The 72,089-nt window shown below is 41.8% G+C and overlaps 1 long non-coding RNA gene across 1 annotated transcript; it reads left to right on the forward strand.

Annotated features, from left to right (window-relative positions):
• Positions 1-8,841: 8,841 nt before the first annotated feature.
• On the forward strand, positions 8,842-56,869 carry LOC123375547. Its single transcript, XR_006581510.1, has 3 exons — positions 8,842-8,901; positions 48,371-48,423; positions 56,756-56,869. It is a non-coding gene; the product is annotated as an uncharacterized LOC123375547 (long non-coding RNA).
• Positions 56,870-72,089: the final 15,220 nt, after the last annotated feature.

Raw genomic sequence — 72,089 nt, forward strand, 5'->3', positions numbered from 1 at the left:
TGTTGACATAGATGCCCCATCTGAATGGCTGTGGCAAAGGCAGCTCTTTCCAGGTTGAATGTGTGCTGCAACACTGTAAAGGAGGAGGCATCTGTCTGTCTGGTCAATTGCTCCTGGGTGTGCTCCAATGGGAGAAAAACATTGGGTGTAATCCATGAAAAATTAAACACAATATAGTTAGAAATATTAACAATATTTTGAATAACAGTGGGTCAATGCACTGAAAAATTTTTCACTTGAGATTGTAAAAGCAAGCGGTGTCACTGTGGGGAGCCACCTCCTACACATCGCAATGGACCACCCAGTGCCAGAGGAAGCCTTCTCAAAGGCTTGGTTGGATTTTTATAGCAGGGGCCCATACTCCTTTTATGGGGCCAAAGGCCATGAAGAAGCAGGCTATGCCTGTGCACTTCCAGTTAGTGAGCTTCCAGGTATAGCAAAAAGGCCATTGCTTCTGGGGAATCCCTGAGTGGAAATGGATTTCTCTGGGCCAGGCTTTATGGAGCACATCCTTCTGGATGCTACAGATTTGCTGGGTCAAATATTGTTGGAGCTGGGAGCACACAGAATCCCATGCTAGTTGGTCCCCGGCCTTAATTATGACCTTAACCCCATTTGGGACCCAATTTGGGAGGGATATGCAGGGCCGGGAACCTGGGGCTCTTGTCAGGGGGCCACCCCTGGAAAAATGCAGGTAATACGCGGAGCCACATTTCCAGGATGATGTGCCCCAATTACCCCCTTCCTTCCCCCCCCCAATGGATAATAAACGTTTTCTTCCACTATGGCCAATTTTGGATCTTGGTAAAATTAACAAAGGAGGACAAAAGTGTCAGAAACCCAAGGATGCCCATAAAAATATGCCACCATACACACATTGTATCACAATAAAGGATTCTTCAGGCCTGAAGCAGCAAGAGCAGTCCCACCACTCCTGTTCGGGGTGTCCCTGGGCTCTTGCTATTACTGCCTGTCCTGTAACAAAGCAAAAGGGAAAGAAAAAGAGCAACATAAATGCACCCATTGGGGGAAATTGAGGCACATACAAAAACTATGTCAGCTATTAGTCATCCCATTACAGCCCTCCCTCGCTTCCATCATGGATGTCATTTGCCTGGTTTAGGAGGTCATAACAACAATATTACACCTAGGGATCAGAAATTACTATTGCTTGCCAAAGGACTTCCCATTCCGCTCCAGGCCACCACATGAGGAACAGGGTTTGTCCCTCTGGGGTCCAGGGGAGGTCAGAGCCACCCATCAGGTATTTTCCTGTGGCCCTACTGTGTCTATCCAGACTATGCACTGCCTCCACGGCACCTCCCCTCCAGCCTTACACCACATTGTGGCTTGGGCCCCATCAGCAGCTCGAACTAGGGAGAGCCTCTTGAGGTATTTTCCCTCCTCATAATTATAATTATCCAGATAATCCCATGAACAGATGGAAACCTGGATAGTCCAGGCAGATGGCAGGTCCACAACTGAGGCCCTTGACACCATGACCAGAAACCTAGGGAGAAACATATGTTTTGAGCTGATTGGCATGCGCTCATTTTAGTTTGCCTTGTAGCTGAAGCTGGTACACTACCAGGGAGATGCGATTCACAATGGAGTTCAGACCCACCCACTTGATGTCCAGAATGTGGGCTGCCTTCCCCAGCTTTTGCAACATTACCTTGTCTTCAATTTGCTATCCCCGGATGTCTTTAATGACATTCCCTTACGCTTGGCCTTTTTCTTATCTAAAGCGGCCTCTACGGCTTCGCAGGATTCACATAGCTCCTCCCTTAACTGGGCACAGCTGAAACTTTTTTGGTTGTGGCAAATAATAAATGTGATTATTGGTAAACAGAGTACTTACATTACATTTACATTTGGAACACTTCCATCCTCCCAAAACATTTCTTCCCAGGAATTAACACATACACATTGCCCATTATACAGTACTTTAGTCTCATTATCCAATTCATCCCACATACAGGATCCTAGTGAAATGTCTTTACTACAAGGCTCTTGAGCAACAGGCAAGGACAAGCACATCCACTTTTGAGGAGTCCACTAGGTACAACCTCTGGTGTCCAATAGCTTCCCTCCCTTCCCAGCCCACTGGCTTGAGGTCTGGGGTAGCCAGAAGGATTCCATGTGCCATATGAGGAGTGGGCTAACTTTTCATATCTTTGCTTTCAGAGCTTGTTGGTGTGCATTTTTAACAATAATTTCCCAATTAAAAGGTCTGGCCTTACTATGCTAGAAACATACTGCATCCATTCATATTGCTAAGTATCAAATGATAATCTTTTTCTTTGCTTTAGCAAGTGTATAAAAACCTTGGTGTTTCCTGATATTACCCAAAACGTTTTGAGTTCCAAGGTGGACAAAGCAAGTATCTGCATTTCAGTCCATCCCATAGCTATAGCAGTACGTTTTTTTTTTATTTCCATTTGTTTCTGTATTAGGCTGTCCTGTAGCTGGGACAGAGAGCTTAATTTATTTTTAATTACCTTCAGGTTTACAATATTTATAATCCCTGCTTCAAAACTAATTCCTCCTAATATGGTGTTTACTACCTGAGGATGTTTCCCTGCAGTATTTTTTTTTTAATATACAACAATGCTAGCAACAAGACAAACAACACAAGACAAAACATAGAACACAAAACTCAATTTCTATTGTGACAGTAGATTCATGGTATTTGGGGTTGCTCTTCAGCTGGTATCAGCTTTTTCTGATTTTCAGAAAGACAAAAAGAACATGTTTCTACCCCTTTTGGGGTGGCAGATTATTTCTTAAAACGTTCCTTTCTTTTACAAGTACCCTTGCTGATTGCAGGCAAAACTGAGGAATTACCCCCATATTTTCCTATGTTTGTTCTAGAGGCAGGCCAGGTTTCAACAGCTTCTACCTTTATCAGTTAGGTAATTTGCATTAACACGATGCTTTTGGGCTTGCTTTTGGATCCAAAGCTATTAGCAGCTCAGAGACTCTGTCTTAAGAGGGACACAATCAACTTTCACCAGAATTTTGATTACTTTTCATTTTTAACTCCTGCTTTTAAAACATACAAAAATCTGAAAAAAGGAAACACAACCTATTGTGGCTCCTTTTGGAGCCCTAATAGGATTTTAATTAAGTAGCATGGTACGTTTGCATTTTTTTTACCCTTCTACAATATACACTGCACATGTCCTAGGGAAAATGCACAGTCCTTCTACACTGCTCTGTTTTTACATAGCTGTATATAGATTACATTCCCTTTATACATTTGGGGCAGTTAAGTTCCAATAGAACCCCCTTATATTCTTTCAGCAAATTTGACTAAATTGTCCGCAGTCAAATGATTTCAATTAGATAGTCTCTTTGCCTGGATTATTTACAGACATTCCCTTGGAAAAGGGCCCATTTTTTCCTTCAGAATGGCTGCAAAGAGACCAAGAATTTTCTTTTTATAATACTTTTCCTTTTTAATATTTTCACTACGTTTAACTGCTTAATTTCCTCCAGCCTTTGCAGAGTTAACTTTTTACTCTTTCCTTAAATCACTTGCTTATCTCCCAAAATGGCACCTTAATCAACTCAGATTTCATCATTCCAAGTACTATTTCAGGGATCTGAATTTCCCATGTTTGCTCTTTCTCTTTTCCTTACTCCTGCCACTATGCCCTCAGGGCCTCCAACCTGTTTTCCAATGTTTTTATCTGTTGCCTGCCTGCTTGTCTGGGCCTGATCCTGCTTTCCTCACTGAACCGTCCCTTTCCATGGGCACAGGTTTTGTTCCACTACCAGTTTATCAATGAGGGTGGGCTCCTTAACTAGCCCCCACCCCTCCTGCTCCCTTTCCTTAAACATTTCTTTCAAAATTGTGAAATCACCACAACATTACTCACAAAAAAATACTACACTGCCCAAACTCCTATATTCTTCAGAGTTTGGTTTAACAGAGCAAGATCTGTTTAAAAGGATTTATCTCTTGAACAAAGTATCATTTTTGGATTGTTTCCTTCTAAACATTTCCTACACAGGTGCTACCACTATTTGCCCACATTCCTATATCCTTCAGAGTTGGGTTTCATATAGAAAATACCACCCAAACATATTTCTTTATGAATCTCTTTTACCTTTATAACTCTTCCGTGCCCATGCTCATACAAAACACAAATGTCTATACCAATCCCACCGCTACCCCCAAGTTTTTACCCTTCTGCCTTTCATACTCAGCATACAGGTCTAACAAATCCTGCCAAATTTGCACACTTTTCTGAAGCTCTGCCCTGTGCCCCCAGGGATTGTGTCCCACCTTGGTGAGAGCCCTCTCCAGCTGGGAGAGGTCCTCACCCCCTTTGAAAGAGGCAACAGGGTCCCATCCCTTTTTAGCACCCCTTCCGTGGCTCAAGCATCAGGTCCACCAGCCTCCTGTGACACCAGCAGGCCAGGCAGCAGGACTCCAGTGTCCGCGCTACATAATGCCCGTGCATCCAGCCTTGAACCCATTGTGAATGCCGTCGCCCATGACTGCAGGATTTCTGAGTCCACAATCGTGACCTTTCATTTCCTGAACATGCCGACACAATTCGTTAGTACAGGTTAGAACAGTTGGTGCACTCCGCAGAGCCCCCCTCCCACTTCACCAAAAATGTGACAGATTTATGTTACCAATCTGCCTGGAGCTTCAGGTGATCAGGCTGAGGCTGCAGGATCTTTAGGGGAGGAGATGAAGGAGTGACTAAGGCCTGGTCTACACTGGGGGAGGTCGAACTAAGAGTTGAACTACCTTAGTTCGAACTGCCTACCTGTCCAGATGCCACGGGATCAAAGTCCGCGGCTCCCCCGTCGACTCCGCCACCACCGTTCGCGGTGGTGGAGTTCCGGAGTCGACGGGAGTGCGTTCGGAGTTCGAACTATCGCGTCTAGATTAGACGCGATAGTTCGAACTCCGAGAAGTCGAACTCTACGCGTCGACCTGGTGGGTAAGTATAGACCTACCCTTAGTGACTAAGTTTAAAGCTTTATTAACCAAATAACAGCAGTGAGTGCTGGGCACGCCCCATGTCACTCAGAGGGAGGAAGAAAGAGTTAGTGCCCAAGTCCTAACCCACTTTCATACTTACACACTCACAACCCAAGGCTGGCCAAGCCTGGGTGTAATGTTAGAAGAAGAGGTGGAAGGGTAGTCGAGAGTTCTTTCCTGTGCACAGGTTGTCTAGGGTCCACTGTAAATCTCCGACTTGCTTCAGCTCTCGGGAGGGTCTTAAACCCTGGGTTCTTCTGGGGGCGTTTCCTCCAGGGACCCCTTTCCTCCGTGCTCTCTGTACCAGTCAGAACTGGCCTTCTGTGGCTCCCTTAGCTTTTCCAAAACACACCGGTTTCAGGGTCGTGAGACTGTTGTGTTCCAACTCACTGACCTTCACAATCTTACTAGTTTTGCAACCCCTTCAATTCTGTCTGGCTCAGTTCTCCTTTCTCATGGCTGGCTGGGGTTGAGATACAGGCTTCCGGCTGTTTGGCAGCAGAGAGCCTGTTTGTATGTGCTGGCCTTGGGCTGCAGTTTCATTCCTTATCTTCGGGCCCAGCTGGAGCATCGAGTTAACCCATTCCTTTCTCCCTTCCTCCCCGTTTGGCCTCTTGTAAACTGCAAAGGAATCTTCCACTCCACACTCACACCTTTAACCCTTCCCAAGATGCTTTCCAATGCATTTAAAAGTGTTAGCAATATACAATGTTGGTGCTTACCCAGGGGACCCCATTGGGGGCAATTTTTATTGTGACACTCAGATGCATTAGTTCTGGACCCATGGACTTGTGCACATCCAGCTTTTCTAAATAGTCCTTAACCTGTTCTTTCACCACTGAGGGCTCCTCACCTACTCCCCATACTATGATGCCCAGTGCAGCAGTCTGGGAGCTGATCTTGTCTGTGGAAACCAAGGCAAAAAAAATAAATTATGTTATGGGTGGGTGGAGGAGGACAAACGTGTCTTGCAGACAAGGCCAAAAAAAGCACCAAGGCTCGTTTGTTACCTGATCTAGGTGTCTGTAATTTTAACATACCAAGGGTCAACACACCTGTAACACAATACAAGACCAAGTAATTCCACTGACTTTAATATATAAAGCTGTCTTTGTTTCTTAGAAATTTTAAGACTTAATATTTTATTATTAAGTTAGAATTTTATGGTGATATGTTGAAATATTTCTTGAGAAGGAATTGCATGGAAATGTAATTTGTATGTAAAAATAACAGACCTCTGCCTTCCTTAGCCATTGTCCCTGCTAAATGAAAACGAACAGCTCAGTTTTACCAAACTGAAAAACTTTATATGCATTACTCTTGAATGCAAAGCATTTTTATTCTAAATAGATTTTCCTAAGTTTGTGAGCCACAGCTCTTTGGAAAATCAGCATTTTTCATGTTGATTCAAACAAGCATAACAGACAAAATGTTGTTTATCGCCTCTATTTCAATTAAAATGAGTGTAGCAAATTGCAAGTAACCTGAATGCTTGTTAGTCCTAGGTTAAACTAGTAGTCATCATTTCAAGCTATTAGATGTAATTGTTTTTGGGTTCTAAGTATTTAAAAAATATACTTTCAGCCATTCCTCCCCCCTCCCAAAACAGTGCATTATACTGAACATTCTTCTTGCCTTTAATTTTGTACAATTTAAACAGAAGCACAAAATTCCACGATAGCAGTGACCTGCCTGACATATCTTTTAATCTTCAGGAAGAGAGCTAAAGGACCGAGCTATCCAGTGCTGCCAGTAGAGTGGTCCAGTACAGTATGCTGTACCAGTAAGATATGTATAGCTGGCACACCGTACCAGTAAGGTATTTACAGCCGGTAAGCTGTACCGGAAAGACACAGGAGGAGCAGAACCTGAGGCTGCTGGGCGATCCCATGCTGGCAGCTCCTCCAGTGCTGCTGTACCGCACCCAACCCTGTCCCCAGCCCTTCCTGCATCCCAGCAGCTGCATCTCCTAACTCCTGTCTGGGGTCTGTACAGCAGCCTCAAAGGAGGACAGGGCTCGGGGTGGGGCCAGCAGCAGTACAGCTGCACTGGAGGGGCTGCCCGGTGGCCCCACATTCTGCTCTTTTTGCCACTGTGGTTCTGGACAGCCCTGCGATTTGGCACAGCAGGAGGAGGACAGAGCCCACCGCCCAGGGATGGATCATGGGGAGGGGGAGAGCGTGGAGCCCCGGAATGGGGGACAGGTGGGGAGGAGTCACGTGGGGGGTCACGTGGGGAGGTCACATGCCTCTCTCCTTTAGCTGGTGCAGCGTACCAGTAAGAAATGAATTCTACTTGCACCACTGGAAATATCTATCTGCAGTCAAAAATCTTTTTTAAAATACTCCTTATACAAGCACAGAATAACTATTAAGGGCCTGAGATGTGTTGGGCAGTTTTAACTCCCATTAACCGCAATGAGAATGGCAGGAAGTCCTCATCCCTCTGAATCTGGGCCATAAGTCATCTATGAAGGGCTCAGTTAACTGATGCCCTGCTTCTTGAAGAGTTATTTACACCAGTGCAAAGTGTATGCAAAATGCTATCATTCTTATTTGCTGATGTCAAGGTATAGGCCTCTCAGTGTGTCTACACTGTGCTAAAAAACCTATGGCACTCAGTCTCAGAGACCTGGTCAGCTGACTCAGGCTTGTGGGGTTTGGGCTGAGAGGCTAAAAATAGCAGTGTAGCTGTTTGGTCTCAGTCTGGAGCCTGGGCTCTCAGACCCTCCTCACTCACAGGATATCAGAGCCAGGGCTTCAGCCTGAGACTGAATGTCTATACTGCAATTTTATAGCCCCCACAGCCCAAACGCCCTGAGCCCAAGTCAGCTGACCTGGGCCAGCAGTGGCCATGCTGCGGGTCTTTTATTGCAGCATAGACATATCCTGTGAGGTTACTGGAGCTGCAGCTCTGGCTGGTAAATTTAAGTGAAGGAACAGACTTCTCTGAGCTCATTGGCTGAACGACTTTAACTGGTAAGTCTGATGTTTAAGTCTTCAGGAGGTCTATAGGTGGGCTTGGTAGAATTCCATTTTTATTTTATTCTTTATCATTTTGATAGATTATATTGATTATTTTAAGCACTTTTTATTTTAATTGATTTAAATTTCATAGTTGTGCGGACTTGTGGTTTTTAAGCATTTTTTAATGTTTATCAATTAAAATTTTTACTTTTGTGACAGCTTATGGGGGGGGGTCAGATAATTATTTAATGACAGTAGACCTTGAAATAAAAAAAACCAGCTTTATAACTGTTAAAACACAAATTGTCAACATCATATGTCAAAATATTCAAAGTAAATATCTTAAATCAAATGTTACTAAGTTCTCAAGCAGTATTTTTCTTTGCCTATCTGTACATTTCTATTATTATTGATGGAAATGTTGTGTTTCTGGTTGATTTAGTGGAAAGGGGCGGGGGGAAATTGATGTTTAAAAATCTAATCCTTCAAAACCTTTCTATAGGCCAGTACATTTAGCATACTAGTCTTATACCAAGGCACAGTCCTCTGTGCATATTACTTACTCAGTAACCTCAGTTCTCTGTCATCTCTATCACTTCTATCAGGCTCAACTGATGCCGTGGCAGCAGCTTGATTCAATACTTTCTATTGAAACAAATGAGGCCTATACTAAATCGAGATCTGTTTTTAATGGGTGACCTGCAAATGTTTACACCAAAAAACAAAACCTCAGAGTAGTTTTGGAATTATGTGCTGGATTCTCCATTCACAAGAGTTTACAGCTGTCAATACTGTCCTGAAAACAAACATTTTTGTTCTTATTTGGAGGTGCTGGATTTATAACTAATTGCATACTACTGCTCAGTGTGAGGAATCAGCATGCTTTTCCCCATAGACTTCTGTAGCAGCCTGGAGATGACTAAAGATCAGGTAAGAGACTTATAATGCTTTACAAAGCTTTACTTAATGTTTTCATTGTATCCAATGTATTCGTTTTCTGTACAAACTAAACATATTAACACACAAAAATCCCAACCCTATGTCCCTTGGGTGGTGGCTGACTAATAAGGTCTTTTTAATGGTTATAGGCAGAAAGTATTTTCTTAGTGAAGCATTTTCCCAAGTACTCTAGATGAAACACACAAATCTCCTTCTAAGGATGAAAAGATTGGATGATTTGAATGAAGTTGCTTTTTATTACAATGGGCTAAATAGACCATTAAGCAGGGATATTTAGTCTTCTGAAACAGTTTTCTGCTTGGCTGCTCTTGGTCGTAATTTAAATTTCCCTTTGGCAGAGTGATTTAAATCAGTCTGTTTATGATCTAAGTAAACAGTGTGCCCACTTTGTCAATCCCTCACTGTACTCCCTCTGAGAACTAAAACAAGTATATGTTCTTACCTGATTTATGTTCCAGTTTTCTCAGCTAATAGTGGATACAGTGCTTATGCTACTCCATACAAGTTATTGACTGATTTCTCAGCAACATCTTTAATCTGTCTGATAGTTTTAGGATGACCATATTTCCCTATGCTGAATATGGCAAACTTGGTAAAATTACTCATATTCAAGTGAGCTTAATGGCAATCAGTCAGAACTATGCAGTAAAAACGTTCAAATTAACATAAAGTTGACTGAAATTGACTGAGCCCCCATTAAAAAGAAATACTGAGTAAGGCCTGGTCTACACTAGGACTTTAAATCGAATTTAGCAGCGTTAATTTGAACTAACCGCTCAACCGTCCACACCAGGAAGCCATTTAATTCGAACTAGAGGGCTCTTTAGTTCGAATTCGGTACTCCACCCTGACAGGTGGAGTAACGCTAAATTCGACATGGCTAGCTCGAATTAGGCTAGGTGTGGATGCAAATCGAACTTAGTAGCTCCGGGAGCTATCCCACACTGCACCACTCTGTTGACGCTCTGGACAGCAGTCGGAGCTTGGATTCTCTGACCAGCCACACAGGAAATGACCCGGGAAAATTTGAATTCCTTTTCCTGTCTGGGCACTTTGAATCTGACGTCCTGGCTGGACATCGGGGCGAGCTCCACAGCACCTGCAACGATGCAGAGCTCTCCAGCAGAGGAGTCCGGCCAATCCAAGAATAGAAAGAGGTCCCCAGCATGGACAGACCGGGAAGTCCTGGATCTGATCGGTGTGTGGGGCGAGAAAGGATACAGCCGGGATGCAATGCAGTGCTGCGTGAAAATCAAGGACCTGAGAAAAGGCTACCAAAAAGTAAGAGCGGCAAACGGACGCTCCGGAGCCCAGCCCCAGACATGCTGCTTCTACGAGGCACTGCATGCCATTCTAGGTGGGTCTGCCACCACTGCCCCACCAGTGACCGTGGACTCAGTGGATGGCATAGTGAACCTGGACAGTTCCTCCTCGATGTTCGCCGATGGGGAAGATGAGGAAGGGTCTGTGGAGGACGGCGCAGGCGACAGCCAACACAATACCGCTTTCCCTGACAGCCAGGATCTCTTCATCACCCTCACAGAGATCCCCTACCAACCCTCCGCGGCCGTTAACCCGGACTCTGAATCAGGGGAAGGATCAGGCGGTAAGTGCTATAAACATGTAAACATTTATTTTTTATAAAACAGGTATAAAAAAATAGAAATACTATATATAAAATTTTCAATGAAAAACTATATGAAAAGTAGGTCCACACATATAGGGATTGAACAATAATCCTCCAGGGACAATTCAAGAAAGGTCTCATTTAGGTCCTCGAAAAGCCTCCGCAGGAGGTTCCTGGGGAGAGGTGCCTTGTTGGGTGTTCCATGGAAGCACACTCTTCCGCGCCAGGACATCCTTATGTAGATGGGAATCATCGCCTCCACAAGCATGGCCGCATATGGTCCTGGTCTCTGCAGGGCTTCCCTTAGCATCCGCTCTTTGTGACTCCGAGGGACCCGCATCAAGGTGATCTCGTTCATGAAATGCTGCATCAAATTAGGGCAATTAGTGTATTGTTACTGTTGTGAATGGTTGACTTTTACTTTGCATAACAATGACCCTCGCTTAACAGCCACGTGTTGTAGGCCACATAGGAAAAGCATACATTGATCTTTCCCGTGCACTGGCGGGAGTGGCTGGAAAAGGGTCAGAGTATATGATTTCCAGATTGCCTTTAGCGGGAGGGCACAGCTATCCATTAACTGATAAGCAGAATGTACTGTAAGGCTTACCAGGACTGTCTGCTAGACGGATTCAGCTGTCTCTCCCCACTTGTCCACTCTCCTGTGCAATGCTGCAGCCAATGAGAGCGTATTCCGAAATCTCGAACTTGTCCTGAGATCTCGTGAGACTTGTTGCCCTGTATGGTCTTGTTCAGAGAAACTGACTAGACTGTGTTCACTGTTCGCAAACATGTATCTGTTCAAGGAAATCAGTTACTTTTCCCATCACACAGCTTCGGGTCTTTCCCGGACTGCCCCGGCATCCCCCTCGCAGAGGCTGGCGCAGATTAGGCGGCGAAAGAAAAAGACTAGGGACGAGATGTTCGCAGAACTGATGGCCTGCTCCAGAGCCGAGGCGGCAGAGCAGAGACAGTGGAGGGAGACCCTATGTCAACAGCATCGCACACACATCGAACGGGAGGCTAGCTGGCGGCAGGAAGACCAGCAGGCGACTCAAACGCTGCTTGGGCTAATGAGGGAGCAAACGGACACGCTCCGGCGCCTTGTTGATGTTCTGCAGGACCGCAGGCAGGAGGACAGAGCCCCCCTGCAGTGTATCTGCAACCGCCCTCCCCCGCCAAGAAGTCCTGCCCCCCCTCATCCAAAAGTACAAGACGGAGGGGCGGTAGGGGCCGTGAGAACTGTCACTGCACCACTGCATAGCGCTAATGTACCACACACCTCTCACGCTATAAATTTGTAGAAGTGCTTCCCTTACAGGCTCACCCAGTCCCAAATCCAAGTTTCATCCCCCCACTGTGTATTAGATTATTAAAAGCTGTTTGCTGTTATTCACTGTTTCGGTCACGTCTTTCGTGTCAGAGGATTTTTTTGTGTATGGGGGGGGGAGGGGATTTATAATTGCACGGTATAGCCTACATTACCAGGGTACAGACTTGGGGGCATGATCAACTGCAGGGCACACACACACTGCAGTCAGTAGGCACCAGGGTCACTCTGTGTGGTGTATGCTGCCCCGGGTCATTCTGTGATGTGTATGCTTGTCCAGGGTCCTAGCGCCTGCCACCCCCTTAATGTTAAGGCACGCTGCCCTTACCATGCACTTCCACCGTAGCAACGAGCCTCTCCGCTGCCCTGAGCCCCAACAAGAGCCCTCATCCATGGACAGATACTCACCCTTCCCCCACACCCCTCACCCCTTCCTACGCCCAAACCCGCAGCCCACTGCCGTCATCCAAACCCCTATCCAAAGAAGGCACCACTCGCCCCTTCCTGCAAACCCACCCCTTCCTGCAATCCCTCCCCTTCATGCACAACCACTTGCAACCGTCCCCCACCCCAGAGACCTATGTAGGAGCAGGAGGATGTCATTCCTCTATGGAACAAGCGGTCTGTACATCAGTGCACACCGTGCCCAGCACAGTATGCGTCCATGTTTCAACACCTGAACAGAAATGCAAAGTAAAACAAAGATTTATTAATAATGAGCGTAACAATTAATTTGCTTTAAAATGTGCTTTGGAAGTGGGGGAAACTTGGAGAACGGGGTATGTAACTGCAGATTGAAATCGACACATACAGACACAGGCCCAGGATCAGTTTCTCTTGAAAGCAAGTGGAGAGTCATAGGTTACCCTGCTCTCCGAGGAAACTTGCTTTCAAAGCCTCCCGGATACACAGCGCTTCCCGCTGGGATATTCTCTCGGCATGGGTGTCTGGCTGAGCGTAAACTGCAGCCAGGCGATTTGCCTCAACCTCCCATCCGGACAAAAAGGTCTCGCCCTTGCTCTCACAGAGATTGTGTAGCACACAGCAAGCAGCAATAACTACGGGGATATTCTTTTTGCTGATGTCCGAGCGAGTCAGTAAGCTCCGCCATCTCCCCTTGAGACGTCCGAAAGCACACTCCACCACCATTCTGCACTTGCTCAGCCGGTAGTTGAAGAGTTCCTTCTCTCTGTCCAAGGCACCTGTATAGGGCTTCATGAGCCAGGGCATTAGCGGGTAGGCTGGGTCCCCGAGGATCACTGTAGGCATCTGCACATCCCCAACCATTATTTTGTGGTCCGGGAAGAAAGTACCTGCCTGGAGGCGTTTAAACAGACCAGAGTTCCTGAACACACGCGCGTCATGAACCTTGCCCACCCACCCAATGAAGATGTTGTTAAAACGTCCCCTATGGTCTACCAGTGCTTGCAGCACCATTGAAAAGTAGCCCTTTCAGTTAATGTACTTGCTGGCCTGGTGGGCTGGTGCCAGGATAGGGATGTGAGTCCCATCTATAGCCCCACCGCAGTTTGGGAATCCCATCGCGGTGAAGCCATCTATGATGTCCTTGACGTTTCCGAGAGTCACTACCTTTGAGAGAAGTTGCTCAACGATTGCGTGGGCTACTTCAATCACAGCAACCCCCACGGTAGATTTGCCGACGCCAAAGTGGTTCGCTACTGACCGGTAGCTGTCTGGCGTTGCAAGTTTCCAGAGGGCCACTCGCTTCTGCACACTCAGGGCTGCTCGCATCCGGGTGTCCTGGCGCTTCAGGGCAGGGGACAGCAAGTCACAGAGTTCAAGAAAAGTGCCCTTACGCATCCTGAAGTTTCGCAGCCACTGTGATTCATCCCAGACCTGCAGCACTATGCGGTCCCACCAGTCCGTGCTTGTTTCCCGGGCCCAGAATCGCCGTTCCACACCATGAACTTGACCCATTCCCACCATGATCTCCACGGCGCAGCGTACCCTGCTTTGTGAGAAGTCTGCGCCACTCTGTGAATTCCTGTCCTCACCGCGCTGCCGGAGCCTCCTCGCCCGATTTCTCAGCAGCTGACTGTGGAAGAGGTGGATGATAAGGTGCGAGGAGTTGACAACGGCCATAAGTGCAGCAATGATCGCAGCGGGCTCCATGCTCGCAGTGCTGTGGCGTACGCGCTGTAACTGACAAGAGAAGGGCGCGAACAGATTTCCCGCCGGAGCTTTCAGGGAGGGAGGGCGTGATTGACGGTTCAATGACAACAGTTACCCAAAAGCACCCTCGACACATTTTTTCCCCAGGAGGCATTGGGGGCTCTACCCAGCATTCCAATGGGCAGCGGGGACTGCGGGAACTGTGGGATAGCTTCCCACAGTGCACTGCTTCCAAAGTCGACGCCAGCCCCGTTACTGTGGACTCAGAAATTCGAATTAGTGTATTTACTGTGGATACACAAATTCGACTTCATAAGGTCGAATCCACAAATTCGCCTTAAGTAGATTCGAAATAGTCTTGTAGTGTAGACAAGGCCTTAGTTGGATTCTTTTTATTTACCTTCTTATCTTTAAGGCTTTAGGGTTCACATGGGGAGAGGTGACACACACACACTCCCATACACCTCTCTCACATGGGGGGTGTGACCAACCGACCCTCCCCTCCGTGCCCAGCACTCTCTGCCCTCCATGCCTAGCTGGGCCCCTGGGATAGACCCACATTTCCTGGTACCTGGCTGCACATTTTCCCGAGGCAACGTATGGGGGTGACACGCAGGGTCATATGCCCCCCCACCAGATTTCTGCCAGGGTTCACATCAGAATGTGGCCAGCAGCACCTTTCAGCACTGTGTGGGAGGGAAGGGACAGGAGCTGCTTCCAGCTGCAGGGGAGGAGGGCGAGAGAAGGGATTACCTGCCCTGTGTCTTTGCAGAGCTCCTCTCTTCCCCCACCCATACTTCACTGTGGCTGGAAGCAGCTTGTACCTTCCTGACCACACAGTGTGGAAAGGCAGCTAACACCTGCAGGCTGCTGCTGGCTGCACCAACATAGTGAGGGAGATCACTTGATCATTTCCTGTTAGGTTCACTCCCTCTGGGGCACCTGGCATTGGCTACTGTCAGCAGACAAGATACTGGGCTGGATGGACCTTTGGTCTGACCCCGTATGGCCGTTCTCATGTTTTTAACATAACCCAACCTCCTCCTGTTCCCTGGCTACAGTGTGGACAGGAAGGGGTTAAGTCCAAAGGGTGTATTGTGCCCCAGGGAACCTGACTGCAGGGACTTCAGTGGACCTGGCTAGAGGTGGCTCTGCAGGGGAGGGTGACTAGGGGACAGAGCAGCCCCATGATCCCTGGGGGCAGGACCCAGAGTAGGGGAGGTAAAGAGGGTGCTAAGCCTCTGCTCAGGGGGCTGCTGTGGAGCCTGCAGGTTGGGGATGGGAACAGGTTGGCAGAAATCGCTTTCCTCTCCGCCAGCCAAGCCAGCATTGTGTGGGGCTTTGGCACATGCAGGGCTCAGCTCCTCCTGGCCAGTGCCCCAGGCCCAAAGGTCTTGGGCTTTCCGGGGTCACCAGCCCAGCCAGAGGCAGTGTGGGGAGGAAGGCTCCTGCCAGCCAGGCTGTTGGTGAGCTGAATGCACTGACCAGGGCTGGTTCTCACACAGCACTGGGAGCGGGACACGCACCGCTGGGGGATATGGAGGAGCAGCAGGTCTGGGGGGGAAGGTGAAGGGGCAAAGCAGAGAGAGGACAGTGCAAGGGGGAGCACATAGAGGGCAGATGGGTGGGCAGCAGGCGACACTTAACCAGATGCTGCCTGGTGACTGCCCGTACTCACCAGCCACTGCAGCTCACAGCCCAGCCAGTGCCAGCCAGAAATGGGCCAGGGGATGAGGCCCTACTGGCCGAGAGCCAGCACGCAGGGTGGGCTGCTCTGACAGACCAGCAGGGGAAGCACCCCAGCCCTGCGTGCTGCAGCTTCGCCCCGCCACCAGCCTTGCACTCCCACCCCCGTCGTCGGCCACGGAACCCCCCACAAACACTCACCGCTGGTGGGTGGGCGTCTGGCAAGCAGAGATCCTGCCAGCAGCAGGAACTGCCAGTAATGATTGGGGAGAGACAGAAAATACGGGGCAATTTGCCCGTTTTTAAGAAAAAGCCGGGACCCTTTTAGAAAGACTTAAATATGGGACTGTCCATTTAAAAACTGGATGCCTGGTCACCCTCGACAGTTTTGTTGGTTTTCACTTATCAGTTTATGGTTTCATATCTTCTATAATATCAGTGAATGCCATTGTGTATCATCCTCAACAAGTGATCTGTTCCTCCATTGCAGTGTAGTTCAATTCACAGCAGTTAATTAGTTCAATGTGAAAAATGCTTCATTCCAGTCCAAAAAAGTTTTATATTTAAGCAGAAAAAAAGAAAAAAAATAACTTAGCATTTTAATTAGGTCAATGATGTGTAATTTTTCACTATTTCCTCCTTCCCCTAGGTTTAATTAATTTTGATAAAATAATTACTAGGCATGGCCGTGAACCAAATTCCTAGATCCAAAATGACTGAATTTCATTTAAATTTGGGGACTTTATTCTGAACCATCCCCATTCTAATTGCTGGCTCGGAAGCAAAATTTCAATGCCTTGAGGTGAGCAGGACAGAGTAATGTGTTCAGCTTGTCCAATCTCTGTTGTCTCTTTCCTGAGACATGCAGAGCTATTGAATCACTCTGCACTACTTCTCATGATGCTGCTCCAGAGGCCAGCTTCAGGGAACGGTCCCCTATGCAGATGTGGCTGGCTTCTACCTGGGAAACTCAAGTGGAGGAAGGCTTTTTTCTTTTAGAATTTCCTAATTTACAAGGGGTATTATATCATCACTCTCCCCACAGACCATACCAATATGGCAATTTCCTTTCTGAATATCAGTTTAGGCTGATCCAGATCTATGCCCAGTTTGGACTGGCAAGGGTCAAAGAGACTGAGACACCTGGAAATGGTGAGGATTGTCTTGCCACAACCTACTCAGAAGCATTAATAAAAAATGAAGGATTGGACACAGGATGGGAACTAGCTCCATCAGCAGCAGCAAACTATGGTTCTTTGCCCAAAGGCCACACCAATGCTTCCTTAAGCAGCTGACAACCTGTCCTGTCTATGAGAGGCCATGACAGTCTCTAGCAGTAGTATACCTTGTGCTACTTTATTAGCCTTCATCAGCCCGGAAGGGCATAGATCCAAAGCAAAAGCAGTGGTATACAGTCCTCCCAACATCCCTTCTACTTCAGTGTGTGACACAGTACAAAACTCAAGAAGATGTCTCTTGTCATTTACCTCCTTAAAAAAAGGAACTCTGATCAGCCACTGAATGGAGACAGCTTAAGTTAAAACAACTATATATAACCTGAAACAAATCTGCTGTCTAAAAGGAGGCAATGGAACTCTTATTAATCTTCTGCAGGGCCCAGAAAAACAGTTTAAAAGTCCTTAGGTTTGAGTCAATCATCTGTACTGTAAAGAAAAAAAATCCATGTCAAAATTGGTACCTTGTTGATTGTCTCGGAGGTCCAGGTTTAAATGCACATAGGAACTATAAAAGGGAGTTTGCACCCGGTGATTTATGACTCTGGTGGTTGAGGAGGCTTTACTGTCACTCTGGCTGCCAATCTACCATGTTTCATGGGATGTTAATTCACTTAAGAGAAACAAAAACAAAAATAACATGAAATAATTGAACCTCTGAGCCTTTTTAATTGCTGCCAACATCACAGAAAGGCACTTCTCCTGGAAAAAAATGTTATGCTGATCTCATATGCAAAGGCTTATCACTATGTTAAGATTGTGTGAAGTAGCAAGCACACAGCCTTCTAATATCTTTAAACTAGGAACATTTTATTTAAAGCTTTCTTCTTACCTAAGAGTATTTGGCAGGGGGTCTTACCATTGAGCTGGGTTCTTCCAAAAAAATAAGAATTCTTATTTTAATGAGCATGAACCCCCAGTAGCTCTAGTCCCTAGTAGAGAAAGGATAAAGGTCCATTCCTGGTAATGCTAGGGATCATTTTATCTATTTAGGGGCATAGATGATCTTGTTATCATCTAGGAAGAAAAGGATCATTAAATTGTAATGTGAAGTTTGGAATGCTAATGTGTTCATTTTGTGCCAATTCTCCATTCTCTTCATAAACTTTGTCAGCAGAATGGATTAATGCTGGGTCATTTTATGCTCTTGAAAAAATCTTTGTCCCAAGTATGTGGAATAAGAATTATAATAATGTGAATTATTATTTTGACCTTTTCAATATGCAGAGTTTTATTTGACTGGCCATACCCTTTTGCCTTAAAAACTTATTACAATCAGTGCCTGCAAGTCCTGGTATAGTCAACCACACTTCTTTTTAGAAAAACAGACGATTTAATATACATAAGGGCTGCAACATCCACCATGACTGGCATGACTTGATGACACATTTTCAGACTTAACTCATTCACAGCACCTGTCACTTTAAGTCTTAATTCAAATGCATTTTCTGCTCTTCCAGCCTCATTCTGCAAGGTGCAGAACATTTTGGCCCTGATCCAGGAAAGCGCTTAAGCACGTGTTTAGTCCTTACTCATATGTTCTAACAAGAACACATAACCAGAGTCTTATTTGACATCTGTTCAAATGGCAGCATCCTTTCTTATGGCTATTTTTAAAATTATAGTTAAGAAAATTGCTTCCACAGTGAATTTAAATTGTAAGTTCCTTGAAGCATGGACTTTTTCTTCTGCATCTTGTACAGCTAGTGCCTAACTAATAATAATTCTAATTACACACAGCATGGGATGATTTAATGAGAATATTTTATTTTGCACAATAGATATAATAATAGCTAGCTCTTTTATAGCACATTGTAGATCCATAGTTCTCAAAGCACTTTACAAAGGAGGTAAGTATTATTTTCCCCATTTTATAGATGGGGAAACTGAGGCTCAGACAGATGAAATGATGGGAAAAGGTAGAAACCTAGTGTGACACATACGGCAATTTCCTGAAATATCCTGGACAAACCTTATTGAATTAAGTTAAGACTTACTGAAGTAAGTTTACGTATTTTAGGAGTTCACTGCATGAAAAATGCAAATGTTTGTGTATATTGTAGGATTGCATGTAACGCCACTATGGAGGTGACCTGTCTAATTTAAACCCTGGGAAGTGTTGTCAGATTCACAGGTCTAAACAATGTGAACTTTTAAAGTTAAGTGAGGTTCCTAGGAAAAACTGGAGAGGTGGGAATGCAAATTCCTCACCTCCAGATCCAACCTTTTGAAGCTATGCCTTGAGGAGAAAACCATTCTCTGACAGATTATCTACTCACAGTCTCTAAGGATCAAAGACCTAAACTATATAAAGGAGAAAATCACTGATTTGTGGGTGTGCAAGTTCTGAGCCAAGGTGGTTATGAACTTTTAACCACAGAAAATCCCTTGGTGGGGGTTCAAGGACTATTTACCGGCCAGAGCCCTTAGTGGAGTTGAGGGGATCTTTGATTATTTTAATGTATTTTCTTGGTAGTGCTTTAATTTTAAGAATAAATGTGGTTGCTTAGAAAGAGTGGTGCGGTAATTTATAACTTTGGGCAATTTCGCTGTTTAGAGTCTCTGAGGAAAGAAGACAAAGAAGACCTGTTTAGACAGTCTGACTTGTGGAGGGCTCACAATGCAGGCAGGGAACCATGCAGTCTGGAATTACCCTGGTCTGGAAGGAAATAGATGCACATCCCTGACCCAGAGAGGTGACAGCTGGGGAGCGGAAGCCTAAGCATGGGTGCCCTTGCTGGACCACAACAGAGGCATACAGGTGCAGTTGCCCTGAGCTGTGATATCCAGACCCTCATTCTACAAGCTGATCTGTGAGGTAGGACCCTTATGCCTATGTGTAACCCTGTTGGAGCCAATTAGATTATCCACAGGCACAGACACGCACCTGTGAGGCTCAGACTTTCAGAAGCGTTCCAGGTCAAGTTAGTCTTTAGCAAATATCTGACACTGGTTGCCCAGCAGTGGGGTTTTGCAATTAAAATGTGAGTGAAATAACTCTTCAAGAGTGAAAAGGATATTGTTACAAAGTGCCCACGTGCTATAATTTAAAGGGAGTACTCTGGCTCTGTTTTTAAAGTTGGAATAAATAACTCTTGTGAAAAGTTCTGTTTCTTTACTAAGGAAAATATGCCCTGTTCAAAACACATTGCAAGAGTGTTTACTTCGTGTTTTTGTTCTGTCACAATTAGATTAGACGTAGTCCCCATTTTCTTGCAAATTAGGTTACATGGCTGTTTTTCACCTCTGTCACTCATCATTTGCACCAGAAATCTTATTTTCTGTCCTTTCATGCAGGCAGAATTGTGCTATTTATTATTTTATTTCCTGCTGATTATTGATTCTAGCCTGCAACATGAGGTCCCACTGCCTGCTGTATAATTCTTTCCTTTGGAAGAGAGAGAAAGGGTTTATAAAAGGAAAGCATTTAGTAACCTTGTTCCTATCCTTTTTAATGTTGAGGCTGCAAGTCAGAATCTGGCAGGCAGTAGCTGGCTGGAAATCTCTTTTTGTTTCATTTATTTAGTTCTGCTTCAAGTTGGCAATGCCAAACTGACAAGCTAGGAGTCAGCGGTGGATTTGATGGAGTCGCTGTAGCAGAGGTAATGCAAGCTTCCTCATGCCACAGCAAATGTTCCCCTCCCTAGGTAGAGATGTCCCCTGTCACCATGCTATTTCAGAGCCTCACAAACGTTAATGTATTTATCCTCACAATGTCCCTGTGAAGTAGGGAAGGACATTTACACCATGTTGTGGATGAGGAACCAGGGTACAGAAGGATAAGGGACTTTGACCAAGCTCTCACAAGCTAGCAATGCAAATACATACCCACAGTCCCCTGGTGGGTTTGCAGAGCTGGTGCTGAAGCCCATGCCACCACATCTTCACTACTGCTTTTAGTGAGCTAGCTAGATTAAAGCTAGCATAGGCATGGCGACCTCTGATGCCCTGTTCCTTTAAATGTTTAAGTGCTCTCCCCAGTGCAAAACCTCATTTTCATGTTAGTTTCAGTTTTTGCAGCAAGGACAATAAAGCAAGCATAGCAGACAGCTGTGTTTCTGTCTCCCTCTGTGTCTATCTCCTGCTCTGCTGGGTCCAAATATAGCACCACCCAATCACACCTCCAGCTGTAGAGTGTGAATAGCCTAAGTGGTACCAGAAAGGATGGCTCCCTTTTGCTTTTAAAGGAAGAGTAGGGGAATATCATTTCTTCACAATGTATTGTAAAAGATTTTAATGAGAGATGCCCACGTGGAAAAAACACAAACTGCTGCAGAATGATTTTCTTTATCTAAGTATTTTTATAGCAGCCCAGCAACTCTCCAAATAAGAATGCCCACATTTTTAAATGAAAAAAATTAAAGCTGTACCAAGGGTAGTTTTAAAGTTCCATCTAACTCAAGTAACAGTCTTCAATCTTTTAAATGAAATCTGTCTTTGGAGATATAACATTTCTGAACAACCCAGGAGATATTAAAATGTAAAATATCTCTGACAGTCTCCTAAGTCATCCAAAGTGCACATTTTCATAATAATCCATTAATATTATGGATGGAATATGGTGTATTATAAAAGAAAGGTCACACAAGTTGTTTTTATCTCACTCTATCTTCATATAATATATTGAAGGGTCAGCTGATGTGGTGAAAGATAGCTCAGTGGTTTGAATATTGGCCTGGAAAACCCAGGGTTATGAACTCAATCCTTGACAGGGCCATTTAGGGATCTGGGGCAAAAATCAGTACTTGGTCCTGTTAGTGAAGGCAGGGGGCTGGGCTTAATGACCTTTAAAGGTCCCTTCCAGTTCTAGGAGATAGGTATATCTCCTATTATTATTAACTCATCCAGGAATAAAATAGCCAAAAAGTTTAGCTCTACATAGTCTATGTTCACAATGGCATGCACATCTGGATATTTGATTAAAGAGACCAAAACAAACAAAAAAATCAAATTCACTAAGACTGTGATTATCAAAGGCTACCTAAAGGATTTAAACACCTAATTTCAATTCAAAAATGGGATCAATATTAGATATATTTCTTGTTTTATTTTAATATAGCTTTAAAAAGTGACTAGGACATACATAGATCACAAACGTTAACAGACTTTTCAAATAAAATAGTTCCAGTGAAATGACGATACAGTTAAAACAGCTCATTCAGGGCTAAAGTTTTTAAACAGGGGGTTGAAAATGGACACATTCACTCTGTCCTGCTCCTAGCAATCACTCTGTGTGTGTGTGTGTGCAGAAAACACATTCTTAAAATTGATATTAATATATTACACATTCCACCATTTTGACTATGGTATACTGAATCTTTTTCTTGAAAAATAACCTGAAGTACATACACCTATCACTGAGGATTGTAGGTGCAATTTCTCAGCGGACAACAGGGTATCCTTCTGTGGTAGTATGTGCTTTATCTTTTTGCAAAGAAAACCTTTTGTTACAACGTGTCTATTCTTTCCTCATCCTCAGTAGTAGTCTTATGTCTAAACGCTTTTTTCAGAAGCTTTAATCTAACCTCCTCCTAGCAATGCCATAGATATAACTACCGTAACAACTGGGTCTGCAGGAGGAAAGACAGAGGGTTAAAACAGCTGCATGCTTAGCATAGCGACCTCAGCAAGTATGATGTTTGCCATGGTTGTTATTTATTTTGTGTATTATACCAGTGCTTATGGGCCAACCAAGCACAGAACCCCATTGTGCCAGCCACTGTAAACTAATAATAATAGACAGTCTCTGCTTATGAGACCTGAAGTAGAGGGGATAATACAGGTTCTGATTTAGCAAAGCACTTAAGCATGTGCTTAAAACTGAGAAGAATGAAGGACACAAAACGACAACTCCCATGAAGCGCTATGTTGCTCAGGCCTATGAAGCCAATAATGCTGTGACCTGAACCAAGTGTTACATTTTGATTTTTTCCTGATGAGAAATTCTGCCAAAATCCGTCTTTTCAGGAGGAATGTTTTGATTTTGACAAAAGCCCATTTTCCAATGGGAAAAATGTTTTGTTCATAATTTTTCAAGCATCCTCGCTCAATTCGTAGTCTGGCCGTATGCTTAGTATCTGACCTTGGGCAAGTCACTTCTTTGTGCCTAAATTTAGTCACCTGTAAAATGGATATAATATTTGCTGGTCTCTGAAGAGTACTGGCCATCAATTATAAGTTCTGAAAACAGCTCTGAGTAAATATGCTGTGATGTATTGTCAAAGAATCACCTGCGTGACATCACAAGTTACCTCAGCAACTCCAATGTAACATGCAAGAAAACCTATATCTCTGCATGCCAGCTGAGCAGAAAGTCACAGAAAAAGACTGGCAATAACCATGAGTGTGCGAAGAGGAATGGCTTATGATCAGCCACTGAGTCTATTCCGGAATAGGGAAATTAGAATTGTGCTGAGGGACATAGAAAACATGCACCCTTCCTCTCTCTCTGCAACTACTTGTAGTTCCTGCTGGCCAGCTAAATTTTTTTTCCACAAGATACATGCAGCTTTACCATATGCTATGGCTAATCTCCCCACAGAGAAGGCCATATGCCAGTAGCTTGATTTAGCTACTTAAAATATTTGTGTGTGTGGAAAAAGAGACAGTTAGTGGAGGTTCTTCATTGTATTCTGTGGAGAGGAACATCTATTGGGGGCAAAGAGACAAAGACAGAGTCTTCAGAATGAGTTAAGAAGCTTAATTTTCTGCCTACTGCTCTCCTTTAATCTCCTCTCTTCTATGCTTGTGGGATGGTTTTCTCCCCAGGCCTATGCCAGTGAAATAGAACGGATATTGAATTGACAGAACTCAGTTAGAGAGCATCTGTATGCTGCAAATAATGTCAAGAGAGAGATGAGGGAGTTTTCTTTCCCAGGTACCAAGCAGATTTTTTTTCCCCTTAAAGATGGTTGTTGCTTTGAGATACTGTTTCTCTTCTTCCTGTGTTTCTTTTTAATTTCTGTTTCCTGCTGTGCTGCATATTGAGAAGTAATTGATTCTGTTTAAACTCTCACGAACTCCTTGCCTTAAATCCCTGCATTACACTTTGTTCCAATGCTGAACTCATAAAATTATGCACAATATTATTATGAAATAATTGATCTTTGAATAAAGAGTGATAAGACTGAATGAAGTAGGAAGTATTCTTAATTCAAAGACTCCTGCAAATTATTTCCAAATCCTTACTTGCTCCTCTGTCTTGCCTAGGGACACATAGGTTTGTTTTAAGTTAGCAGTCTGGTTACAATCTGGCAGCATTTGTCCAATGAAGAAGTACAAATGAAGCAAAACTGGCCTGTTTATCCATTTTCCTTTCACAGACTTTGGGGAATTCAGAAATTCAGTCCTGGAAGTTTTGATTTTGCAAACCCAAATCCAACTGAGTATGTTTTATAAATGTAAAATCCAAACAACCTCCAAGTCTGCTCATCTTTACCAAGACCCTCCCTCTGCCCATCCTTTGTAGTCATCTGACTCTTCTTTGTCTGCAAAGATAAACTGGAATAATTACACAGTTATGTTGTGCCTATGCCAAAGTACATGCATGAATGCTCATCAAAAATTAGGTTGGAAGCCTTTTCACCGGTATGCCAGAGGCATAAGTCCACATTCTATACTCAGGTCCCTCAAACTGCCTGAGCATGCATTAGAAAAGCATCCAGGAAGGCTTTCATTGCTCTTGTGTCACTCTGCTCAACAGTAGAAAGCCACAAACACACTGAAAGCCTACCTAGATGCTTTCCTAACATGTTGATAAGCAGTTTTAAGGGCTTAAAATGATAGCTATTTTGGCAAGTCAGAAATATTACTGTATGGCAGCATAAAGCTTTTTTGTGTATAATTCATTTATATTTATCATCTTCATGAATCCTTCCGGATACAGAGATGACATGCTAAGCATGTCCAGAATTCCCTAACTACATGCCACAGTCTTCTGAAATGACTAGGAATTCAGGGACCAAAACCCTTTGGAATTATTTCCGAATTTTTCTCCTTATTACATTGCAATAAAATCCTAACATCCTACTGTGAATGCTTGTGACCTTTGAGATCTCTCTTTGAGGAAAATAAATTTTGTATATTTGTCCTGTGCCACATCTGTAATATAAGTACATTCCAGCCAGTCAAAATAATTCATGTTGCCTCTTTGTATTGCTTATCCGGGCTTATTGAAAAGTTTGAGTCTTTCTATTGTTTGGAATGAAATAAAAAAAGGAAAATAACATAATGCTTTTTATATAAGAGCCCGCTAAGCTACATTTTAGCTTCTCCTAAATAACAGACAGTCAGTTTTGTGTAATTTTCTAAAAAGTGTCCATTATCAGCCTTTTTCAGATGGTTCCAAAAGGAACTGAATGCCTCAGTGAGTTGTTGTCTCTGTACTTTTATAACAAATTACAGCACTTCTGCAATTTATTGAACGGATGAGTGAACATGCTTTTCATTTCATCTTTGAAATGGTTCATTTTGACTCAAACTAGATACCGTGATGTGCCATTTATAGACATGGGTGAGTGTGGTGGCCTACCAGTTAGGTGTCAGGATTCCTGTATTCTATTCCTGGCTCTTCCATTGACTCGCCATATGCCCTAGCTCACTTGAACATGCTGGCTAAAATTTTCAAAAGCACCTGGTTAAATTAGGAGGCTATGCCCCTTTTTCAAAAGAGATTTAGGAGCCTAAGTTTCTATGGAAGTAAATGGAGCTGAGATAAATAAAATAGATGCTTTTGAAAATACCACCCCGCACTGCAACTTAATATGATTTTGCAGATGAATAAACTAATAGGTTCCTCACTGGGATGTTTTGAATTCTGGTGGTTTCTGTGGTGCTGTATGATCCTTGAATTAAGACTCCTTATAAAGCCAAAGGGTCAGATTTGCATCAACTGTAAATTGCCATAGCTGCATTGACTTTCATGGAGTCGGAGCAGTTTTTACCAGCTGGGAATCTGGTCCTATGTGGTGTTGTATGCCATTGTTGGAAGTAATTAAACTGTTAATCTCTCTCCAATAATTAAGAAAGTCACGCACTCCTGAAAAAAATAGCCTTTTAATAAATTTTACAAGGAACAATAAATGGGTTTTACTTTCCCATTTAATAAAGCCCATAGGCATTGTGTAGGTAAAATCCAACACAGTGTTCTGAAAATTAACCCTTAAGGAAGGGTGATTTGAGGATGTGCATTACTCTGTGTTTTTATTATGTAAAAGTGCATTTATTAGAATCTGGCTTTGAACAGTGATTATCCAAAGCCATGTGATGGCTGCTGTCTGTATTAGCACAGATTTACAGCATCAGTGTAGTACTTCTGTGGCCTTCCTCACTGCAGTGTCTGAGTGCCCCAAAAGGGGGCACTGCAAACTGATATAGCTGGACATATGCTAATTTTGGGCCAGAATCTGCCTGGCCCTTATGAAGATGCACAGAGGAAGGAGACTATACATACAGACTATACGCAGGCTGTTCGGAATTCCATTCTCTGTGCTATGTCTAGGCAGCCAGAGCTGTGGCTGGCTATATGTAGGTGTGGCACAATTCAGTTCTGATGTTTATCATTTCAGTAGGTAATACCAATGCTTATTCTTAAGCATTTTTTAAATATTGATTTTAATTTTCACATTTGTTGGAAACTATGAAGGGGGGCTAGATAATTATTTTATGATGTTGGGATTCACAACTTTAAAGCTTTATAACCATTAAAAAACATATTGACAAACTCACAAGTCAAAATATACAAAGTAAACATCCTTAAATCAAACTCTAATAAGTTCACAAGCATATTTTTTATTAATTTGTCTATCTGCAAATTCCAATGGCTATCCATAGAAATGTCTTTTCAGGTGGACTCGATGCAATTTGCATTATGGTTTATATAAAGTGCTCCCTAGGTTCCTGCTGTGACTGCTGGGCATAGGACTGTTTGTCTTTCCAGCCTCCTGCTGGTATATGAAAGGACAGATTGCCAACAAAATACTACATTTTAAAGGGATTTTATTGCTGTTTTAATTAAATAAAAAATTATAGAGCCACACCTTAGCAAAAGTGCAATAAGCTATCAGGCTCTGATTCAGGTGAAGCTTCAGCATGTGTTTAATTTTAAACATGAATACAGCACTGCTTACATGCTTGAAGTTACACCTATGCTTAACTTTCTGAAGTTAAGGCTTTCTGAACTGGGGCCTTATAGCTTATGGAATTTGAGCGGCAAATGGTGCTCTGACTTTGGCTTTGGAACTCATAATGCTTCTGGCGCTAAGGACTCAGAAGTGTGCACCTCCTATTTTTGCTACCACATTTCCCCTGATTATATTGTGAATGGAGATGGAGTGACATTAATATCATGTGTACTTTCTACTGGAACAACCAGTCATGAGTCTGGAGTTCATTGCTGTCTCTGATTGTGATTTTATTCATACATAATTGAGAACTGATTTTATTTAGTTAGTTAGTTAGGTTAGTTAATTGGTAGTATCGAATGACTTTGGAAGATTTCTTTGACACTTCTAGGTCCTGATCCTGCAAACACTTATGCACATGCATAACTTTACTCACATGAGTAGCCCCACTTTATGTTATCATGTACCTATGTGTAAAATGGGCATAAAGGACTTCCAAATCCCATTTTACACTCATATTGACATTCATTTTGTAAAGGAATATACTAGTTGCAAAGCACTGGCTCTGTTTTGTTCATATAGTAGCACTAAAATGTGATAGGTGCTTTACTGAGCAACTAAAGAGCCCCATTTCCACTCTTTCCAAATGGAATTCTACAGCCATTAGGTGCTTCTGGGCCAACTGACCCAGAAGATCTTGATTCTACCATAAACATTTAATTTTAATGGCATAACTTCTGAAGAAGAATACTATTACTCCATTGCCTCCTATCAATCTTTCTTGACAGGTTATAGTAGAATATATTAAAAGTGTCATAATTCCCGAAAGTCATTTGTGTATTAAGTGTGATACCAATTATATTCCTTGCTTCCTTTTAAAGGCAGATTTTGGGATTGCTTGGAGAATTTTTACAATAGAAAAAGGTTACAAACAAATTACTTCTTCTAAAGCATCTTGATCATGTAATTTCCTAACATTTCCCCCCTCTTTCATTGTTCCATGTACTAGACACAAGATTTGGGGCACAATCCAGTAAAAAGTTACTCACAAGGATAACGTCACATTTCGGATTAGGTCTGCTTTCACCATTTGGGGCCTTTGTGTATTAATCTTTTGTGGAATATAGACCTTGATCTTAGCCCACTGAAGTCAAAGGGAGTTTTCCAATTGCTTCAATGGGCATTAGATTAGACCTCTAATTGTGGGCAAAATTAAAAAAAACAAAACCCTAAATACTTCAAGAACTGAAGTCCAGTTTTTCAAAAGTGTCTAAGCCCTATTGAAAATTAGTGGGATTGAAGCTCCTAAGTGATTTAGGCACTTTTGAAAATGTTATCCTATATTATGGGTGGGTAGTAGGTGCATGTGTGTCTCATTTTTCTTCCAAAGAATTCAGGTTACAAAGTTCATTGAAATAACACTTTCATTTAATGAGATTTTTTTTATGTTAAATCTACATTCATATGACTAAAATGTGGGGATTGGGTTTAAAGTGTTGTTTAAAATTGATAGGTTTCATATAGAATTTAGCAGTTTATCTAGGGGTTTGTGCGATAAGTTTTTAGGGCTTAATGCTAAAAACCTTAATCTCTATTCATAGTGGAGGAAGGTAAATTAATTTATTCTGCCCTTCTTTGCTAATTATTTTTAACAGCTTTGAACGTACCATTTTAGCATAAGTGATGTCAAGTATATTTTAGTGGTTTGCAAAAGGGAACCCTGTAGCTTCTACCTATTAAAATAGATAATAGTATAGTTTAGCTGACTGCTGACCTTCATTTCCCAAACTGAATGAAATTAGTCATCATTTCTTATATCTTTTGGGTTAATTCTATCTCTTTTGATTGAATCTACTTAAACTCCCTTTTCAAATGTTCTATAAAGTCTCTAGAAGATGAACCACTCACTTCAGAGCATATTCGAGAGATTCCTAATGTATCTCACAGAAACTGTTTCAGAGATTCTAAGACATCAGCACTGCAAATTCTTGCACACATGCTTGTAACTTGAAGCACATTGATTTTGATGTGTAAGTCACAATGTGTGCAGTCCATTTCAGAGCTATATACTGTCTGAGTGGAAGAACCAGAACACACTGCAATCGTGGCAGCTATTTAGGAAGTCAGTTTCTATACAACTGCAGGATTGGAGAGGGTAGGAGACATATAAGACACAGGAGACGGAAGAGAAACAAGGGTTTAGGGGCTGATGTAACAGAACCAGCACACCTTTTGTGGTTCACCCATTTCGGTATGAGGTCCCATATCATATAGCCATCCTATCCACCAAAGCTAACTGGTTATGACTCAGATCAAAGCTCATCCTTCTTGTTGTTTTACCAATCAGACGTGAGGAGCAATGTGAAATATGCTAATCTTACCACATTTTGTAGCATTTTTAACTCCCTTCACCTTGACATCAGATGTCTTACCTTTGCTTTCCATATGGCAGTGCAAAGATTCCACATTCTGACAGTTGTCTCATTTTAAAAAAAAGTGTTGGGCATTTTAAGTACCAACAGCTTGTAAAAAATAGACACAAATAAGTCAATAGAAAAGGAATATTAAAGTAACTCTGGTCTATGGCTCCCTGCTGGTACCTTTTTGTATGCTTGATCCACCTACACACTGACCTGCTGTACTGTAACATTGTTCCACTAAACATTCCCTTTTCTTACATGTAGCACTTTGGGGAACAGATTAGAGTGCAATAAAAGCATGATATTTCCTTCTGCCTGTGTTTTTTTTTATTATGTTGGTAGCAAAGTACTTCCTTTATCCAAAGGTCAACAGGTTCAAATCTTGTACCTTTTGAGCAATTCCTTTAGTTTCTATATACCTTAGCTTCCAGCTCATGATATCAGAATGACATTTAGAAATTTAACTGACTGGTTTCAGTACTTGCTAATTTTTCAGTGACTTGCACTTGTGGCTTCTAGAGGACTCTTCTCTATAGCATGTATCATATTGTTCTCCCATCCGCACACTTTTGTATGGTGACAGGTTTCAGAGTGGTAGCATGTTAGTCTGTATCAGCAAAAAGAACAGGAGTACTTGCGGCACCTTAGAAACTAACAAATTTATTTGGGCATAAGCTTTCATGGGCTAAAACCCACTTCATCAGAATAGCTCACCTTAATTGATTAGTCTTGTTAGAGTTGGTATGGCAACCCCCATTTTTTTCATGATCTCTGTGTATCTATCTATCTATCTATCTATTTCTTCCTACTGTATTTTCCACTGCATGCATCTAATGACATGGGTTTTAGCGCACGAAAGCTTATGCCCAAATAAATTGGTTAGTCTCTAAGGTGCCACAAGTACTCCTTGTTCTTTTTTAAACTTTTGTATGTTATACTTTCATCTAAATGGGGTTTGCTTAGTCAATTGGACAGGAAACCTATGACATGCAAGCACACTGTCTCCAGTATTAGGAATTATTCTAGCAGCTAAGTATATTTCAGTTTTCCATATTGCAGCACAGAATGTGCTTTTTTATGGTGTGCAAATGTGGCTCAAACACTCTTGAAAAGAAATCATTATCAAGGTGTTCATAAGGAGTTCACAGGTGTGACCTTTCTCTTTTATCCTCGTAACTGCTTCCATGAAGTTATATAATACTAATGCCAGACTTCATTCTTTAACTACCAGTCCCAAGATTCAAAAGCTGGGAGATAACATGCTGCCTTGCATTCAAAGGTAGTTAACCTTATTTTTTCTTGCATCAGATTTTTCATTTTAAACACTGAGGCCTTGTCTACACTACAAGACTATTTCGAATCTACTTAAGTCGAATTTGTGGATTCGACCTTATGAAGTCGAATTTGTGTATCCACAGTAAATACACTAATTCGAATTTCTGAGTCCACAGTAACGGGGCTGGCGTCGACTTTGGAAGCGGTGCACTGTGGGAAGCTATCCCACAGTTCCCGCAGTCCCCGCTGCCCATTGGAATGCTGGGTAGAGCCCCCAATGACTGCTGGGGGGAAAAATGTGTCGAGGGTGCTTTTGGGTAACTGTCATCATTGAACCGTCAATCACGCCCTCCCTCCCTGAAAGCTCCGGCGGGAAGTCTGTTCGCGCCCTTCTCTTGTCAGTTACAGCGCGTACGCCACAGCACTGCGAGCATGGAGCCCGCTGCAATCATCGCTGCACTTATGGCCGTTGTCAACTCCTCGCACCTTATCGTCCACCTCTTCCACAGTCAGCTGCTGAGAAATCGGGCGAGGAGGCTCCGGCAGCGCGGTGAGGACAGGAATTCACAGAGTGGCGCAGACCTCTCACAAAGCAGGGTACGCCGCGCTGTGGAGATCATGGTGGCAATGGGTCAAGTTCATGGTGTGGAACGGTGATTCTGGGCCCGGGAAACAAGCACGGACTGGTTGGACCGCATAGTGCTGCAGGTCTGGGATGAATCACAGTGGCTGCGAAACTTCAGGATGCGTAAGGGCACTTTCCTTGAACTCTGTGACTTGCTGTCCCCTGCCCTGAAGCGCCAGGACACCCAGATGCGAGCAGCCCTGAGTGTGCAGAAGCGAGTGGCCATAGCCCTCTGGAAACTTGCAACGCCAGACAGCTACCGGTCAGTAGCGAACCACTTTGGCATCGGCAAATCTACCGTGGGGGTTGCTGTGATTGAAGTAGCCCACGCAATCGTTGAGCAACTTCTCTCAAACGTAGTGACTCTGGGAAAGGTCCAGGACATCATAGATGGCTTCGCCGCGATGGGATTCCCAAACTCCGGTGGGGCTATAGATGGGACTCACATCCCTATCCTGGCACCAGCCCACCAGGCCAGCGAGTACATTAACCGAAAGGGCTACTTTTCTATGGTGCTGCAAGCACTGGTAGACCATAGGGGACGTTTTACCAACATCTTCGTTGGGTGGGTGGGCAAGGTTCATGACGCGCGTGTGTTCAGGAACTCTGGTCTGTTTAGACGCCTCCAGGCAGGTACTTTCTTCCCGGACCACAAAGTAACGGTTGGGGATGTGCAGATGCCTACAGTGATCCTCGGGGACCCAGCCTACCCACTAATGCCCTGGCTCATGAAGCCCTATACAGGCGCCTTGGACAGAGAGAAGGAACTCTTCAACTACCGGCTGAGCAAGTGCAGAATGGTGGTGGAGTGTGGTTTCGGACGTCTCAAGGGGAGATGGCGGAGCTTACTGACTCGCTCGGACATCAGCGAAAAGAATATCCCCGTAGTTATTGCTGCTTGCTGTGTGCTCCACAATCTCTGTGAGAGCAAGGGCGAGACCTTTTTGTCCGGATGGGAGGTTGAGGCAAATCGCCTGGTTGCAGTTTACGCTCAGCCAGACACCCGTGCCGAGAGAATATCCCAGCGGGAAGCGCTGTGTATCCCGGAGGCTTTGAAAGCTAGTTTCCTCGGAGAGCAGGGTAACCTATGACTCTCCACTTGCTTTCAAGAGAAACTGACCGTGGGCTTGTGTCTGTATGTGTCGATTTCGATTTGCGGTTACATACCCCGTTCTCCAAGTTTCCCCCACTTCCAAAGCACGTTTTAAAGCAAATTAATTGTTACACTCATTATTAATAAATCTTTGTTTTACTTTGCATTTCTGTTCAGTTGCTGAAACATGGACGCATACTGTGCTGGGCACGGTGTGCACTGATGTACAGACCGCTTGTTCCATAGAGGAATGACATCCTCCTGCTCCTACATAGGTCTCTGGAGTGGGGGACGGTTGCAAGTGGTTGTGCATCAAGGGAAGGGATTGCAGGAAGGGGTGGGTTTGCAGGAAGGGGCGAGTGGTGCCTTCTTTGGATAGGGGTTTGGATGATGGCAGTGGGCTGCGGGTTTGGGCGTAGGAAGGGGTGAGGGGTGTGGGGGAAGGGTAAGTATCTGTCCGTGGATGAGGGCTCTTGCTGGGGCTCAGGGCAGCGGAGAGGCTCGTTGCTACGGTGGAAGTGCATGGTAAGGGCAGCGTGCCTTAACATTAAGGGGGTGGCAGGCGCTAGGACCCTGGACAAGCATACACATCACAGAATGACACGGGGCAGCATACACCACACAGAGTGACCCTGGTGCCTACTGACTGCAGTATGTGTGTGCCCTGCAGTTGATCATGCCCCCAAGTCTGTACCCTGGTAATGCAGGCTATATCGTGCAATTATAAATCCCCTCCCCCTCCCATACAAAAAAAAATCCTCTGACACGAAAGACGTGACCGAAACAGTGAATAACAGCAAACAGCTTTTAATAATCTAATACACAGTGGGGGGATGAAACTTGGATTTGGGACTGGGTGAGCCTGTAAGGGAAGCACTTCTACAAATTTATAGCGTGAGAGGTGTGTGGTACATTAGCGCTATGCAGTGGTGCAGTGACAGTTCTCACGGCCCCTACCGCCCCGCCGTCTTGTACTTTTGGGTGAGGGGGGGCAGGACTTCTTGGCGGGGGAGGGCGGTTGCAGATACACTGCAGGGGGGCTCTGTCCTCCTGCCTGCGGTCCTGCAGAACATCAACAAGGCGCCGGAGCGTGTCCGTTTGCTCCCTCATTAGCCCAAGCAGCGTTTGAGTCGCCTGCTGGTCTTCCTGCCGCCACCTATTCTCCCGTTCGATGTGTGTGCGATGCTGTTGACATAGGGTCTCCCTCCACTGTCTCTGCTCTGCCGCCTCGGCTCTGGAGCAGGCCATCAGTTCCGCGAACATCTCGTCCCGAGTCTTTTTCTTTCGCCGCCTAATCTGCGCCAGCCTCTGCGAGGGGGATGCTGGGGCAGTCCGGGAAAGAGCCGAAGCTGTGTGATGGGAAAAGTAACTGATTTCCTTGAACAGATACATGTTTGCGAACAGTGAACACAGTCTAGTCAGTTTCTCTGAACAAGACCATACAGGGCAACAAGTCTCACGAGATCTCGGGCCAAGTTCGAGATTTCGGAATACGCTCTCATTGGCTGCGGCATTGCACAGGAGAGCGGACAAGTCGGGGAGAGACAGCTGAATCCGTCTAGCAGACAGTCCTGGTAAGCCTTACAGTACATTCTGCTTATCAGTTAATGGATAGCTGTGCCCTCCCGCTAAAGGCAATCTGGAAATCATATACTCTGACCCTTTTCCAGCCACTCCCGCCAGTGCACGGGAAAGATCAATGTATGCTTTTCCTATGTGGCCTACAACACGTGGCTGTTAAGCGAGGGTCATTGTTATGCAAAGTAAAAGTCAACCATTCACAACAGTAACAATACACTAATTGCCCTAATTAGATGCAGCATTTCATGAACGAGATCACCCTGATGCGGGTCCCTCGGAGTCACAAAGAGCGGATGCTAAGGGAAGCCCTGCAGAGACCAGGACCATATGCGGCCATGCTTGTGGAGGCGATGATTCCCATCTACATAAGGATGTCCTGGCGCGGAAGAGTGTGCTTCCACGGAGCACCCAACAAGGCACCTCTCCCCAGGAACCTCCTGCGGAGGCTTTTTGAGGACCTAAATGAGACCTTTCTTGAATTGTCCCTGGAGGATTATTGTTCAATCCCTATATGTGTGGACCTACTTTTCATATAGTTTTTCATTGAAAATTTTATATATAGTATTTCTATTTTTTTATACCTGTTTTATAAAAAATAAATGTTTACATGTTTATAGCACTTACCGCCTGATCCTTCCCCTGATTCAGAGTCTGGGTTAACGGCCGGGGAGGGTTGGTAGGGGATCTCTGTGAGGGTGATGAAGAGATCCTGGCTGTCAGGGAAAGCGGTTTTGTGTTCGCTGTCGCCTGCGCCGTCCTCCACAGACCCTTCCTCATCTTCCCCATCGGCAAACATCGAGGAGGAACTGTCCAGGTTCACTATGCCATCCACTGAGTCCACGGTCACTGGTGGGGCAGTGGTGGCAGACCCACCTAGAATGGCATGCAGTGCCTCTTAGAAGCGGCATGTCTGGGGCTGGGCTCCGGAGCGTCCGTTTGCCGCTCTGACTTTTTGGTAGCCTTGTCTCAGGTCCTTGATTTTCACGCGGCACTGCATTGCATCCCGGCTGTATCCTTTCTCTATCATTGCTTTGGAGACCTTCTCGAAGGTCTTTGCATTCCGCTTGCTGGAGTGCAGCTCCGACAGCACAGACTCCTCGCCCCACACACCGATCAGATCCAGGACTTCCCGGTCTGTCCATGCTGGGGACCTCTTTCTATTCTTGGATTGGCCGGACTCCTCTGCTGGAGAGCTCTGCATCGTTGCAGGTGCTGCGGAGCTTGCCCCGATGTCCAGCCAGGACGTCAGATTCAAAGTGCCCAGACAGGAAAAGGAATTCAATTTTTCCCGGGTCATTTCCTGTGTGGCTGGTCAGAGAATCCAAGCTCCGACTGCTGTCCAGAGCGTCAACAGAGTGGTGCAGTGTGGGATAGCTCCCGGAGCTACTAAGTTCGATTTGCATCCACACCTAGCCTAATTCGAGCTAGCCATGTCGAATTTAGCGTTACTCCACCTGTCGGGGTGGAGTACCAAATTCGAACTAAAGAGCCCTCTAGTTCGAATTAAATGGCTTCCTGGTGTGGACGGTTGAGTGGTTAGTTCGAATTAACGCTGCTAAATTCGAATTAAAGTCCTAGTGTAGACCAGGCCTGAATTAGTTATGATTTTTTATTTTGTTTTATCCTTGTGAATAGCATTATGTATGAAAGATTCTGGCATGACAGCCTTAGGGACTGAAGTTCTCTGTTTATCTACAAAACAGGCATGTGAAGACAGTAACAGAGAAAGCTTCTGTAGGTTGCCTGCCTCAATCCTTACCTGAAATGATCACTTCTGGAGTGGAAAGGAAGTCAGCTCTGCACCCATTCAATGTTTGGCTTTTCTTCTGAGAGTACCAATAAAGAGGGCTAAATAGTGCTTTTCCAATGTGTACACATTTGCACTGGGAACTCTCGTGAGCCAACAACCTCATCACACTAACCACCTAACAGTTAACTGAGTGTGGGCCGTGCAATATTAGATTAACAGTGAAAAAATATTTTGTGGAGACACTTACAAACACAGCTTGAATTTTCTCAACTGCCCTTTGTGGGTTTACACTTTGTACAATTCATTACTTGCAAACAGTCTGATGACTTCTGGGATCTCATGAATTGTTCATGAATTCTGGAGAAAATCAAAATTTGCCTGACATTGAGATTACCAAATACTATACAACTAACTCTAATCAATAGCAACCTGAGGTCCATTCACAATTGTTATGAATAGTCTAAATATCAAAACAAACTATTAGGCAAGGAGACAAAATGTGACACTAATGCTGTTTAAAGTATGGTCTCTGTAAGATTATTGATTGCCAATAGAAATCATAATTCAAGAACAGATATATTAAATGAGAAACTCTCAAGTTGACATGAAAAAGAATAAAGACCGTGAACTTGATCCAAAGTTTAGAGGTCAATGGGATTCTTGCAACTGATGTCAATGAATTTTGGATCAGAACCAGTATGCGGACAATGCAGGTAATACCCACATATCCAGAGAATCAGGTTAATAGTGAATGCTAAATATTTTTACAAATAAGGCCAAGTAATATATGTTGACAGATGACACAGGGAAGAATGCAGATATTTACTATGACATTTTGATAAGATTGGCAGGCCAAGAATTATTCATGTAAATACCTATGATTTCAAATAACTGATACACTCCAGAATTCAACAATCAATTTATGGATAATTTTTGAACTTGAAACAAAAAGTGAAATGTGTCAAATTATTCACTATGAATAATTCAGTCAGCTCTATATACCTCTGTGGAGTGATGTGAAGCTTAATTTATTAGCTTTGGAAAGGACCATGGATACTTTAAGATCCTTGGGTGGAGGTATAAAAGTGCAAAATATTATGATTACGTTTAAAAAAAGAAAACTTCATGGATCTCCAACATCTCTTATGCTCCCTGATCTTTCTAGGAGTTTTTCCTCTAATTTATCACTACTAGTGTGTTGTTGTCACTTTAGTCTGAACAGTCCACATATTTGAACAATGGATGAGACTGAGACCAAACAGAATAGCTGAATTACACCACACGATTAAAGAGTTTTCCAGATGTCCATGGTACTAGGAGACTGAGCTGTGCCTGATGTCTAAAAGAACACTAAAAAAATAAAGCCAGAATCAAGTCACTTACATATTACTTTTCACACTGTGCCAATACATGTCTAAGATATAGCTGAAAGTAACAATGTCAAACTTTTCCACAGAGTTCTTTTTATTTACAAACAGGCCAAACAACTGGGCAATAAGTCAAATCTATCTGACATAGAGGTTTGCCTGGAAGTAGCTGAAATAAAGGTCTGCTGCCAATTTTGTTTGTAACAGAGATTTGGTTATCCACAAACCTAACACCGTCTGCATTATGTATAGAAAATGACATTCAGAAGCATAGATTGATGCAGGTCTCTTAGGGCTGGTCCACACTAAGAAGCGGGGTCGAACTAGGGTACGCAAATTCAGCTACGTGAATAGCGTAGCTGAATTTGAAGTAGCCTAGTTCGAACTACTCACCCGTCCAGACGCCGCGGAATCGAAGTCCGTGGCTCCAAGGTCGACTCCGCCACCGCCATTTGCAGTGGTGGAGTACCGAAGTCGACCGCGGCGCTTCCGGAGTTCGAACTATCGCGTCCAGATTAGACGCGATAGTTTGAACTCCAAGAAGTCGAACTCACCGGGTCGGCCTGGCTGGTAAGTGTAGACTAGCCCTTACATATGCTACTGACTTGCAGGGAAGCTGTGTTTTTGGAAGAACTTAATGGAATGTAAGATCATTATTTTTTCAGGCCAGAATCCACCTAAAGGGCAGAAATAATCTTGTGTGACATGAAGTATACTGTAATGGAAAAGAATAAAACCCTACAGTCAATAATATCTGTATTAATAATATTTTTACTTTCCAGTATTTAGGTCCTGATCCTCCAGAAACATAAATAGGCGCATAGTTATTCATGTGAGTAGTCCTGTTGAAATGTATGAGACTACTCGTGTATAAAGCTACACACATGCTAAGTCTGTGCAAGCTGGATCCAAAAGCAAACTCCTGATCTGAAAATTATCAAATTTTAGAGTTTCAAAATCCAGATCTGAATATTTCATCTCTAACAAATACTAATTAAGTGCCACACTTTTATGTTGGTAAAAGTTGTATCCATTTATAAATGGGTAAACTGAGGCATAATAGCCCAACATAAAGAGAGATGTAAAACAAACAATTCAGATCTGGATTGCTAACCCTACATTTTCAGACCTTTCATTCTGGTCTGACACCATTTCTAGTTCAATGACTGTCCCAAAAAGAAAGATTTATCCTCTTCACCTGTAAAATAACAAGGGAAAAACATGTTTTTTTCTTTCCAATTTATGGCTAGAAATCAGTGGCTTACTCAACAGATATATCTACTATTATTAACCAATTTGAAACATGGATTTAATTAGAAGTGGTGTTAGCTGTATCTATTTGATTTCATATCAATAGATATTTCAACTAATCTCCTGCTTCATTCTTTAAGAGACTGTAGCATTGAGTAGGGAATCTGTGTTCCACCTACTACATCCTCATGAAGTTATGATAAATTTTAAATGCAGTATAATGGATTCATAGACTTTATTAATCTGGGCATATTTTTAAAAAAATGGAATCAAGTGGGTGGCTTGATTCTAGCTCAGGTCAATAACAACCGAAAGTTTTTACCATCTGTCGATGCAGTTGGTTGCTGATCTCACTTGACTCCTCATTGGATTAATGGCCACATAACGAAAATTACTAGCACAATCTCACCCACCTTGTTTCACTAGCACAACTGGCCTTCCTTTTAGCAGACCCAGCAGAGAGGACCAGGATTTGAACAGGGAAGAAAACTAAATTAATCTCTCAGTCCCAGAGCAGGTCCCACTAAGACAGGACTGAGGAACAGTGGCAGTATATATTTGCTTTGCAATTGAGGGAGTAGACATGTCAGCCCCCGGGCTCAGCCACAGGCTGGCTGGGAAGGGGAGGTTGTTTGTTGCTCTCTGCTGCACTACAGGGAGTAGGCCAGATCCTGAATCCTTTCCAGTTACCTTCAAAAATTAAGATTTAGTGGTGATAGCTCATACCACGTACCACAAGGAACACGTGCCCTGTATGATGGAAGCAGCTATACTGTGCCCTTGGGAGATGCAAGTAGACCACCCAACTGCCATGGCCCAGTGGAATGGTGTATGGGGACCTCTCTAAACCCTTCAAAATGAAGGATGATGGTTCTGGGATATGGTGGAAGGAGAGTTTTCCCAAACCAAACCATATGAATTTTCAAGAACACAAGTGATGAGGTTCATCCTTTCCAGGCTGTGTTGTACTGTTCAGCCACTAGGTGGTGAAATTTGTAACATACCTTATTTAAGCTGTCAACAGCCATTTCTGGTAGCGCATTAAGGATCTTACAGTGAACATGTCTGGTGTATCTCCAGAAGCGCTGTAGCCAGTCCATAGCTGGTACAGAAGCCTGACCTGCAGTAGTAGCTCTGCAACTTACTGTGTAGAAGGAGTACATGACAGTTAAGGCACTGGCCTAGTGAGTAGGAGACCTGGGCTCCACTCGTGGCTCTACAACAAATGTCCTGTGTGACCCCGCATAAATCACGTAAACTTTTTGTGCATCAGTTCCCACTCTGTAAAGCCGTGATAATAGCACTTCCCTGCCTCAGAGAGCGTGTGATGGTAAAAATCATCAGTGATTATGAGGCACTCAAATACAGTGGTAATGAGGACCACAGATACTCCAGATGAGTGGGTCTCAACCTATTTATCTTTGGGTGCTGCTTATGCAGCCCATAATGTGTTATCTGGGCCACAGGTTGAAAACCACAGCACCCCCCCGCCAATGCCTAGTGCTGCCCCCACCCCCGAGACCTGTCCACAGAGAGGTGCCAGGAGCAGAGACCTGGGCGCAGGGCCTGGTGGCTGGGCAGCCCTGACCCCGGACCTCACTGTGTGGCAGGGCAGCCCTGACCCCCACTGCATGGTGCTGAGAGGCAGGGCAACCCCAACCCTGAGCCTCAGCATATTGCCAGGCAGGAGGGCAGCTGGGCAGCTCTGCCCCCCCACTCCACTCCCATGCTGGGCCATGTGGCAGGACAGCTGGGACCCCTGACCCTGCAGCACCAGGTGGCAGGGAAGCTGGGATCAGGTGGCCTTTAGCAGCTGTGTGCTAATAGGGCCACATGCGGCCTGCAGGCTGAGAACCAATGGTCCAGATTACATTAATTGGCCAGTATTGGGAAGCCTGCACTAGTATAATCTACCTTTTCTGTAGTGGGAGGCTTTTAGTCTCCAGCGCTGTCAATCGTAATGAGATATGCATCTCAGGTGGCTATCCCAGTGAGCTAAAATACCCTAGAACAAATAGAGATAGCACTTTTCACTGGCCCTCAAAACTTATTTAAAAATAGTTTCAAATATTTAATTCTGAGGAATGTTTAGCTCAAATGTTTCTGCAGAGACTGTGGTGCTTCACGCAGTGACACTATTCCCTGGTGTACTAGATAGGCACTCAGTGTGGACATGAATATATTGGGAGCAACTTAGGCCCAACAACTAGAGATAGCCACAAAGTTGTGATCTAAAAATGGCAGCTTGAAGAGGAAATATTATATCATTACAATTATTGCTGTCTTATGTTCTCATTAGAATCTTGGTCACAAGAATGAGACATTAGCATTTTAATGCATATTCAAAAGAGAGCACGGCTCTGCTTTTCTCTGGACATACAGAAATATAATTCATGCAAGTATTGTTACACTGTTACAGATGAGGACTGACTGGTCTAAAGAAAATGCTCCAGTTTCAGCTAATAAGTATCTCATAGTACTGAAGTATTCTATCACTCTCTTAAATGCAGGACAGATGCATTCCATTCCGCCTCTCTCCCTTCCTCTCCCCGCTTTGCCATTACCATTGTTGGTTCCTCAGGCCCTAAGTACATGTTTGTGAAGTGATGCTAAATTTTAAATACAGCATGATTGATTCCTAAATTTTATTAATCTGGGCACAGTTTTGATTTAAAAAAAACCCTAGTTTTAAAAGGCATAATTCTTTCAGTGTGGAACTCTCTCTCTTTTTTCAGTGGCTTATGGGGTTTCTGCAAGACAGTGCTTTTTTGTTTTTTTCTTCCTGAAATACATATATGCAAGTTTGTGACCTATTCCCAAATGTGTGGGAGAGTACAAGAAGTCAAGAAAAAGTGGCAGTTTTTTTTTAAAGAACAGGCTTTCAGAAGCAGAAACACTGGTGACACGGGGTAAAATTCTGACCCAACTGAAGTGAGTTGGAGTTTTGCCGCTCCATTGAATCATATGCAAATTATACCTGGCTGCAGTGAAGAACACATCTTCAGTTTTGCCTTTCCACCTCCATAGGGCGCTTGAAATGATTAGGCTGTTAATACATTATAATAAATGTGCTTTTGTGTGGTCATTGCTGTTATTTCTAAAGGAATGCAATACTATCACAGCCATCAATGCATGTCACAGGGTGAACACAAAATCAGCATTAGTCACTGTTGTGCCTGTTCTACTCCACATGGGAGACTTTGGCAGTAGTAGTGGGAACAAAGGTTTAACCTGATAATGTGAATGATCAAATGTTTGTTTCTAGCTTGATTTGAGCTTGTGGCCATGGAATTACACCAGTGCAAAGACACTGTGAGATAAGAACTTAATGTACGATCTCTTCACACCCACATATAATTGTTTAATAATTTCTTTATAACGTTCTTTAATACATTATTTCAAGCGCAAAAGATGCAGTGCCCAATAGCAGTGATCTGATGATTATAGACTATGACCCATTCATGAAACCATTCCTTTAGGCAATCAGCATTGACGTCAACTTGGGACAACACAAGTGTGCAATACTGTAAGCCCTAGGGCTAGGAGCTGGAGCTTCTTAGCTCCCTATGGAGGTGGAAAGGCAAAACTGAAGATGTATTCTTTACTGCAGCCAGGTACAATTTGCATATGATTCAATGGAGTTTCATAAAGTGCTTAAAATTGTATTAGTTTGAGTATTTTCATGGTTTTCTTTTTTCCTTGGGAACTCTATTTACATGTTCTGTTGATCTGCATCTGTGTGGAAGAGTATGAAAGTGTATAGGTTATTCCATGGGGAAATTGTGTTTCACTACCTTAATGAGCCCATTGGCTCAGACTTAGTAGTGGATAAAGTCAGTGTAGGGGCTCTTTCTGGAGATGTCACTTTCCTCTTGTGAGAGAGAAGTTCTAAGCTTTTGGAAGTGATTGCTTGGAGCCAACCTGGTGGGTGATGATTAGATCTAGATGGAAAAAAAACAAAGAAAATTTCCATAGAAATGTTCATATTTTTGGCAAAAATTGAAAACCAAAATAGTTTCATTCTGAAATGGCTCAGGTGTGTTTGTAAATCAGGTGCCTCATGCTCCTATTCTTCTCTATATATCATGCTCCCTGGTCAGAAGTACATCTCCCACGCTGTACAATTGTTTCCCCTCTTGGTGGGGAGAGGCCATGCATCATGGCAGTTGCATGGGCATAATGCATCATGGAAGATTGCCCAGGCAGGTATCTGTCTCCATAAAGGAGAATGGGGACATGGGATACCCAAACTACAACTCCTGTGAGGCCCAGTGGCAGCGGAGGCAGATACAGATTAATGTCAAACTGATCCAGAGCTAAATATTTCAATTTGGTGAACAAACCAAAACCTTTATATTCAGGATGACCCAACCCCAAATGAAATAATTCATTTTGATTTTCTCATGGGAAAATTGAAATCTTTGGCACATTCAAAATTTTCCCATGAAAAAAATATTTTTGTCGAAATTGCATTATCCATCAAAATAGAATTTCAACAGAAAATTCCCAACCATCAATAGTTCCTAGGACCTGATGCCTATAAAGATTTTAGAAAAGGGCACAAGATAAATGTTTTATTTTTGAAAGAGACCCTCTTCCCCAGCAGTAGCTGTAGATATCAGTTTGAACCCAGCCCTTTTAACTGCCTTTGCAACCCTTCTGCCAACTGTTATACGTCTCTAAAAAGTCTATGGTATCTCTTCCCATACACTAATGAGTAATCAGATACTGTTTGAACTCTCAGTGTGGCAGAATTCTGCCTCTGCTAGGAAAACCTTAAGGCCTTTAAAAGGTAATTATGATGCAGCAACAATTTTTCCTTTTAATGCTCCCTTATATAAATGCATTAATATCCTTCACAATTGTTCACAAAAAATCATCTGTTCAATGTTAAAGATAACTTTATATTTCTTGCAACAGAAATAGCATTTACAATCCCTGCTTTGCTTATATGAACTGGGAAGCCTAGGAGCAGAAATGAAATGTATCTAAATAAGCTGCAGCTCAAGTCAAGAAACAAGCACAGTCTATTAGTTTTTATTACCTTTCGGCTTCCTTTTGTAAATGTTTACATGGCTCTCGGACAGATAGCATACACGTATGAAACATTAAAAAAGCCAATTATGATGCCAACATAAAGCTGCAGGAGCTTATAAACCCATGTCTTTGTTAAAGTTATTCAAGTCTAACAAGCTCACTAATTGAGTGTGAGCTTCATTAAGTTGAATAGAGAAATGATAGACATCTCAATGTGTTATTAAGGAGATGAACCCATTCTTCATTTCATCCCTTCTGTCTCCCAAGAGTGATGTTTTCAGAATTTGGGCGGTCTCTCCTCTTCCAAGTTATAAAACCCAAGTGTTAAACAGTCGCTTATCTCAATTACCCAGGCCATTGGTGATAGGTCTAGATAGCAAAATACCTTTCTTAATCAAAGGTAAGAGGAAGATTTTAAATCCAATTGACTCAGCCCATCTTTTGATGAATAATAAAATAACTGAATGCAATAAGCAGTTTGGTTTATAACTGATTCCACAGCAAGTATTTACCATGAACTGAAGCATCTGAAAGTATTATTGTGCTCAGGGTGCTGGGATGTTACATATTCCTGTTTTGCAAGGACTATGTCATCTTGTCCTAGATGGTAGTTTTCAGCACTATCCATATTTAAATGCACTTCGCCCAAGGTGCACATCTTTCTTACATCCCTCATCGCTCTCATGAATAGTTTGTTCTATCTTACAGCATTATGTTGCATTCTACTCTGTAATGATGGCTCTCAGTTAGAGAAAATGCAGAACAGAAGTGGTAGCATATGTTCTGATAAATTATGAGCGGCTATCAGAGGTGGCTGGAATAGCTAACACCAAGGTATTTGTTCAATTAGCTACTTCATCAGCCATAAGTGCCTAAGGAATATTCCAAGCACAAACCTTATCTCTTTTTAGCTAGATAGAACATAAAGTTCTCTCTCTTGTAATGAAGTTGCTGGGAAGGCTGCAGACTCTGCTCCTAGGCTTGGTGTCATGTGGTTTCGGGGCTCTGGCTGCCCTGCTAAAAAATCTATTCATAGCAACATGCAGCCGTGGCTCTGCCCTCCTCCTACTGCACCTTGCTTGTGAGCTGTTGAATGGGAGTGGATGAGGCAGCTGTGACTCCTACCACCAACTCATCATCTGCTTAGGAGGGTGGGGATTGCTGTTGCAGCATGCAACTGCTAAGTAAATGTGAGAGAGGTGCTTTTCGTCACTACAGGGTATGTCTACACTGCAGTGTAAGCCCAGGGTTAGTAGAAGACAAGTTAGGAGACCCTGGGGTTGTTAACCTAGGCCTTGAGCATCTATACTCATTTGTAACCCCATGTTAGGAATTGTTGAACCCTGGGTCCCAACATGGGGGTCCAGCTTCTACACTACATTATGTGGGCCCAAGTCCAACCACTCATGTTCCAGACTAGAGCTCTTGTAAAAATGTGGCCACTCTAGCCCTTTGTTCCTGGGAAAACTTGACTGTCCAGAGGACAAAGAAAGAAGGCCCATGGGACTGTGGAATACTTTTGGCAGACTCCCAGAGTACAAGTCCAGTGGGGCTGCATTTACACTGCAAAGCAATAGGGCTTGAACCTGGGGTTCTGGCTTTCACTGAGACTGCACCCCTGTAGGGTCCTGGAACCCTGGGTTACAATAATTTTAGACAGAAAGGGATTAGATTTGAGTCTGAGTTCAAATCCTGGGCTTACATTGCAATGTAAACATACCCATAGTGTTCCCCCTTTCATTCTCTCTCCTCCAACTTTGCCATGTACCCTCTTTTTTTGTTTGCCCCTATAATGATTACGGTTGTTATTGTCATAGTGAGACAGTAGATAAGCCAGACTGTTCCCCATTAGGACCGTAAAGTATAGCCCAAGCTTTACTGATTCTTATGGCTTGTTGAAATAAAACAAACTGCAGAACATACAATTAACATGGCCAAACTGATCATGAAAATCTGCAATAAAATAGAATGGCATACAAGCTACATGTAAATGTATTTATTTGTTTGTTTTTTTAAGAGAGAACTCTTGATTTATTCATCAAAGTTTTTTTTTCCCCTTTATGTTTGTATTTAATTTATGCCATTTCATCTACTTGCATTTTTTTTAATGGCCTAGTTTTATCACATTCCCTCCTAAGCCTGCTTGATGCTCACAGGCTGGTTACAAGGCATTTCCAAATTTAATTCACCAAACTTTTTTTTAATATGGCACTGATCTCAATCAGGTCATTTTTCTTAATCCTGTTCACACCAGGAATTAACCAAAAAGTATCAGTTAGTCGCTCATTCCTATTTTGTTTGTTTGAAGACCACAATGCAATAAAGCAGGAATTATTAGTCATTCAGATATAGACATGACCTTATTTTAAAGGCCCCAACAGTGCAGGTTATTTTATTGGCCCTCCTAGCATTTCCCAAGATGCTCAGCAATGAAAGGTCAATGGCAGAGTTACACTTTAACAGCAAAAGGTGGGCAGGCAAATAGGGGAAATATAAGTGATTTGATGGTATTTCCCCCCTCATCCCCCTAGCCATGTATGTGTCTTCATCCCATGGACAGGGGTTCTGGAACAATTTTTAAAGTGGGGGTGTTGAAATCAATTGACAAAACTGTAAACCCTATATATAATGGAAGCCACTTCAAGCCAGGTGGTGCAACAGCACCCCTAGTTCAAGCACCTATGCCCATTGATGAAGTGTCAAAGAGTGAAAGGTCTCTCAGATGAGATAGGGGCTTGAGGAGATTGATCATCCCTTTAGGAGACAGGGCCTTTAATTAAGGGACTATGTTATTTAGAGAAGTTGGTCCCCAGGGAGAAGGGAACAGCAAGGTTCAATGGAAGGAGGCTGATGGAATGTGTTACTCACAAGAGCTTGGTACAGAATAATACAGAGATGAAGTCATCATCAGGCCACTCTCTCCCCATTGGCTACTCTCGGCAATGTGGAGCAGCCCCTACTGAGATCACCAAATGTGATGAGCCTGTGCACAGAATGAGGAAGCTGTCATGTGGAAAAGAATAGCATGTGATTATGCAGTTAAAGACTGTATCATAAAACATATGCACAATGGGGCTGATATAAAGTTGCATGGACAACTTCAGTTCTGGCATTTCCTAACTTTTCAGTGTCTTACTTTGCAACCTTAAGATTCTTTTAATTTAGGTCGGGTGTGTGTGTGGGGGGGGTGTTAATGCAATTATTTGTTTTTTCATTATAGTTAAGGAGAAAATGTCTCTGTCTCACATTCCGTGACTAGCATTATATCTGGGAAGTTAGTGGTGTCTGCTTGCTTGTTTTGTAGGGCTAGACTAGATGACCCTTGTGTTCCCTTCTAACCCTATGGTTCTATGAGATGAGTCTTGTTCACTTTTGCATTCAAAATTATCGTTCCCTTGTTTATGTGTCAATTCTCTTGGGTCAGCGTATTCTCTCATAGGCAAAAGGACAAATGTCATACTATAGGGAGATAGGGGGTAAAAAAATCACATACTACTCAGTATACCCAGAGCTCTTAGCAAAAGCAAGATGCTTTTTGTTACTGTGGCTCAGAAGTTCAAGGGCACATCAAAAGGTAGCAGTGCGCTTTGCAATAAATGTTACTGACATTTATTCATTGCACTTTCTTTAAAAGCAAGCTAATATTTCAAAAATAAATTAATAGTAGCATCATTCCTCAGCTCAATTATAAAATATGCTAATGTGTTAGACACATTCTTAATACATCAGGACTGGCTGGGGAATATGGCAAGAAGGAGACACAGAGAAATGAATTTAAAGAGCAGGATTCTGTAGTGAATAATTTAACCATATGGCCATTTGGTTGGTAACATCATTTATTGAAAGGGGTGTCAGGTATGTTATGTTGCACCTAGAATAGAGACACACTGCCCAAAATGGGGAACTTTAGTGGAAGCAGAGGGCAGAAGAAATAATATAAACTGACAAACTCTTTTTATTATTTTTCATTCCACCATTCACTAGTCTCCTCAGATTCTTTCAGGAAACATATTTGCTTGTGTGTATTGTAAATGCCCTATCCAATTCAGGTGGATTCAAGCTTCCCATGGAAGGATGAAATAACCATGTTAGTTGAACTCTTGCTAAATCAAGATTTTTTGCAGAGTGATTCTGCAGAAGGAAGGGAACATCTTCTAAGGCCAACCCCCATTTATGCATGACCCTACTTGCATTCACTAGCCAGCCACGTTGTGTGCCTTCAAACAGCTGACTGCACAATTCCAATAATCATAATCCAGGTCTTAAAATGTATACCTTCTAACCCGCTTCGCTCCAGTACCTTGGTCCGAAGTATTGGACCATTCAAAGTGAACAGGCAGGTACTTGCAATTGCTAAATGAGGGTACATGAATGTCTGCATGCAGTATGTGCACACTTAACTGGAAACCCAGTAGAGGCCTTTTGGGAAAGTTACCCCTTAATATCTTATTCTAGGGTTTAGAGAGCTACTGGGGGTGAACTTTATTCCCTGAACAGCTTTCAGATACTCACTGTTGTCCATTTTACTGTAAATTGGACTAAATAAATGTGGCACCTGTTTGTTCAGTGCAGTGCAATTGATTTTCAAATAATGGAGAGTCAGCGGGGTAGAGAGATGCAGTAAGATTGTTCCGGATGGCAGAACTGCAGAAAGAGCTCTTGTGCCACCAGGGTGAAAGTGTCTAAAGAGAAGTAATAGATGAGGACAGAGTGCAAAGAAGGAAGCAGAGAGACAAGATCCACAAAAGAAGTTGGGAAAAATCCAGAGGGTTTTAAAGACCATTTTGAACTGAATGCTGGAAAGAGGGAGCGATGGCATTGTTTCTCGATGGGGTGATGTGGCTGTGTAGTGTTCTGAAAAGCAACAGGCCAGAACCACTTCTCACTATGTATCAATTTTTCTTACAGATTATGATTCAAATTGACAAATCTGACCCTTCTGCCTATTGCTCTCCTAGCTGGTAAGTAAACATCATTTGTCACATAAGTATTATGCAGAGTCCAGTTGTACTAATTTAACTACTTTCCAAACCCTTGACCTTAAAACAAAAATACCAGTGAGAAACAGAACACAAACATCTGCTTTCTAATCAAAATGTTAAATGATTCAGTAGCTACTCACAGTAAAACTAGAGATAGGAGAGTTTGTTTTATCAAACACAGATTTACAATAGAACGTGCTGTTTCTTAAGTTTAAGTGCCATTTGGCTCTGTCATACTATGCATTGTAGGATGATGTGTGTATTAATTATTTCTAGTTATTTACTACTGTTGGTAGCTGAAGAAGCAAGGTAAGGATACATTTCAAGCAAGATATTTACAGTTTGCATACAATGGCTTCTGTTGAGCTATTGCAAACAAAGAAAAAACTCCAAAAAACTTTCAATTAAACCATTGTTTTTAAGGAGGGAAAACTGTTCTACCAAATGCAAAATGTTTTTCTAATCCCACACTTGAAAGTAAACAAAATTCAAGAAGTTCCATGAAATTATAAAGGTGGTCTTATTGATATTAAGAATACTCTGCTAAATCAAAGAGTTGCTGCTTTCTATTAAAAATTCTCTTCCAAGGGCACCTTAGTGATTCCTTTGCCTGGTATTTTACCTTAATTTATCCTCTGAAGTCTATCATTCCATGATGTGATACTGTGTTAATAAGATTTCAAACTTGTCAAATAAGGACACCATGTGGAGTTGAAAAGACAAAGTATAAATTATCAGGAAGATATGGAACAGCTGGCTTAGAACAAGAGTTGCATATGATGCTAAATAGTTTGTGAAAATCTATGTGAAGAAATAGCATATTTAAAATGTCTTTGTTACATTCTAACTAATACTTTCATACTGTGCTTTGGGAACAGAATAGGACTCACCTGGTAGGCACACACAATTTGCTACTGAAATGCCAGTAACTATAGAACAGAGATGTAGATTGTGTTGGTTTGTTTGCATGTGTGTATGAGGGGCAGTGAGGAACAAGTTCCCCTCCCGCCAAAAACAAACTCACAAATCACTAACATACAATGTACCACCAGAATAGTACAAGTGTGTGTGGGGAGAGGGGACAGGGAGCAATTCTGTTTGTTTCTACCTGTGAAACCCTGTTCAAATTGGACTGAATAGATGTAACTAAGAACAGAATTTGGCCCACAGTTCAGTCAACGGATTAGGGAATAGAAAAAATGTCATTTCCCTTATATAAAATGAACAGCTCAGCACAAGTAGGAAAATGTACAATGAACTATATAATTCCAAAATATATATTTGTGTGTTTCAGTAAAAATTCATTATTCTAGATTATTCTCACTAATAAAGGTTGAGAAAACAATGGTTGAAGTGCAATCTAAGTGAAATTTGCCTTCAGATTCTTATGAATATTTATGGAACACTGTTTCCACTAGTCATATCTTTACAGTTGATCTGAAACCCTGCAAACAAATATAGATGACATACTCACAGCTTTGTTGTCAAAACAGGCCTGGATCCTCCAAACACTTATGCATGTGCTTAATTTTAAGCACATGAGTAATCTCCTTGAATTTAATGTTTGCAGAATTAGTGTCTCAGTGTATTAACTCAGTTTTCTGTTTTATTCAAGTTCGCATGCTGTGCTCATCAATGTTGCTTTCAAAAATGCATTGAGCAATGTGACTATTATCTCATGTTTCCACTCCTCTACCACCAAAAACCTCTAAACCTGACACCCCTCCACAAATCTCTCTCTCTCTCTCTCTCTGTATATATACTTGGGAGGGAGATTAATTAGATTCAATGTTTTGTAACAGATAAAGCTACACAGATAAGGAAGAATCTTTTTTGAAAGACTTAATTCTTTCTGAACCAATAGATTCTCTCTCTCTCTCTCTCTCTCTCTCTCTCTCTCTCTCTCTCTCAGAGAGAGAATCTATTGGTTCAGAAAGAATTAAGTCTTTCAAAAAAGATTCTTCCTTATCTGTGTAGCTTTATCTGTTACAAAACATTGAATCTAATTAATCTACCTCCCAAGTGCATGTGGGAGGTGGGAGATGTATCCATCCAGATGATAAGACCATCAAAGATGAAAGCCATAAAATGTCTTTTTCTTTTTCATTTTTCAAAAGAAATAATTTCAGACACACACACGCAAAGGGATAAACATTGTGTTTGCAGCTCAGAGTTGTGGTTTAAAGTATAATGGGAGGCTGTGAACACATTTCCTTAGTGAGCTATTCCCATCTGATTTAGAAGAGAAAAAAATGCAGCTTTCAAGATGATAATGATAGAAGCATTTCCTTTGTTTATACTTCCATCACATCTCAGCAAAGTGTACACAGAAATTAGGGTGCCTTAGAACAGCAGCATTTATGTGGTCTTTCAGATAACCCTCAAACTAAGCTCTCCTTGATTTCTGGAAACAACTACTCTTCACAAACCTAACAAATGTACCATCCAAAACAAGTATCTCTTCTCATCAAACTGCAGATATCATAGTAGCCTTTAGCTGATTACTCTTCTTATTATTTTACTGACTAATATTAGCCTTTGCAAATATCTAAGTCCTCAGCAGAATCAGAATACCTCTGTAGTGATCATTTCATACAACAACCAAATGCAGTCATGTCTGGGGAATAATGTGGCATCATTTATAATGGTTTCAGTAGGATAACAATGTGAAGAGTAGCTCATCTACCTGAAGTGATAGGAAAATCGTGGAAGGTAGAACTGAATTGCCTGAATGCTCCTAAACTCCAGGGAAGTTTGAATCCAGATCCATTGTTAATAGTTGTGAACTAAATAACATTAATCTATGGTGTTTAGGAAGGAGGTCCTCGGGACCTATCCCATAATTTCTTTATCAGAGAAAGAAAACATTACTAGAGGGTTTAATAAGAGATCTTAGTAAAACTAGATTAATCTAACAGTCTGGTCTTTGAAATGCTGTATCTGTGCTATGTCATTAACCCTTTGACTGTACTATTAATGTTTTTGTTTGTTTGCTTGTTTTTCCCTTAATGAATATAATCCTGTAAAATTAATCAATTCCAAGGCCAGACGGTACCACACTGATCGTCTAGTCTGACCACCTGTATAACAGCCCATAACTTCCCCAAAACAAGTCCTAGAGCATAGCTTAAAAAAAATCCAATCTTGGTTTAAAAATGGTCAGTGATGAAGAATCCATCAACACCCTTGGTAAATTTCCAAATGGCTTATTAACCTCACTCTCCAAAATGTACACCTTATTTTCAGTCTGAATTTATCTTCAACTTCTAGTCATTGGCCTGTGTTAAATCTTTCTCTGCTTGATTGAATATTTGTTTCCCATGTAGATACTTGCTATACTCAAATTACCACTTAACCTTCTCTTTGATAAGATAAATAGATTGAGCTCCCCAAGTCTATCACTATAAAGCTTTTTTTCTAATCATTTAATCATTCTTGTGGATCTTCTATGAACCTTCTCCAATTTATCAATAGCCTTCTTGAATTTTGAGCACCAAAATTGGAAACAGTATTCCAGCAGCAGTCACACCAGTGACAAACAAAGAAGTCAAATACCCTCTCTAGTGCTAATCGAGTTTCCCTTATAAATACATCCCAGGATCACATTAGTTCTTTTGGCCACAGTATCACATTGGGAGCTCACGGTCAGCTGATCATCCACCCCCAGATCTTTTTCTGAGTCACAGCTTTCCAGGATAAAGTCCTATAAGTTTGGCGTACATTCTTTGTTTCTAAATGTATATGTTTATATTTAGCCATTTTAAAATGTATATTCTTTGCTTGTGCCTAGTTTATCACTTGGAGTCAGTGACCTGTCCTCTTCATTATTTACCACTCCCTCAATTTTTGTGACACCTGCAAACTTTATCAGTGATGATTTTATGTTTTAATTCCAGGTCATTGGCAAAAACATTAAATAGCATAGGGCCAAGAATCAGTCCCTGTGGAACCCCAATGGAAATATACCCTCTTGATGATGAATCCTCCTTTGCAATTACATTTTTAGACCAACCTATTAGCAATTTTTAAGCCATTTATTGTGAGGTATGTTAATTTTATATTGTTCTAATCCAAATGTCATGCGGTACCAAGTCAAACACCTTATAGAAGTCTATATATATTTTTTCAAAGCTATTACCTTTATCAACCAAACTTGACAGTGAATCAAAAATAAATCAAGTTAATTGGACAGGATCTATTTTCCATAAACCTATGTTAATTTGCATTAATTCCATTACCCTCCTTTAATTCTCGATTAATCAAGTCCCATATCAGCTGCTTCATTATTTTGATAAGCTGGAGAGGGAAGCTGTTCACCAACCCCTACAGCGCGCAGTTGTTTTCAGAAAATTGTCTAGGAAAACTAGGAAGAGATTGTCCACAGTTGGTTAGATCAGAGTTGCTATCTGGACAGCAAGAAATGCTGCCTGTCTGACCAGAGGGGTCAGAGTGGAACTTGCTTACAAGAGGAAATTAATTCAATAAATTAATTCAGGGAATTCCTATGGGCTGTGTTATGCAAGAGGTCAGACTAGATGAGCACAGTGGTCCATTCTGGTTTTATAATCCACAAATCTATGCAAGCTATTCACTTTTCTTCTCTTGTGTAACTAAGCTGAAAATGCATTATCTAGTTTAGTTTGAGACTAGATATGTTAAACAAACTGTTTCTTTTTTTCTACATAATTTTTATTCTGCTTTTAATAAATCTTGGTTTGGTTCAGATTACTGCTGCATGAGTAGTTTCATACACATGTTCCCAAATAGAAGAGAATCCCAAAACCTGTAAGGAGAGGTGCTGAAGGGTAAAGAGTTGTTGGAATCTATATTTCTCTGTCAGTCTCTGTCTTGGGGTGTTCACAGAGATGTCTGCTGTCAGGTTTAGTTGTGTTGCTGTCAGGCTGAGTGAAGGAACATAGGTGGGAGAAGCTGCAAAACAAAGGAGGTAATGAGAATTGGGGAAGGGTGGTGTCATAGTTATGTTTGACAAAGTAACCACTGAGTTACATTTGGTAACCTTCTGTATTGTAGTTTGGATCATTTTTAACATGCATTAAGTAAAATATTAAGAACACTGGAACAATCTCTGTACAAATCCTTTATTTTTAAGTTACATTTCATTGGGCCAGTTAGAACAAAGCTTGAGAGTGCTCAAGCCGAGACACTGTCAGTCTCGGTGTGCTAATTTGTTGCAATCTATGAGGGTGCTACCCAGGCCCTCTTGTGTACTTAGAAGGAAATTGCTCAGAGAAAGTGTTTTAGTGTGTTTCATTTCAGTGTGTTCAGTTACAGTATATTTACAATTGTGTGACTTATGAGATACATGTAAATAAGTTTCTCCCTTGTATATATTTTGGTATATTTCCCAAGAGACTAAAAACATATAAAACCAGTATTAAGAATCATAATTTATGCCTTGGATATTGGACTGGCAATTGCAAAATGTATCAGAGTAAACAGTATGGCTCAGTTTGTAACCCTCTTGTGGTGGCCTCAGATACAGTCTGACACTGGTGCTCATGTTACTGCACAGTAGTTCAGCGTGTAGCTTGATGCCGCCCTTCAGATGAGTTTGTAAACCAGAATTCCTTCTTCTACCATTCTTTGGTGTCTGTATAAATCCAATGGCATTTTTCAAAACAAATGAGATAGTCCCATTGCCCTGATAAATATCCTCTTTTGCACAATTAAATATTTTGCACCGTTAAACATGTACCAGTGTTCAAACCTAGATGTCTGTTCACGTACTATAAAGATGCACTTACCTTCAAAGGATGCAATCCTGCAGCATCATGCACCCTCATTTAAGTCTGAAGTCTACTTTCCTATTTCTTATGTATATTCCATATTTCATTCTATCAACATTACAGAAAGCTCTTTTCTAGATCACTTTGATCACTATTCCAGCAAAATCACTCATATGTCAACTGATTTTTTTCCCTCCTGGTATGTTTCCTTTAAGTATTATTGGTACTTCCTTTCTCTGATCTAAATCAGAATCAAAATGTCCATGTTCCTGTTCAGCCACATCCCTTTACTAAGTATGTCTGATCATAATTTCCAGGGACGTCTGAGCACCCTCACTGCATAAGGAACAAGAATCCTTCTCACCTCAGTCCTAGCGTGAAATATGTGGACACTTGTAACCATTTGTTTAACTCCACTGGGGAAATATCACACTGCTGGAATGATTTTGCTCAATACTATTGCAAATGGAGGGGGCTAAAAAATAACAGTTTTAGAAAATACATAAGACTACCTCATTATATGCACTATTCCTAGAACTTCTCATGGAGCAAGTGCTGTAGCTATTTTTAGAAATCTCACATTGGTACCTTCTTTGCATTTTGTCAGATCTGCTGTGAAAGTGTTCTTAAAATTAACATGTGCTGGGTCATCATCCCAGAGTGCTATAGCATGAAATGTGGGTAAAACAGAATAGGAGACATGCAATTGTCCCCCAAGAAGTTCAGTCACGAATTTAATAAGTGCATTATTTTTTTTAACGAGCATCATTGGCATGGAAGCATGTCCTCTGGAATGGTGTCCGAAGCATGAAGGGCAATACAAATGTTTAGCATATCTGGCACGTATATACCTTTCAATGCCTGCTATAAAAGTGCCATGTGAACACCTGTTCTCACTTTCAGGTGACATTGTAAATAAGAAGCAGGCAGCACTATCATCCGTAAATGTAAACAAACTTGTTTGTCTTAGCAATTGGCTGAACAAGAAGTAGGACTGAGTGGACTTGTAGGCTTTAAAGTTTTACATTGTTTTGGTTTTTAGTGCAGTTATGTAACAAAAAAAGCTACATTTGTAAGTTATACTTACACGATAAAGAGATTGCACTACAGTACTTGTATGAGGTGAATTGAAAAATGCTATTTTTTTATCATTACTGCAGTGCAAATATTTGTAATAAAAAATAATAATATAAAGTGACACTGAATTCTTCTTTACTTTTTGTCCCGACCTGCTGTGTAGTGATGCTGTACAATAATAAAACCACCACTTAGGTGGCCCTACTAAGCCAAAGTCTTTCCCACCCTTCTGCAATGGTTGGGGCCCCTCTTGGACAGACAGTCCTCTTTGTTTGCTGGATCAGAAAGAAGGCCCTGTCAATTCAAACTCAGCCCTTTTATACCAAAAGCCCTTTCTTTGTTTGAGTCCCTAGAAACCCAGTTTCAACCTCTCCAGGAGGGGGGGGGGGCTCTCTAGAGCTTAGTCTCAGTGACTGTCTTGAATCACGCCCCGCTCCCCATTATTTCCACTTGTCTGAATACCCTAATGTCCTGATCTATATAATAGAAAGTAATACAGCTTTCTAATATGTTAGATGAGAATGGCAGATGGTGGAATATATCCTATAGAACTTGCCTCTTCCATTTTCTAGCTCTTTTGCTGACTACTTAGAAGCTCTAAAGTTTGCATTCAGTTCCTATAACTCTGTCCAGGACAGGTCAAAATTGGGGGCGGGGGCTACACCAAGGCTGGCAAGATAGTTGGACACTATCTTGTCAAAACCTTTAAAAATACATTTGGAAGGTATGTTTCTCCCACTTCCCTATATGACTCAAAATCCCAGTACAACTCTTCCATAACCATTACAATAAGGAAGTGTCCTGATGAGACACGGCAGGGCCCCTGGGACAGAGGAGGAAAATTCTGTAAGTAGGTCCACATCTGAGGCAGCGGCTGCACAAGGTTTTCAAAGTCAGTGTAAGTTTATAAATAGACTGTAAACTTTCCATAAACATGGATATAAACCTGAAAGTGTTTAACTTCATTTAATGTCCTGCCAACTTCAATCGCTCTTTTACACTTCTGACGCTGGTGCTGGGAGCTGCTCAGCCTCTGTCCTTGGAAAACAGATGTTACCCCTATTAACAGTACAAAAGGAAAAAGCTTAAGTTCAAAGCTCTTCTTCCTTGATCTGCACAAACAGTTTGAAAGCTGTTACCGTGTTTGGATTAAAGACACACTAAACACATTAAAACGATATAGCTAGCATTTGTAATGAGTGTCTTTCATTACAATCGGTTAGCTTAAAATGACAGCTTTGAGTCATTTTCTGGTGGGAAGTTGCTTCCTGTTAAATTGGAAACTTTTAACCTGCTAGACAATATCAAAAAATTGTTAGCAAAAGTTATTATAACTACTTTTTATTGTGTTTACTGAAAGTGGGTGGGAAGGGGGATCTGGCTTATCCCATAGTTAATTCTCATTTTCTTTTATGCCAACCAAGATTCTTTTTTTTTTTGTAACTGAAATATATTTTTAACTTTTCCATTTTTCTTTCATGTTTCAGGGACATTATTTTACTTTATCTGAACAATGAAATGGATGAAACCAGATTCAGAGAATCCTTCAACTCTGTGGGGGAGAGTCTTTGTGGCAATAAGAAGGACAGCAGAAAATTCACAGCTGTGGGGGAGCTAAAGAGGCTTTAAGACATTTTAGCACCTTCTTGATCATTTGCTTTTCTGTGGCTGGAGAGGAGCCACAGCATTAAAGCCCTGGGGACCTATCTAAGCTACAGCAGCCTCCCAAGGCTATCTTATAGCACTGTTGGCGCCCTGCATGCCCCAACACACCAGTCCCTCTGCCAGCATCCTCCCTATGCTGGGGCTTGGCTGGGGGTCATCAGGTGGCAGCCTTATAGCTATCTGGCACTGTCCCTGCCGCACTGGAATCCTCTCCCAGCTCAGGGTGAGGCTTTTGGGGGTCCCTATATCTCCCTGGCCTTTTTACATGACCTAAAGCAGTTGGAACATGGGTGAAGAGTGTCGAAGTTCTGGAGCTATAACTGCACCTCTTCCTCTTCTGTGATCAGCTCAAGGGTGTCCCTTCCAGTCACAGATCTCCAGCCATTACCACACTATGGGTGGAGAACAGTACCTAGTGCTATGACAGTCCTTACCAGAGCCCAGCCAGCCTTCACAGAGCACAGTACCTTTATTTTAGGACAAAAGCATTACAGAGAAAACTGTTTATTCGTTTGCAATCTGTCTACATGTTTGCTAAGTTCACCACGTGTTACTCATCTTCCACCTAGAGACCCTGGCCGGTTCCAGTCCTTCAAACCTTTCCAGCAGGGTTCTTCCCTTTTGGTTACAGCCTCATGACAGTGGTGGGAAAAAATGAGTGATTCCTCACCCAGTTCAGGCTGGACTGTTATAACAAAAGCTATGTCTTTGTCTCCTGGGTCTCTTGAATGAGGTCTGAACCAGTATAAGCAATTCATACTAGGGATGGCACTTTTCTGGAATTGTTTACTTATCCCTGGGGTAGTAATTATCCCCCTTGATTTCACTTGTTGGGGAAAGTTCAATAATCCTCCCTATGGAGTTAGCATACAGTCCCTGGCTCACAAGGATATATATAACATTTATAGACACAACAGTTTATTACAAATCCTGGTGCCTATGGTGTCTGGCCCATCTCAATAGATTAGTTTTTTGAGGTTTCTACATGTCCATGGTCTCACATCTGTCACAGGCATCTCAGCCTGTATGTTTGCATATCCTCTAGGCTATTTCTTTCCCCCTCTGCACTTCCTGATAGATGCATGCAGTATTCACAAGATGGCACTATGCCACGCCCTCAAAAGCAGCAACAAACCATCTCCAGGGAGTAGCTGGCTGATACAGAGTTTTGTGGAGTGCTTTGATGGAAATCTACATTACTAACAAACAACTTTTTTACAAAATCTCCCCATACCTACTTTTGTTGTTCAAATTATTTGAAAAAATTACAACAATGGATGTATCAACTTGCTACAGTCAATCAAGCTATTGCTAATCAAGCCTTGCATTTAGCTAACAGCTGAGTTTGTGGTTTCTCACTAGAATAAATTGATGGATCTAGGCAAATTGTGTAGTTGTATTTATCTCCAAAACACATGATAAAGTAGCCCTGTGAAAAGTTAAAGTACTCCATATATAACTGTGCCATCAACTTTTTATTTTAAACCCAGACTAAGCAATTATTTGACTGGAGGGAGGGGATATTTTGCATTTACTCATCACATAATCCAGCATAAGAATGCTATTAAAGGACTGCAATACAGCTGAGTTAGCTGGAGGGTAATAGCTACAATAAATGAAAAGAGAATATTTTCTTTTTTGTATTTCTATGCTAATAAAGCTGAAGTCTCATGCCCACTGGTAAGAAATATAGCACTCACATTTTCAGGACATAACTCAAACTGGTCAAAAATGGAAAATCAAAAGTGGTTTGTGTTTCACAAAAATTACCCCTTCCCCTTTTTTGCTATTTTAATTTTTCATTAAATTTGTATCAAAAGTTTTCTCCTGCCAAAAGCCAGGTGTTCGATGCACAAAACTTTGTCATTTTATAACATTTTAAAGAAAAAGGGCCATTTTAAATGAAGAAAATATCATCCAGCTGCAGACGTAACCCAGCATCCACACACAACAGCAAGTTTATTTTCAACCTGTCTCCTCTATTTGTGTCCTATTATTTTTCATGTAACCAAGTCCTTTACAGTTGCCATTATGTTTGGTCCTTTTTGTGCCACCTTATGTTTATGGCTCTAGCTGCTAGATAACTGAGCTAAGGATGACTGGTTCAGATGAGAACAATCCAGAGAATTTAACAGAGGTTGCCCTCCCATTCTTCAGAGATCAGGAATTTTTCTTCCATTTATTGATAAAACAAAAAGAATGGAAAATGTCTTGCATAATAAATAGTAGTAAGATTTGGCTTTCCCCTTTGGATAAAGCGACAAAGAGTCCTGTGGCACCTTATAGCCTAACAGAAGTATTGGAGCATAAGCTTTGGTGGGTGAATACCCACTTCATCAGATGCACCTGCCTGCTTATGCTCCAATACTTCTGTTAGTCTATAAGGTGCCACAGGACTCTTTGTTGCTTTTTACAGATCCAGACTAACACGGCTACCCCTCTGATACTTGACACCTTCGGATAAAGTTATTGTTTGTCTATAAGTTGGTAAATATTTATATTGCTAACCTGGTGGATACAGATGTCTTTTGCTTGATTTAATATATTAGGAGAAAAATCAGGTGTGTGTGTGTGTGTGTGAGTGAGAGAGAGAGAGAAATAACAAACACGTTTTAAACAAGAACATGTTTTCTTCTCTGGATGATTGGAAAAAAAACATTAAGGACGGTGTGCATCACAGTTATATAATAGCATATTCCCTGATGTAAAAGCAAGTCTGTGTCTGTTTCTTAAAAGGCCATGGAGTACTTCTGCTAGAACCCTTAATATTGCTTCATCTAATACCAGACATCGTGTGTGTGTGTACTTATTGTCAATAAGTAAAATTGGCATTAGAGTGCATAGTGATGTCAATGTATTCTATTTGCTTTCCAGGGCTTTCCTTTATTACTGGCACTGTGCTGGTTGCAAGATATTAACATGCACTCAGTTTGTCATGTGACTTCTCCTTGGCTACATTCATTGTATATGAAAAGTTATCTCTCCAAACAAAGGCATATTGCAACAAAGTCTTGCAACAAAGACTAGTTCACATTAATAATAAGGCAACTTCTTCTCCCTGTAACATACAGGTTTGGTCTTCAAATAGCTGCCTATCTTAATTTGTTTTGAAAGGTAATGCAATATGGCTTTGAAAGTGTCTCTCTGGATTAGGAAAACTTTAGAAGGTAGTAGTAGCAAGAATAGGGTAGCTGCTAGGTGTTTCAATTCACCTGTCACAAAAATCTACCCACCTAAGTGGTGGTTTTATTATTGTACAGCATCACTACACAGCAGGTCAGGACAAGAAGTGAAGAAGAATTCAATGTCTAATTGAAACTGCAGGGGATTATATGCAGATGAAATGAAGTTGTGAAGTGATACTAGTTTTCTTCCCATGAAAAGTGAAAGATGTGCAAAGCTAAGATATATGACCTCAGGGGACTGGTAATAAAAATAAATAAGGAAACAGAACCATGCTAGTGAAAACACCAGGAAAGAAGTTCTCTGTGTTTACTTAAGTATTTTCATAACCAGATGAAAAGAACATAGGCTAACATTTTCAGAAGTACAAAAATCCCCTTTTCAAAAGGGCTTACACACTTCAGGGTGGGATTCATAGAAGTATTTATTCCCATTAATTTCAACAGGACTTAGGTACCTTGATACCTTTGTGAATCCCACTCTACAAGCCTAAGTTCCATGGGAGCCTCTCACTTCTTAAAATGAGAATGAAATACTTTTGAGAAATTTATCTGCAATTGAGTTTGATAAGCAGTGTTTGCTGGTTAATGTAAAAAAAAACAGTTTTTTGTTTTTGTTTTCTAGAGCAGGTTTTGTCTGCCTGGGTTGGTTCTGAAAGAGGACTGCTATCCTGGTCCAGTTTGGGTCTAGGTGGATTCTCACAGGAACAACCATTCTTGTATTTTTTCCACTATCTTTCATGATGCAGATTACTTGATTTCCACAAATTTGGGTCCATGAAATTAAAACTAAAGTAGACCCAAAGCCAAAACCCTACTCTAAACCTGATCTGTGCCCGAATGCTATCTCCTTGGTCCATCTCCGGAGATTCAATTTTTACTGTTCTATAAATTAGAAGTTGCTTGGTAATTCCAAAGGACTGTTTCCAGAGGATACTGTTTCTGTAGCTACATAACTGTTCACATAAACTGAAGCTGTGTCTGACAGAGTACTGTCATTTGCAAGTGCATTGCTACCATACACGCTTCAAGATGTACAGTAAAGACTGTTCTGCGCCTAGATTTAATAATTTCCTAGAGTCTACCAAACTGGAATTGGCATGGAAAGATGCAATTGCTTTTGCCTTCCCAAAAACTGGCATACTAGGTAGGTTGTTTTGTTTGTTTGTTTGTTTCATGAGCTTTGCTGTCACATAGAATGTTAGATCATGTTATAAATATATCTTTTACGACCTGTTTGCTTTACGTATGTAGGGTATATACCCCTTGTTCTACCATCTTTCCCTCCCAGTGATAAGAATTATGTATTAGCTTATACAACACACTGTTCATGATGTAGAATTAAACTGATAAAAAGCTGGCAATTCATATGTATAGAGATTGCCAATTATATACACAAAATCTGTCAGTAATTGGCATTAGAGTACATGATGCTATAAATATACTGTATTCTATTTGTTAATCATGGCTTTCATTTATTACTGGAGGCTGTGCAAGTCTGCAAGATATTAACAGGACATATATTTAACTTGCTCACCTAATCAATGGCTCAGTGGTAGGTGATGACAATAGTATCCAATTAGAACACTTGGAAGCATATGATTACAGGATTCACAAGAACAAATACTGCTGTGGAACCTTGGCATAGCTATAGTCAAGATGAACTATGTATGCACCATCAATTCATTTGGAAATTTAGTACTGGGGTAGAAAAGGCTCAGTGATAGGATGCAATAGAGAAAAATTGCTTTTTCCTTATTCAGAACATAGAAAGACTAATAAATAATTTTAGCTGTAAAGTATCATTGATATCATAAATGTGATGTTTACTTCTGGTGTATAGTTCAGAATGTTGTTTTATTATTAGTTTTTTGTTGTTGTTCTTCAATAAAACAAGGTGAATTGCAAAAAAAATTCTGATCATATTTTGAAAATATTTGATCGTAATTTTTTTTAAATGAATTCACTTCGGACATGGTTATGCCCTTTTTGTGTTCACTTGCTGTGAAAATTGAAGTGACTAAATTTACTGGCACAAATAATGATCGAATGGGGGTGGGAATTCAGAGTGGCATGAATATGTATTCATGTAAACAATACTTTTCATGAATTAAAATGTTGTTATGGCAGGAGTCACCAGAGGGCACATATCTTAAAAGTCTTTAGTGTGTGAGCATTGTTCAGTCTTTAAGAAATGCAGAATTGTTGTTAGTTCTATGATGTAGATCCTTTAGGGGAGCTATGGCAAACAGCAAAAGAATTTGCTCTTTGTCTTAAACTCTAATTAGAGTAAATTCTTGGGATAGAGTTGCTTCACTAGAATCAGATACTTGTGTTCATGATGAGATTTCCTGCAAGCAGGTATTGTTTTTGTGCTATTAACACCACTAAAAATATACCCAGGCTCACACATGCAGGGCTGCAACATTTGCTACCAATAGCTCAACAATATGTATGTCAGATGCATACTCATCCAACTGGGGAAGAGAGACTTGTTCGATGTACCACAACTCAAACATTACTGCCCATAGAGACTATTCATGGTTCTTTCATGGGGTTAAAATTTATTTACAAACAAAAATTGAGTTGAATAATGATTAATTTGAGGAAATCTTGGCCCTTTTACAAATATTCCACAACCAAAAAAATATGACCAGGAGGGGGGTGGTCAGATGATACCCAAATAGGCAATGATTGCCTGATTTAAGACCACCCCATTCCTCACACACCAGGTCACTTGAAATTGCATTTTGCTTGACAAATGAACAAGAAATTTGTTATTAAAGCTAAAGCTGTTTTGATAAAATTAATCCAGCCCATTTTATTCATTCAAGAAGTTATCGGAAACTGAAACAGCTGCACCTCCATTCAAGACATAATAGTGCTGAGAGAACACCTGACAGAGAGACTGGATATAATTCAATACAATATTCCAGGTCTTTTTAAAGATATCTCCAAAGTAAACTCTTGTATGGAAGGTTTAGAAAATGAAGTGGGGGTGTGGGAAGACAACACCCTTCTGTTGAAAATAATGAGTTTAGGGGTAAACATATCTCAGTGAATAACTGAACTATTACACGTACAGAGAAGCAAGGTTACTTGGAAAAACAGATTCAGAAGAATTAGCCTTTGGACAATAGGCATCACTAAAGGTTTTGAAGGGGAAAATGTTACAAGTTTTCTTCAGAAATTTCTCCTGACATATGTAAATTTGGGCTCTCAGCTCCTATCAGTAGATGTAGAAAAGGCTAAGTGTTTGTCAGGTCCCAAAAAGACAGGTTTTGCACGAATCCTGATCTATTATCTTACAGCTATGGAAATTCAATGAGAATATGATAAGCACTTCCAGGAAAGCAGAAGAAATGTACCATAATGACCTTACAATTTCTATTTTTCTGCTAACCTTCTCCCCACTACCCCAGCTGCCCAAAGTGCTACACTTAATGGAATAAAGCAGATTATGAATGACATTGACATTAGATATATAATCAGATACCCCGCTATCAATCGTAGGTTTCACAGGACTTTATGAAGCACTAGCAGAGGCTTGACAGACACTTCAAGATCAAAGCTCAGATCAGACCAAAATAATAGTACTAAAGGAATGTCCAACAGTGAAGTACAAGTTTCACCTATAATGTTCAATTTCTAGAGTAACTATGTTCTCATTAAAACACTAGTTCACCTGAGTTTAAGCAAACACTGTGACAAAGTACTGTATATGGATATATCCGTTTGCTTGTTATATTGTGATGTTCAATATTCCTTGTTAAAGAACCATCTATATATGGCATTTATATATGTGTGTAGTATTACATATTAATGTACTTTAAACTCCATAGTGAGGGATGATAAAATGCTAGTGTTATCCTACTTCATTCTATTCCTCATGTAATTGTGCAGGATATTTTATTATTCTATTTATTTTACCAAACTATCTTCAGTATTTGAACCCTGGTATTGTACAAATTAGCAGGAGAGGGATGTGTTTGTAATAAAGAGTCACTTCATTCTTTTGGAAGCAAAACCACAAGACTACAGAGGAAACCCTTGATTGGTAGATAATAATCTAATTCAGAATGGACCTCTGCAAATTAGGGAGTATTCATAAAGTGCAGTGGGGGAGAGGAGGATTCTAATAGAAAATATCCCCAATCAAATGTGGACAGCGTGCTGAGCAACTCTTAATTAGATGTAGCAAACTAACAAGGTACTGTTACAGTGATATAGCATCTGATAAAGGTTCTGCTTTATCCCATCACAAGATTGCCAGGTTCTTCAACATTTGAAACCAGTCCTGTAAAAAGGATACTTGTTTGATTACTTAAGTGGAATCACCTTCCTACAGTGTGATCTTTATCTTTCATCTTGGTCAGAAGTCCCCCTTGAAACTCACCATTCTTATTGCATGGATCACCAGTCTCCCACAGCTATAAACAAGTGTACACTATAGAGATGCTGAAGGCCTGAACGATGAAAGTTAAAATTGGTTAAAGGCATCAAATACATACAACAATTGCAAAGTTCTTGAATCAGACTTGTAGCAGTGATGGAATAAACTGCTGGTTTAAATCAAGTCTCTGGTTGCTTCCAAATCTTTGGAAAGTCCTCTATCCCTTGGTTAGAATGCTCCCATTAGTTTAAGTCCATAGTCCAGAGGTTTGAGCAGGAAAGAGGCTGGTGGAGCAGGAAAGAGACAAAATGGAGATGTTTCCAGCGCCTTTATAGCTTCTGCCATGAGGAGGGAAACCCACTGTTTCAAACAAAGACTCAGCACAGCTAGTGGAAGATCACAGGGAACAAGATGGTGTTCAGAGTCACATGGGCAAGTCACATGTCCATTCCTGATTTTGCTTAGTCACAGTAGAAGTCATTACCTATACCCCAAACAGCACATTTTTCATAGGAAAGTCCATTCAGTATAGGTGGGCATCTTCCATTGTGAGTTAAATGTTCCTTGATGAGCCACATAATTTGAACAGTCCCTGCAAGATGTGTTCGCTAAATACCTTGTGGGTGTTACCCCAGGAGCAAACATTTGAAATCCAGGTATAGAGCCAATACTCACAACTTCAAATACAAAAATGATACATGCATATAAATAGCATAATCATATTCAGAAAATCATACCCTTCCTATAGACATGTTACTTGACACAATTTGTTGCCACCACTGTTATATAATTGCAACAAAACTTGTACAATGATTTACATGGTCATATTTTAATCAGATAACGTCATAACTTCTCAATTAGATTTCAACTATGTTGTTTGTTCAATTTGCCAGGTAGTGTTTGCATTTCACATCCATCATTTTGCTGCATCAGCTGGCCTCAGAAAACTGCAGCTGCCTCTGCTGACAGGCAGAATCCTTAGCTACATACACTACAACACTCACTCCCAGTGTGTGTTTTGGGGAAGATACCATTGCATTCCCACTCCCACATCTATCATTACACACTATTTCACTGCAGAGTTCAGGCCATTGCCAGGAGACTTTAGCTCACATGGTGATATCCCTCACCACTGCCAACAGAGCAACAGAAATGTTGTGTTTCCATTGCTTTTGCCTTAAAGTGCTCACAAACTTACTTGTGTATTATACTGTTCTTCACAGATTTCCCAGGCCTTCCACGAGTCAGACATATCAGCATGTTTCCCTTTCCCGGTTCTCGGTTTCGTGAACTCCAAAGTTCCCCTGACTCACTCCAGCTCCTTTTTTTCAGCTAGTTACTTCTTTGAATTGCCTACTTCCCCCAGCCTGGCAATGAGGGGCCATCCTAGCTAGCATGCTTTTGATAGCCATTGGCATCAACAGGATATGAGATGTCTGGCAACACAACTGATGTGTAAAATGGCATTGTAAAGATAGAGGATTCCAGGTATTAAGTGTGTTGATGAGTCGCAGCACCTCTCACTCCACAGTGCAGCAAGGTAGCAGAGACTGGCAAGAGCGGGGCACACAGCTGTCAACATGCAAAGCCCATGGGCATGAATTGTGGGGAGTGGGAAGCCCCTACCAGGCTGAGCCCCAAGAATGAAGTAACAGTGGTTTGGGGGGAGTCCCCTGGGAGGAAGGGGAAACAGACCACCCTTTGGATGTGTGGCACTGGGCTGTGGCAGGGAGTGGCCGGCAGGCCAGGTGCGGGGGGAGTAGGGCCAGGAGGTAATTAGCCTTAGCAGCTTGATGGAGGAAGGAAAGTAAAAAAAATGGTGTACAGGCCAGCAGCTGGACCTTTGCAACCCGACCAAAACTGACAGGTCCCAACTACAAGGGGTGGGTTCAGTCCAGGTAACATATGAAAACAACCTGACATGCTTGGGTTGGGTTCAGACTGACTGTGGTTTAGTCAGGTTCAGGCTGGGCTTGAAGATAAGGCATGAGCAGACCTCTAGTTCGATCCAGCACACTTAAAGTCAATAGAAAGAGACCCAGTGACTTCAAAGAGGGATTGTGCTCAATCACTTTGCCCATTGTTAAACCTGAAGTAATATGGCCCCAGATAGCCTTGCTGTCACTTCCCAAGATCTCAGATCAGAGTATCTAGAGAATAAAATAAATTAGCAGAACATGAAACAAGATGGAATGTTTTGAAAAATGCTAGATTTATTTTTTGTTGTTGTTGCATTTGAATGTTAATATTGAGCTAAACCTATTTGTAAATTTTAACCATAGTATTGATGTACTTTTTATGTACAGTCTTTAATTTAACCAAAGGTAAAAGTAAGTGAAGTCTCATTTTGCTAGGAAATGAGTCATTTTAATATATTCTTCAAGGACTGATTTCAGTAAGATCAAAAACAACAAACTTACATATGTTTGAAGTTAAAATTATCACTACCATGCCCTGCATCCTCTGAGCAATGTGTGCATAAATATAATTATGCATGAGAGTTAGTTCTGTGTTCTGAAAAAAATGTATGCTGCTGTGGTGAGACTTCTATTGTTTTCTATTATTCACAATTCACTTTCACAGTGATAATTGTTACCAGATTTACCCATTACTTTGGGGTATGCTCTCTCACATATACACACCGTCTGAGGACTGGGTTAATCAGAACTCCCAAGCTGACGCCTTATATGTCCCTGGACTCAGTAGGCTGGGTCAAGCAGCATTTACAAGCTGTCACTCTCATAGGCCCTTGGATTCAGCAGGTTGGGTCGAACAGCACCTCCAAGCTGTCACGCTCATATGCCCTGGGAACTGCAGTGGAATAGAATACCCCTGAGCAGGCTGGGTCGAGCAGCACTTTCAATCTGCCACCCTTATATGTCCCTGGACTCAGTAGACTGGGTCGAGCAGTACTTCCGAGCTGCCACCCTCATATGTCCCAGGTTCAGCACGTCTCTATCCCCACTTTCATGTTACAATTGTTCTGGCAGTAACCCACTTGATGAGCAAACCCCACAGGAGTTTTGGGCGCTGAAGGGATCTTTAGCTTAGGCACGAGGAGCGTTGCTGCAGAGTGAATGAGGAAGCCAAAAAAAATCCATGAAGGGGAGAGAGAGTGAGAGAAGCAACCAGCTTAACCATGAAAGTTATTTATTGCCAGGTAATAACCATAGGGGAGTCAAAACAAACAAAACCGATAATATTAAATCAAACTTAAATTTAATTATAAAGGTCAGGTTTAGAAAACTATAACTGATCACACAAGTCAGGGTCAGAAGGCTATACCTAGAGAGAGAGAGAGAGAGAGAGATGGGTTCTCACCACTCCATGAAACTTGAATCGATCATGGGTCCCAGGTGGTGGTGGTAGCTGAGGGTCCGGAGTGCTGGAGACAGGCAGAGCCCCAGCATGATCACTAAGAAAAAGATGAAGTCCCAATGGAACTGATGCAGATTTTGGATCCAGTCATCAGAACACTTACTTGAGCATGGGTATGGGTTTTTGTAGGGAAATAACAATGGTTCAAGGGAGAACACTAGGTTTGTTTATGGGTAAACTGATGGCCCAAGGGAGTATACCAAAGTTGTTTTGTTCAGGCTGGACAATAGGAACTGCTCATTCCTGGCTATGGGTGGTGTTCCTTGGAGGCAGCTCACAATGCAATTAGGGAGCTTCACTATTTTGGATACCAATAAAGGAGTTATTACTAGAATTGGTCTGATAACTATAGAGCTGGGGGTGTGCAGGCGTGGATTCATTAACATCTGTAGCAGAGATCCACCATCATGCAGTGCTTCCCTGCTTTTCTGGTCCCAGAGTTCCATGCAGTTCTTGCCTTGGAAATCTCTGTTCTTCATGCTTTGTGCTAACGGAGATGCCTCCCTGACCTATCTTCGATGCAAATGAGGCTTGGGGAGTTTCCTTAATCCTGTCACTCTTGTCCTAGGGGCTTAGATGTGTCTCCCACTGCCTTTTCATTGCTTTTGTAAGTCTTTCTTCTGACTGGGTTTAGTTCAAGCAGAGGCTGGGGACAGGGGGAAGGTCTCTCATGAATCAGGATGGGCACTGGGCACTGTGCCCTGGTTTCCCAAGAACACAGAGCTGACAGGTAACATAATTTCTTAGACTGATCCTTACAGCCATAGGTGACATTTTCCCTGTGCTGCTCTCTTTTTTCTTAAGCTGACAGGGCATGTTATGTTTTCTTTTTTCCCTTAAAAGTAATAAAGTGCCAGTCAACATTCAGCAACAAAAGCAGCAGAAACCCCATCCACCATCTGGAATAACATTGTGTTATTATGAGCATTTTGAAAACCTTTGTTTCCACTGGAATTGTAGGGAAAAAATACTACACAAAATGTGCCTGAACTGCAGGTGAGTGGAAAATTAAATTAATACATCTTTTATTCTGCATATTTAAGCCCTTTTTTCTGTTCACAAATGACCTGCAAACAACTTATGATTTTTATTTTTGACTGATTTCTCATTTAGAATGGTTGGATGCACTTTTTTTTAAAGCAAATAGCATGTTATGGATTGTTCATAGACTCACAGAATTATAGAAACGTAGGACTGGAAGGGACCTTGAGAGGTCATCTAGACCAAACCACCTCACTGAGGCAAGACCAAGTATACCACAACCATCCCTAACAGGTGTTTATCTAACCTGTTCTTAAAAACCTCCAGTGATGGGGATTCCACGACCCAACCTTGAAAGCCTATTCTAGTTCCTAACTGTCCTCACAGTTAGAAAGATCTTCTTAATATCTAACCTAAATTTCCTTTGCTGCAGATTAAACAGATCACTTCTTGTTTACCTTCAGTGACTATAGAAAACAACTGATCACCACCATCTTTAGAACAGCCCTTAATGTACTTGAAGACTGGGTATGTTTAATCCTGAGAAAAGAAGAATGATAGGGAACCTGATAACAGTTTTTTTTTAACCTGTCCTCATTGGTCTGGTGTTCAAAGCCTTCTATCATTTTCATTGCTGCCCTCTGGAATCTCTCTCCTATTTGTCTACATCTTTCTTAAAGCATGGAGCCCAAGACTGGACACAGTACTCCAGTTGAGGCCTCACCAGCGCCAAGTAGAGCAAAACAATTACCTCCTGTGTCTTATATATATAACTGTCCTGTTTATACAGCCCAGAATGATATTAGCCTTTTTCACAACTGTATCATTTTGTAGGCTCATATTCATTTGTGAGCCACTGTGGGTCCTAGATCATTTTCTGCAGTACTGCTGCCTAGCCGATTATTCCTCATTTTGTATTTGTGCATTTGATTTTTCCTTCCTAAGTGCAGTACTTTGCAGTACTTGTCTTAATTGAATTTGATCTAATTGATTTCAGACCAATTCTCCAATTTTCAAGCTCATTTTGAATTCTAATCCTGTCCTCTAAAATGTTTGCACCCTCTCCCAGTTTAGTGTAATTCACAAATTTTATAAGCATACTTTCCCCTCAATTATCTAAGTCATTAGAATGTTGGATAGTACTGGACACAGGACAGCCCCTGTGGGACCCCACTATATACACCCTCCCAGTATGACAGCAAACAATTGATAACTACTCTGAGTATGGTCTTTCAACCAGTTGTGCCCCCACCTAACAGTAATTTTATCTAGAACACATTTTGCTAGTTTGCTTATGTGAATGTCATGTGGGACAGTGTCAAAAGCTTTACTAAAAATGAAGATAAATCATGTCTACTGCTTTCCCCTAGACCAGTTACCCTATCAAAGAAGGAAATAAGGTTGGTTTGGCATGATTTGTCATTGACAAATCCATATTGGGTATTACTTATCACATATTCATTGGGGTGTAGACTTCCAGGCTTGGGTTCTGGCCCAAGTGCTTGGACCTTCCCACCCTGCTGAACCTGAATGTCTGCACTGCAATTAAGCCAAGTCTCACAAGCCTGAGTCAGCTGGCAAGGGCCCAGTCATGGGTTTTTAATTGTAGTATAGACATGCCCTTGCAGACATAGGGTAGGGAACTAGATGGACCCTGGTCTGAAATGGTATGCCACGTCCTAGCTTTCTTCTTTTGACCCATGCATGCAACAGGACAAATTGATGTCTGGGTATAACTCCACTGCAGTCAATGGAATTATATCAGACATAAATTTGACCCAGTATATACTGGACAGCACTGTGCTTGCAGAACGAAGAACCTCATGAGTGAAAGTGAGGAACCGGTTGAATGCCCCTCGGTGAAGCAAATCTAGACTATTGCTCTAAACTTTATGAATTCATTTAATCAAACCTTAGTTGCTGGCATATCTCAGTTTATTGGAATGAGAGAGGAAGGTTTTATTACTCTTGACTCCAGTTAAGGGAATGTACAATGATATTCGTTAAATTAGTTGAATGTGTTTGGACAGCTAATATCTCAAAAAGTCTATTATCTGTATTGAGTACAACACTATAGAATGTGATCAAATTAATTATATTCTTCATAGCTAAACAATGATTGCCTCATTTAGAAATAGAATTACCTATCATTGAGGTTTTCAGCTGGAAGTTTTTTTTAAGTACTGTATAGCAACTTGCTTTTGCCAATCTTAGTTTAAATCCCTTGCTTCTTTCTTCTCCTTGCAAATGTTTGAAATTTGAGACAACTGATTGTTTTAATATCAAAGTTTTATTCCATGTATTGTGTCATAACACACAAAGGACAGTTTGACACTAAAAGAACAGGAAGACTAATAAGACAAGAGACTATCGACTGACAGCCTCTTACAGAATACTCAGGAACATAATGGGATTTGTGAGCAACATCCTCCTCCTCAAGGTCTAAAAGCAGAACAAATTAATATTCAGGAACAAAAATAATAATCCAGCTCCCCAATGGGTCATTCAAGGAGAGGCAAGTAGTAAAATGAAAATCCTTCAAGGTCTTCGCCAAGCTTGCAAAGCATTTGAGATACAGGTTACACAGATAGTACAGAAACAGGAATACTGGTCCATCAGAAATGCATTGGACCTGCAAATGGATGGCCCAGATTTACAGTTGGAGATGGTATAAACCAGGTGAGTAGTTACTGAAAGTCACTTTGGAAGACTGTTTTACAGCATGAGTAATTAGCTTGAGTCTAGCTTCTACTGGATAGTTATTCAAGTGACAACTTGCAATGCTGGCACCCTGTTAGTGAGTTGAAGCTATAAACATGCAATATACATACCGTAGCCCCCACAGAGGCAAACTCTCCAGATCAGAGTTAAGACACATTGGAGAAACGTGGAAAATATATATGTGGCACACTGTACCTCAAAACAGCACCCTGGAACCCCCACATTCACCACTGTCATATAAATATGATATGTTTTGTTCAAAGTATACCTTGTGAGATATCACAAAAGTCTTGATCTGTTGAATATTAATATCCTCTTAGATTGTATGTGTTATCATTGTATGTGAAGGTATGAAGTTTTGCGATGTGTGTGTTACTGCAATATGTTGTGAGGTTGGGAACAACCACAACAAGCCTTTCGGGTACAACAGTGGAGTAGCCAGATGCACAGATGGCCCATTAAAGGGAATCCACTTTCCCAACAGCCATTCCAAAAGACTTC

This window comes from Mauremys mutica, chromosome 8 (genome assembly GCF_020497125.1).
Source record: "Mauremys mutica isolate MM-2020 ecotype Southern chromosome 8, ASM2049712v1, whole genome shotgun sequence".
Taxonomy (NCBI): domain Eukaryota; kingdom Metazoa; phylum Chordata; order Testudines; family Geoemydidae; genus Mauremys; species Mauremys mutica.